Here is a 72,089-nt window from a genome sequence, read left to right on the forward strand (position 1 = left end):
AATAATAGTCTCTTAATATAAGGGACTTTGATTGGGATGTTAAGTGACGTTGAGGAATAATAGTCTCTTGATATATGAGACTTTGATTGAGATATTAAGTGACTTTGAGGAATTATAGTCTCTTGATATTAGGAACTTTGATTGGGATATTAAGTGACTTTGAGGAATAATAGTCTCTTGATATAAGGGGCTTTGATTGGGATGTTAAGTGACTTTGAGGAATAATAGTCTCTTGATATAAGGGATGTTGATTGGGATGTTAAGTGACTTTGAGGAATAATAGTCTCTTGATATAAGGAACTTTGATTGGGATGTTAAGTGACTTTGAGGAATAATAGTCTCTTGATATAAGGGATTTTGATTGGGATGTTAAGTGACTTTGAGGAATAATAGTCTCTTGATAAAAGGGGCTTTGATTGGGATGTTAAGTGACTTCGAGGAATAATAGTCTCTTGATATATGAGACTTTGATTGAGATATTAAGTGACTTTGAGGAATTATAGTCTCTTGATATAAGGGACTTTGATTGGAATGTTAAATGACTTTGAGGAATAATAGTCTCTTGATATAAGGAACTTTGATTGGGATATTAAGTGACTTTGAGGAATAATAGTCTCTTAATATAAGGGACTTTGATTGGGATGTTAAGTGACGTTGAGGAATAATAGTCTCTTGATATATGAGACTTTGATTGAGATATTAAGTGACTTTGAGGAATTATAGTCTCTTGATATTAGGAACTTTGATTGGGATATTAAGTGACTTTGAGGAATAATAGTCTCTTGATATAAGGGGCTTTGATTGGGATGTTAAGTGACTTTGAGGAATAATAGTCTCTTGATATAAGGGATGTTGATTGGGATGTTAAGTGACTTTGAGGAATAATAGTCTCTTGATAAAAGGGGCTTTGATTGGGATGTTAAGTGACTTTGAGGAATAATAGTCTCTTGATATAAGGGATGTTGATTGGGATGTTAAGTGACTTTGAGGAATAATAGTCTCTTGATATAAGGAACTTTGATTGGGACGTTAAGTGACTTTGAGGAATAAAAGTCTCTTGATATAAGGGATTTTGATTGGGATGTTAAGTGACTTTGAGGAATAATAGTCTCTTGATAAAAGGGGCTTTGATTGGGATGTTAAGTGACTTTGAGGAATAATAGTCTCTTGATATAAGGGACTTTGATTGGGATGTTAAGTGACTTTGAGGAATAATAGTCTCTTGATATAAGGAACTTTGATTGGGATATTAAGTGACTTTGAGGAATAATAGTCTCTTAATATAAGGGGCTTTGATTGGGATGTTAAGTGACGTTGAGGAATAATAGTCTCTTGATATAAGGGATTTTGATTGGGATGTTAAATGACTTTGAGGAATAATAGTCTCTTGATATAAGGGATTTTGATTGGGATGTTAAATGACTTTGAGGAATAATAGTCTCTTGATATAAGGGATTTTGATTGGGATGTTAAATGACGTTGAGGAATAATAGTCTCTTGATATAAGGGATTTTGATTGGGATGTTAAATGACTTTGAGGAATAATAGTCTCTTGATATAAGGGATTTTGATTGGGATGTTAAATGACTTTGAGGAATAATAGTCTCTTGATATAAGGGATTTTGATTGGGACGTTAAGTGACTTTGAGGAATAATAGTCTCTTGATATAAGGGATTTTGATTGGGATGTTAAGTGACGTTGAGGAATAATAGTCTCTTGATATAAGGGATTTTGATTGGGATGTTAAATGACTTTGAGGAATAATAGTCTCTTGATATAAGGGATTTTGATTGGGATGTTAAGTGACGTTGAGGAATAATAGTCTCCTGACATAAGGAACTTTGATTGGGACGTTAAGTGACTTTGAGGAATAAAAGTCTCTTGATATAAGGGATTTTGATTGGGATGTTAAGTGACGTTGAGGAGTAATAGTCTCTTGATATAAGGGACTTTGATTGGGATGTTAAGTGACGTTGAGGAATAATAGTCTCTTGATATAAGGGACTTTGATTGTGATGTTAAGTGACATTGAGGAATAATAGTCTCTTGATTTAAGGAACTTTGATTGGGATGTTAATTGACTTTGAGAAATAATAGTCTCTTGATATAAGGGACTTTGATTGTGATGTTATTGTTAAGTGACATTGAGGAATAATATTCTCTTGATATAAGGGACTTTGATTGTGATGTTAGGTGACATTGAGGAATAATAGTCTCTTGATATAAGGGACTTTGATTGGGATGTTAAGTGACTTTGAGGAATAATAGTCTCTTGATATAAGGAACTTTGATTGGGAAATTAAGTGACTTTGAGGAATAATAGTCTCTTGATATAAGGGATTTTGATTGGAATGTTAAATGACTTTGAGGAATAATAGTCTCTTGATATAAGGGATTTTGATTGGGATGTTAAGTGACGTTGAGGAATAATAGTCTCTTGATATAAGGGACTTTGATTGGGATGTTAAGTGACTTTGAGGAATAATAGTCTCTTGATATAAGGGATTTTGATTGGGATGTTAAGTGACGTTGAGGAATAATAGTCTCTTGATATATGAGACTTTGATTGAGATATCAAGTGACTTTGAGGAATTATAGTCTCTTGATATAAGGTCAAGGGACTTTGATTGGGATTTGGGATGTTAAGTGACATTGAGACATTATAGTCTCTTGATTTAAGGAACTTTGATTGGGATGTTAATTGACTTTGAGAAATAATAGTCTCTTGATATAAGGGACTTTGATTGTGATGTTATTGTTAAGTGACATTGAGGAATAATAGTCTCTTGATATAAGGGACTTTGATTGTGATGTTAAGTGACTTTGAGGAATAATAGTCTCTTGATATAAGGAACTTTGATTGGGATATTAAGTGATTTTGAGGAATAATAGTCTCTTGATATATGAGACTTTGATTGAGATATTAAGTGACTTTGAGGAATTATAGTCTCTTGATATAAGGGACTTTGATTGGGATGTTAAGTGACTTTGAGGAATAATAGTCTCTTGATATAAGGAACTTTCATTGGGATATTAAGTGATTTTGAGGAATAATAGTCTCTTGATATATGAGACTTTGATTGAGATATTAAGTGACTTTGAGGAATTATAGTCTCTTGATATAAGGGACTTTGATTGGGATGTTAAGTGACTTTGAGGAATAATAGTCTCTTGATATAAGGACCTTTGATTGGGATGTTAAGTGACGTTGAGGAATAATAGTCTCTTGATATAAGGGACTTTGATTGGGATGTTAAGTGATTTTGAGGAATAATAGTCTCTTGATATAAGGGACTTTGATTGGGATGTTAAGTGACTTTGAGGAATAATAGTCTTTTGATATAAGGAACTTTGATTGGGATATTAAGTGATTTTGAGGAATAATAGTCTCTTGATATAAGGAACTTTGATTGGGATATTAAGTGATTTTGAGGAATAATAGTCTCTTGATATAAGGGACTTTGATTGGGATGTTAAGTGACTTTGAGGAATAATAGTCTTTTGATATAAGGAACTTTGATTGGGATATTAAGTGATTTTGAGGAATAATAGTCTCTTGATATAAGGAACTTTGATTGGGATATTAAGTGATTTTGAGGAATAATAGTCTCTTGATATAAGGGACTTTGATTGGGATGTTAAGTGACTTTGAGGAATAATAGTCTTTTGATATAAGGAACTTTGATTGGGATATTAAGTGATTTTGAGGAATAATAGTCTCTTGATATATGAGACTTTGATTGAGATATTAAGTGACTTTGAGGAATTATAGTCTCTTGATATAAGGGACTTTGATTGGGATGTTAAGTGACTTTGAGGAATAATAGTCTTTTGATATAAGGAACTTTGATTGGGATATTAAGTGATTTTGAGGAAACATAGTCTCTTGATATTTGAGACTTTGATTGAGATATTAAGTGACTTTGAGGAATAATTGTTTCTTGATAAAAGTGATTTTGATTGTTATATTTCGTGACTTAGAGGAATATTATTTGTGATATTAGATGAAAATATATCGGATGTTATTCTTTGACGATACATGATATCAGATGAATTGATATGATATTATATAAATATCAATATTTATAGCTATGTTAATATGGTTGATTTATGATTTATGAGGTAGGGGGACACATTTTCTCAATTCATAAAAAATCCTATGACTAATACAGTTAACCAAAACCTAACTCTTTGTTCCGAGAATTATTCTCTCAGAGCCGAAGGGAAGGAAGTGGGGACTGCAAACATTTTCAAATTTATTTGGATTGTGTAACTCTATAAAACCTGAAAATGTGCCCCCCTCTCCCCCTACGAGTAAGACTTATTGTAATTCATATTAGTAACTCTCGCTGATCACAAAATTTGAAATACTATACTTCTGCGACACTGGTAATCATTGTAATTATTTGTCTCGCGAAAGTGAAAATCATGTGGAATTGACAGACGTTTCCTATTGCCAGTCTGAAATAATTTGCCTGCCCATATGAGGTTCCATGGAAAAAGCTGACCAAAGTTTCTAAACACAAATAATAGACTTTTTATGTTCGTTCAAACCTCAATTCTTAACAAAACTTATAAAAATAAGTTTAAAATAAACATCACTGTTATTCATCAATCACTGTTATTCATCAATTTTAGAAATAGAATTGAATCCACTAATAAGAAAGGTAAAACTTAACACAAATCAATAGTACTATTAGTTGGTTTAACGAGTAATAACATGCTCAATAGTCAATAAAACCTACAAGTCAATTAACAAATTTGTCCAATTTGTAAATATTTTAAATTTCATAATCACGACGTGTAATATATACAAAGTGGTTGATTGTATCGTGAATTTAAACGTTAAGCATGATTTGAAGGAGTCTACTTATTGACGCATATTTCAGATTGTACTCAATTTAATATTATTAACCATGTTCCAGTTGGGACTGTTTAGCCCAAAAGTGTTGCAATAAAAACTGTTTAAATGTAATAAAATTGTTAATCGTAGCCTCGTTTAAAGACTGATCAGCAATCACAACAGAAGTGTCTTTTATCTTGAAATCAAATTCAGAAAACGAAATATAAAATTAAAAGTAACCTATAAACAATTATAAACAAACCATAGAAAGTAATCTATAGTAACCTATCCTGTCCTACAAACTATAATTTAGTCCTGCCCAGTAGAAGTTGGACATTATCCTCGCTGTTCATGATTATTCGTTTACAAAAAGCGACGCTGTTTCCAGAAACTGGGGTATTGTTTATTTGGAGGATTTCGTCCTCGCACTCTATTTCTCCACTGAGCTGAGCGGGTGAATTTAACACAATGTCACTGACACGGATATTTCCTTGAGAGTTTTTCTTTAATTTTAATCCAATAGATTTGGAGTCGTTTTTCTGAAGGGAGCACTTAAATGTGTTAGCTTGTAATGTGTTAGCTTGTACGGGACTACGTTTCGTTTGAGACATGGAAACAATGCTCTTTGTTAACTTAGCCAGAGTTGGCCTCAAGTTGTCCGGAATCTCGGAGAAGTTGGCTAATTTGTAGCCTCTATTTGGAATAACAAGCTGAGGGTACGAAGTTAACTCTATCCTGATGCTGGAGTCAGTTGTCAGGGATAGGGGAGGACAAGGCTTCCAGATCCTCGGTTTCTGACTGACACTGTGGTTTGATAAAACGTGGTTAAGTTGCGCTGGTGACAAGTTGGGGAATGTTTTAGATAAAGCGGCCCAGGTGGAAGCTAACAGATCTCGTTTAGGGAGCGAGAGAAGATCTAACAGTTGGTGAAGTTCGCGGAAATACATATTTGAAGTGTGGGAGAGTTGCACGTGGTGAGTCCAGCGTAACACGTAATCTAGGTGTATCCTCATCTGTATACCTGTAACAATTACTCGGATTATTTGGAGCCTTTATACTGATATATATTTTATAATAATATATAATATAATAATGGTAATTGATTTGCTTCCTTTGAATTTACTGGGCCGCGCTCAGCCTGTCATTCCGCCTAATCTCTATGTTTATAAACATGATAGCCTGAGGTCCCCAGGTAACCTTTGAATTAGAAAGTATTCATGCTTGATAAGACCAATGAAATATGATAAAAATGCGCGCGCGGCTTTATTTAAAGATCTACGATAGCATAGTTTTATCAATAAACTATGATTCGGTGTTCGCGCGCGGGGAAGTTAGCTAGGAATGCTTCAGCTTGAGGGAACGCTTGAACGAATGAATTGAAGTCTATCGGAGACAAACAAACCTTTGTTCCAGTTGAAATATAATTGAGGAGATTCGATGATAGTGTTAAACAGTGTGGTATTAGAAAAGTAGAATATCGAGACAAACAACTGCTTCACCATGGCGCTGTTCAGCTTACAGTTATTACCTGAAATCATTGAGTTTAAGAATGTGCATTCTCTAAATCTAGCCAGACCAAGAAGGAGACTGGAGAATCCCCAAAACTGGGCGAAATTCGTAAAATACCTCAAAAAACGTAGGTTACTCACTCAAAGTGTGAAACTTCTGGAGCAACTGAACCAAGACTTTAACTCCGGGCCCGATGTTAGTCAGATTCTGTCGAGCGGTATTTCGTCTGCAGCCTGGGCTGTTCGGGTTTCCTGAAAACTTTACCGCGTTCCTGAAATATTTGTCATTTAAGGATGAGGTAAGACTGTAACACAGGTAAAGATATTGTGCATACCAAGTGGGCAGAGAATTCCATTATGTCACGGACAACAATACGTAATGTTTATTTTTATTTGCAGTAAATTCACTGACCCGTGCTCATATCGATAAGATTGCATTGTCTCACACTAGGAGAACAAATCAAATCTGACTTTACTTAAATTAGAACCTGGTAAAATACACCGTCCTGAATAACTGTCGGGTAGCACGTACATAATACCATAAAGTGGGGTAGAACATAAGAACACGTGTTAACCACGTGTTAACCACGTCTCCAGATAACTGAAACACGTGTTAACCACGTGTTAACCACGTGTTAACCACGTGTTAACCACGTGTTAACCACGTGTTAACCACGTGTTAACCACGTGTTAACCACGTGTTAACCACGTGTCCAGATAACTGAAACACGTGTTAACCACGTGTTAACCACGTGTTAACCACGTGTTAACCACGTAAAACTAGGACTCATATTTCAGTGTTACAATAATATTGTACTTTGTTACTAAATTAAGTGAGCAGCTTAAATCCAATTTCCACAACGTGTTGATATAAAACACAGCTATCCTGCGAATCAGCTAATTAAAAGTGGTGCATTACTGATGTGTCATGTATGTCAAACCAGCTCACTAACAAGCCGCATATTATGTTTATTTTATGCAATATATGTGGCAGTACTGACATAGTAACTGGTTAATTTCATTGCAGAAATACTGACCTTAGTTAGAAGCTACAAGTGTAATAGTGTACTACCTACTAACTATTGAGTTAGTGTAACTAAGGTAAGGTCCTACAGAGTCCAAAGTAAGCTCTAGTGTGAAACATTTCCCAATAACAGTTAAATTTGCAGTTCTAGTGTAATATAAAGGTAATAAAGCAGCCCCGTGGTACAATAAGTTAGCTGACAAATACTGACAAGGAACATTTCCTAATAACAGTTACTATCTTCTAGACTACCCCTACTATAAGTAACACTTGCCAGTAACTAAGTTACTAAGTAACTGGTAACTAGTAACCAGCTACTGGTAGTCACTGGTAACAACTTATTAGTAACCAGATACTTGTCACTACTTCACTAGTAACTCTCTTGTAAACTACAGTACTGAACAGTAACCCTGATATTTGAGTATACTCACTGCATGATGATATCAGTAATCTCGTCCGCACTTAGACTAGCACCACCGGCCGGACTGCTGCGTGTCGCGCCCAACAACTGCCGCTCTGTGCCCGTCAGACTCTCGCTGCGCGGCCTGTCCTTCGTCATCTTGCGCTTGCGCGTGGGAGCTAGGTAGGGCACACTCCATCTCCTCTTCTCTGAGGAAACAAGGTTTTTTAGAAGGTTTATTGTGGGAATTATATTCGCTTCTATATAAGAGTTGAATGTACAAATATTAAAGCATGTCAGTCTAAATATACAAATTAAATATATAAATTAAAAATGGGTCACACATCTGCTTACCCCGTTCAGTCGGAGGAGGAGAAGAAGGTATTTCCTCCTTTACAGGCGCGTCCTCCTCAACAGAAGAGAGAACACTAGAAGAAACAGGAGCGTCCTGACAGGAGCCACTAGTAGAGACAGGGACTCCGTCACTGGGGACCTCTGTAGAGGGCTTAGAGGGTGGGAGGAGGGGGACCGGGTCTAGGATACTAGGCAGCAGCTCGTATACCATCTGAGAAAGTGGTGTTAGTTTTAGGGGGGATTAACTCTATAAGAATAGATATGTAAAACTAGTTTCATAGGATTGGAGTGTTCAGTTCTTATAATATAATGTACAGACTATAAACATTAAACACAATATCCACTACTCGACAGTAACGTACCTTAGCTGAGTGATAAGCAATGTGCTCGTACATGGGAACAGCTAGTTTCTCTATCTCGTTCACTATCTTATCATCTGTTAGAAGAGGGTTCTCTCTTAAGTAGTGTACTATCTCTAGTGTGCTGGAGAGCAGCTTAACCATCGGCTTCAGGAAACTTGTAGCACTCTTTCTAAGAGGAAGGAGGTTAATATTCATTGATAGTTTTAAATCTGTGGACGACAACAGTTTGTACGTCTCTTCACACGAGACTTGTATATGATATTATGTTAGAGTTGGATTGAATCCACAACTTACTTCTGATTAGGATTGCAAGTATTGAGGAGCTCAGCAGCTTTCTGCTGCACCACTTTAGCCAGCAGTTCTATTCTATCTCTACTATACTCGAGTAACTCTGTCATTTCAGCAGGTGTGAAGTGCTCGAACGCGTGACGTAGACTCATGATAGTGAGCCGCGCGCACGCTAGCACGTTCTTGTTGCAGAGAGTGTCGTAGTCCAGGATACTGTCTAGTAGTACTTGTCTGTGTTCCTGTAGAATAGTGCGGTTTTAATACAGCTGATAATACATATACAGGACCTTAAATAGAGGCCCTTACATAGAGGCCCTTACATAGTGCCAACAACCGTTTTATCGTCATTATTATATTGATCACCCATGTTATAATCGTGAGTGGCAACAAATCTATTAAAAGTATGACATGTGATCGTCTACCACATACCCGTTCATCTCAAAAGTTGCACAATATTCCCAGAAATTGACGCAAAGTTTCAGCAAGGATAATTGAATTACCCTCCATGTTGATTATTGACAGAACCACCCACGCTCCAAGTATTAAACATTTGTCAACATTTGTCGGAAAGAGTGAGATTTATAATTTCACTAAACAGAGCCTGTGTTAAATAAAGCAAGACTAACCATGTAGAATATAAAGCGGGGCTCAGCGTGTTGGTGTATAATAGTGCTCATGTTATTGAGTTCCGGGGAGAGGGAGGTAAGGGTGCCTGTAGAGAGAGTCCTCTGTGTATCTGGTGATCCTATCTCTGTGGAGATAATGTTATTAGTTATTACATGGTTACCAGGTTACCAGGTTACCAGGTTACCAGGTTACCAGGTTACCAGGTTACCAGGTTACCAGGCTATCAGGTTACCAGGTTACTATGTTACCAGGTTACCAGGATATCAGGTTACCAGGTTACTAGGTTACCAGGTTACCGAGGGAGGAATGTTAGGTATTATAATGCAGCCAAGTAGTTCTAGACCAACAGGAACAAGTTTATACTTAATCTAATGTTTCGTCTGGTTTTTGTAGCTTTCAATTTTGATGACAACATCGAACTAAACGTCCATCTCTTTAACTGTTAACAGTTGTAAAATTCTGAGGAAACTCTACATACAATCTGAGGAAAATATTAACTGAACTGACACGCACAGCTACAGGCGAACAGATTAGGAGTCGGATAGACGGCCTATGACATAAAACCGACCTTAATACCAGACTCAAAAAGTCAAAATGTAAAACTGTAAAAAGTTAAACTCATCGCGGATATGTTAAACACAGGGTTACATCATATTAAATTGACGAAAACATGACATAGTTTTACTAAGGTAAGAGAACAACTCTGCAGTAATTCATATTATTACATTTAATTAAAAAAAGGAGACAAGTAAACAAGACTGTCGACATATAGAGTCAAATTAAGATAGTACCTGGAGAAGGAACATCATTATCAATAGCTTCTTTGAAGATGAACTTGTAGTGTTTGCCGATGTCGAAGGACTGCCCGCACTTTAAATCCGTTTTCTTAGACCCGTTACAGAGCATACATTTGGGACCTGAATATAGTGGGTTAGTTATATATAATAGCTATAATTATAGGCTACACTCGTGCAACAACTTTATAAAATATCTTCCACAGATCAAATTTAAAACTATAAAAAGAGAAAGTGAAACAGAAAACAAGTGAAAGTGAAAATGAAACTGACCTGATAGCATGATAGAGCGCTCCACAGTCTCGTTAGTGTGAATAACAATAACGCTCCCAGTGTAGGATGGTTGGGGTGGAGTGCCCAGAGATATGAACCGTGTTTCTCCCTCTGATAACGGGTAAATCACGTGATCTAACTCTCTGTCAAACCTACAGACGGAGATGTTATAGTCAGTAATATTAGTAATATTAGTAATATTAGTAATATTAGTAATATTAGTAATATTACTAATATTAGTAATATTAGTAATATTAGTAATATTAGTAATATTACTAATATTAGTAATATTAGTAATATTAGTAATATTAGTAATATTACTAATATTAGTTTATCAGCCGGGGATCCCACCCTGACTATCCACTAGATTGGGGTACTGTTCGATATATTAAATGTAACATCAGTGTGTGTGGGTTTGTTAGATTCTATCACATGGGAGGTGGTGGACACATTGTTAAGCCAGATAGTGCTGATAAACACAGTTCACATTGTTATTATATAAACCCTTTCTTACACCTTTCTTTTTTAGTGTGATCCAGTGCTGACTAATTGTAGCGTGATTAACCAATTCTCATAATATAAAACTAACTCGTTAAGTCGTTAGTAATAAAAACAATAGTCCCACTTTGTAGAGTAGTTCTATTAATAGCCCCGTAACACGCTACCAGAATAACACTAACTAATTGGTAGACTAAACACTGTGTAAAACACACATAGAGAGTACTGCAAGCTGAAAACTAAGACTGGAGAAAGGGGATGAAACAGAACGGGGCGAAATCCTGGAGCTAATAAACTGTATTAATTCATTATTATTCAACCAATGAAACTAGATAAATGCAATTTATTTATCGCTTTAAAATGAAATGTCGCCACGTATACTGCCACAAATCCTACCAAACCTCTCTTTAATGTTTTAATGTACCGAAAACTGAGAGAGATTACAAAGAAACTGCAACTCAAAGAACACACACACAGAGGGAACTAAAGGATCAGAGTAATGAGATTTAACCCATTAGAAGTGCTCGCGTATTATCAGCACTGTGGTTACCAGCTAATATGAGGAGTATTACAGTAACCACAGAGTAAGCCGGGTAAAGTAGTGGTTGTTTACAGGCTTCAGACGGGGTATAGTGCTCATAGTCACTACTTGTGGGGCTATAATAGTCACTACTTGTGGGGCTATAATACTCACTACTTGTGGGGCTATAATAGTCACTACTTGTGGGGCTATAATAGTCACTACTTGTGGGGCTATAATACTCACTACTTGTGGGGCTATAATACTCACTACTTGTGGGGCTATAATACTCACTACTTGTGGGGCTATAATAGTCACTACTTGTGGGGCTATAATACTCACTACTTGTGGGGCTATAATACTCACTACTTGTGGGGCTATAATAGTCACTACTTGTGGGGCTATAATACTCACTACTTGTGGGGCTATAATACTCACTACTTGTGGGGCTATAATACTCACTACTTGTGGGGCTATAATACTCACTACTTGTGGGGCTATAATACTCACTACTTGTGGGGCTATGATACTCACTACTTGTAACGAGGGTCTGTACTCTGTATTAGGGTTGTGTGAGCAGTTGTTTAGATTATGTGCCCTGTTTTTATCACTTCATTTAGTAAGGTACAATTGGGAATGGTGGGATGGTTGACGGGTCACATGACGGGGTCACATGACGGGGTCACATACCGTGACAAAATGTCAAGGGTCCACTAAAATCATACAGTTATATCAGACTGCAATAGAGTAGGTTTCTTATCTTATCTTGTAACTGTTATCAGTGGTAATATATATATATATACTGGGTCAGTTCACTAACACTTACATCAAGTTAGTTTTAAGTAATATTTCTTAAATAAATAGAAGCAGTAGTTAATTTTATTTAATCACAGTTGTGATCCGTGATGGAAATAGGCGATATTTGCTGAAATCCTACACTATAAATAATTATTGATGTACAATGTATGGGGTTGAGAAACTTATGTTTGTTTTTTTGGGGACCAGCTTTTGGTAATATAATATGGTGTACTTTAGTGTAAACTGTGAAGTGTATAATGTACCATGTACATTGTACGATAATTGAATGTACATTGTATACAATTCTAATGTAAGTAGGAACCAGAGTTGTATACTGATACATGTTCACTGTTCAGTAATAACTGGTGACAGCACACTGCACACTGTACAGCACATCACCACTCTAAGAGTGACGTGGTACAATGTAAAGGTTAACTAAATATAACACCCAACATGGTGTAGTCACCATGGTAATCACCATGGTAACGGTAACCTTGGTAACTGTGTACTCACGCCTGAATGAGTATCAAGAAAGGCTTGTCCGGGTGGTGGTGTAGTCCTGTAGCTTGCTTTATCGTCTCCTGCTTTATCGTCTCCTGTTTGCTATCCTGAAACAATATCCCCCATTATCATTACATCACTCTAGGGTAGTATAGTGAGACTGTGAGGGTACTGTGATTATAGATACCAGCCAGGCGCCAGGTCAGACTTGCCGGACACAGTTATCCAGTAATACTCACAGTGGTGGGAAATAAACCAGGGTGATAGTGCCAGGGTGATAGTGCCAGGGTGATATTGCCAGGGTGATATTGCCAGGGTGATATTGCCAGGGTGTAACTTATAAAGTGGTTGTAAGTTGAACATTTAGTGGTTATAAGTGGTAAAGTTGAACTTTTAAAGATTTAATAAAAGAGAACCCTTTCAGAGTGAATAAATAAATAAAATAAGTTTGAACGAATGATGTCTCTGTGCGGGGCCCTATGTTTCGCCACACTGGTTCATGCTCACTTACCACTTAATATCCTCTAAATATATGTCTACTCAGCTATAGTTCAGCACATATTTATGTTAGTATGGTAAGGATTCCAACCAATATTGTAGGGTCATAAACTTAATGCACATTCACTACTCAAATATTCGCAGAAATTTAACATAATATTTTATATGTGCTGTAAAGTCCGAGGTATTAGCGTTTGGTAACTGGAGCCTACAAACAAATACTGCAAATACACGTAGGAATTTGCCGCGGATAAGTACTACTGCTAGTAGTAGCATATAACTTGATATACTATAACATACCTTCTCAGAGAGGAAACAGCAGCCCCTTAACACATCATACAGTGTCTTCATCACAATAATAAGAGTTTTAACGTCTTCTAGTTCCCCTTTGAACTGATACATTAAACCAGCCCTGGTAACCCTGGTAACTGCCCTGGTAACAGCTCTAAACAACAAGAAACAGGAACCGGAGAGCAGTGAGGAATGTAGAGCAAACAAGCAGAGACTGCAAAAAGATAAAGACAAGTCTTACACCACGATTACAGCTGCTGAGAGTGCCAAATATAGCGTCTTATGTAAGTGAGATCCCACTAGTTAAAGTAGCAGCAATGTTTCACTGCTGCGCTATTACCCAATTTCTAACGGTTAAAGTGACTACACTCTCTAGGAATCTAGACACCTTGGGTCGCATATTTCAGTAAATTCCGTGCAATCTGCCTGGAGACCTTGATACGGTCTTGGAGTCCAGCCAACTACTCAGACATACCATTACTACTCAGACAAGAACCACAGTCTGGATTCCACCCTCTGGGAAATCTGATATCTTACACCGTATATTCCCACACTAATGACTCTGCTTTACGACACTCCCGTCATTTTGGGAACTAACGTTAGTTTAACTCATGCTAGCCGCGCGTTTCAGCGACTACTACAGTCACTACAGTAGCTATGCTACTTTACCTTAGTGTCTTTAATGGATGTATCTAAGTTTAATAGATATTGAGATGAAACCTACGAAGTGGAAATGTATGAATCTGAAAACTGTGCTAGAGTTATCTTTACAAGGCTGTCTCTATATTTGTTGTATAGAAACTGTACTTCAGTGTAAGTGTTAGTTCAATTGTAACTGTGATTAACAGTTTGTCATTAAACTAACTACAACACTACAAATACATTACATTTATTGAGTATTGTGGGATGGTTTTAACCAGGAGGAGCACAGTGGGAAACCATTATGACATTAAGCAAAAAATCGACTTTCTATAAATGTTTTGAATTTAACGTTATTTCATAGTCAAAATTTAGGGGAATTCAGAGCAAAAAACCGTTTTCAAAAACATCAAAAGCCCTTTTCGCAGTCGCGCTATGAATTTTGAGGAAAAAAGAGGTAGGCAAAATTTCGGTTTTTTCAGTGAAATTTTGCCTGTTTTGACATTTTAGCCCTCCAAAAGGAACTTATGTGCCACAATGGAGGCTATATTGTCATGTTTAGGCAAAGAATCATCCTTCTAATGTTTTTTAACCTATGAAAATTGAAGTTTTGGTTGATTTTTGATGCGCGAGCGAAAAAATTACGCTTTTTCAGCCAAATTTTTGACAAAAATGGGCATAAAAAGTTGTGAGCACACCATAGCACGCCTCAAAACACTATTGCATGTGAAACTAGACACTATTTTGAGGCAAACCCAACTCTGCAACCTGCGGCACTATGTGGCACTTTTTTTACAGAGCGCTTTGAAAATCTTTGACGTGTAGAAAATGTGCAATTTTTGCCTATTGCTAGTTGATACTTAAATGGTCAAAAATTGCGTCTAGGAATACATTTAGAGCTTCAAAACATATCTAAATGTATTCTTAGGCTATAGGTAAGCCTAAGAACATACCCTTAAGTCAAAATCTAGCAAAATGTAGCAAAAATCTAATAAAAACTCAAATTTTATGATCAAAACAGTCATTTTGGTGGATTTTTGGACCAAAAAACCCTCTTATTTTGCATTTTAAAATTCAGATTTTGTCAGAATTGGACCATTTTAGTGTCAAATTGTAGCTAGCAGTGAGCTGAAGACAATGAAATAATAATTTAACCCATTAGGGACGATAGGGTCGTTTTTATGACCCACCTTTTCTAGACGAAAAACCAAATTACTAAACGCTATAACGAATCTATGGCATATATACTCAAAATTTATTGGGCTTCATTATATGTAGCCCAATAAATTTTGAGCATATATGCTATAGATTCGTTATAGCGTTTAGTAATTTGGTTTTTCGTCTAGAAAAGGTGGGTCTTAAAAACGACCCTATCGTCCCTAATGGGTTAAGGTCTTAAAGTATTTTATAATTGGATAATTTGGTGAATTTCGAGGCTAAAACGGCAGATTTTCCAAGATTTTCCAAAATTTCGCCAATTTTTTTCCTTAAAAACTTCAATTTTTACCCTACAACGACAAATTTGGTACCGGAAGAAAGCTCTCGGAGAGCTCATAACCACAGAATACATTTTAAAGACATGGGAATTGAAAATTTTGTGCAAATCCACAAAAAGGGCTTCCCTCTGTCCTCAAAATTTAGGGGGCCTGAACCCTAAAAATTGTGATGGTATCAATTTCAAAACCATTTAGTGCAAGTTGTTTGATATGGAATATCTCGAAATTATGTGTACTTATGATTAAAACCAAAATAAATAAGCAAAATAGCATTTCTAGGCTTTTATCAGCCATTTTACTGGCCAAAACATGTTAAAATAAGGCGATTTTTGTCATTTTCCATAAAATATTTCAAAATTTTCATGAAAATCGATTTTTTTTTCCGATGATACCCCCACCCAAACATCTGGGGAGGTGTTTCAGACATGTTCCGGGTCAATTGAACTTCAAAAAATAACGTATGGTGAATAAATCGTCAATTATAGCTTAATGTCATAATGGAGGCTGTAAATTTCCCACTGTGAGGAGTAGCTAGTCCACACTACTCATTCGTTCAGTAACTTTACAGCCCACTTCAGAAACCCAGATTTTATTTTAAATCTGATTCTAGTAACTATTACAGGTGTGTATAATAAACTGTGTGTATAATATTAGACTATCATAATAGAGTAGGAGGAGCATGTGTCATGACGTCACACCACGTGTCATGACGTCACACCACGTGGCTTGAGTTGGATTCTAGTAACTATTACAGGTGTGTATAATAAACTGTGTGTATAATATTAGACTATTTAATATTAGACTATGTTTTTAAAGTAGGAGGAGCAAAGTTAGCCGCGTTCAGTGATTCAGTCTAGTTGGAGAAATATTAGTAATATTTAGTAATATTTAATAATATTACAGTTTGACATGGCTGGGCACTTTCTAAGTAGTAACAAGTCTGTCTAATACGGGGTAAGAAGAGCTATAATAACTCTGAAGTAGGAAGAAGTGGAATAACTTTGAAGTAGGAAGAAGTGGAATAACTCTGAAGTAGGAAGAAGTGGAATAACTCTGAAGTAGGAAGAAGTGGAATAACTCTGAAGTAGGAAGAAGTGGAATAAATCTGAAATGTGAAGTAGTAGGATAAATCTGAAATTTGAAGAAGTAGGATAACTTACCATGGGAGAGGCGGGTGAAGTAGGAGAGGGGGTGGAGTCAGAGGAGGATGGAGTCTTGTATCTTAGTTCTAACCGTGTACTCTCCATCTCCTGTAAATATAAGATATTACTTTTACATTATTTTAAATTAAATAAGATAATTAAATAACTTAAATAAAAGAATATCAATATGTTGTGAAGTGTTACCTAGCATGTGTGAAGCTTGTAAAGGATATTAGAATTAACGCTTCAATAACATTATCAGGTGCTAATGATATTAATTAACTAATTACATTAATTAAAATTATTAACTTCTGCTAATAACTTGCCTGGGTACTCAGGGTGGCTCGGGTAACTTTTCTTAACAGTTTTAATTGCATCTAAATACAGTTACTAGTTGAACAAAGTGAACTACGAAAATATTACGCCACTTTTAAACGGATAAATTTCAAAGATCTTAAATATGTATGATGTAATGAAGCCTAGCACATTAAAAATTTTATTTTAATTTAAACTACAAAACCCAACAAGTTAATTTATTTAATTTTCTACAACCATTAAATTAAAGATCAAGGGTACCCCGCACTTGAATGATTTAGTTTTATAAAACCACTAAAATAAAGAGCACAACGAATTTGACCAAGAGAGTTGGTACCGAGAGAACTGATTTAAGATACTGGATAGTGGATATGCGAGGTTGAATCTCGAATATTTATTATGACAAGTTGATCAAACTGGGCTCTGATGGTTTAAACGATCTCAGAGTTTAGAAATCAACTCCTTAGTTAATCTTATACGTCACCCTTAGTGAGATACAGCCATATTGACACCTAAATAAGGCTCTAAAACTAGGTCTATAAATAAATAGGTCTATAAATAGATGAAATGAGAAACAAGTTCATGCCTAACTGAATATCACTAAAAAAAAGGCTATATACGGTACTTTAAATAAAAACAGACACAGAGGTTCTGAGGAGCAGTGAGCACGATCAATCAACTTTTCACAAAATAAGCGCTAAATAAGGTTCCACACCAACAGATAGGCAACATGTTATCCGGTTAAGTTACTGATGGTTGCTTTGATGTTGAAATGAAATTAGCAACAATGCACAATCATTGACTTGAGTAAGCGAGCTGCTAAGAGGTGTATCATGTCTAAAAAAACGGCCTAATAATAGATATAAAAATATTATAATATTATAAATATTATAACTGTAAAACCAGCCATTTTTGCGGGGATATAATATATTCGCGATTTTTCCAAAAATTACAGTAAATATGTTATATAATATCATGTCTATAAAACAGTCTGATAAAAATAAAACAGTCTGATAAAAATAATCTAAATATTTCACGTTCCAATGTTCTGTACTTGTCCTGAAACATGTAAGAAGAAGGTACCACCACGTTTTAACAGAAAATAATATGGGAAATATGTGGGCATTTATCTAATAATTTTATCAGGTGCAAAGCGGAGATTGGCAGCCATTTCGCTAAACATATGCACATATTTTATCAACCAGCAACAAAGGGTTTTACGGATGAATAAACTCAGCAACATCTACTGCAAACTAGACCAGCTGTATTATGCACATAATATAAGAACCTGTAGAATTAGCACTGCACTAATTATTGTGGCAGAAGAGCCTTGGAATCAACAAAAATGTGAAGTCAAGTGTAGTTATCATAATATATATTACTTACTGTTTTATTATATAATAATGTTGTAACAAAGGTATTGGTCAGGTGATTAGTCTCGAGTTTCTGTAGGAACATTTTAATTACAGAGGAATATCGTGCATATTTAGCATACAATGCACATATTAGGAATATTTAGCCTACAATTCAAGAACTATAATTACTGCAGTATGCTACTTGATTGGGTAAATTGGAAGGTAATTGTGGGTTTTATGAAGGAGTATGTGAACTATAAATAACTGTTCCACGGACTGATGACAATGACTACTACAAGTTACCATAGATACAATGACAATGAGATATAATAAATAAATATGTAAACCAACTGAGAACAAACCAACAAACCAACAGATACCAAAGCAAAATCACACAAAAAACAAACAAACCGACAAACAAAGATACAGAGAATAAACAAACAGTTGAAAAATAAACAAAGGGTTGAACCCACCTCGCTGATGGTCTGCAAGTCTAGAGGACGGGAAGTGTCAGTCAGGTGTTCTGCATGCACCTCCTTCCAACACTCGCTCTTGCTTCCAAACCCCTGTAAATACACTCGTTACACATTGCACGTGTTGATACACACACGTTACACATTGCACGTGCAGTAGTATCCACAGTAAGGCTCGTGAACACTGCGGTTCATAATGTTTTACAGCTGTTAACTTACCAAAACATACTGTATAGTCGTTGTAGAGAAGCACAGTGACATTGTTCAGCTGCATAAAACCAAACTTGAATCCAAACGTTAACGCAAAGTAAGAGAACGGCCCAACACAGTCTAACACACACTTGACAAGATAGAATCCGAGAAATGTAAAGAATCCCAAAAATGCGGATGAGAAGTGCGTCTTGTTGTCATGGTTACGAGTGTCATGGTTACGTGTATTTCGTCATGGTTACGCGTGTACTTGCCTCAGATAGGGTGGATATGTCGTTTCCCTTGCTGTCTGTGTAGAATCCAGTAGAGCAGATCAACGTGTAACTCATTGGATTAATGTCTACAAAACCATACTTGCTTATACTCTGTTTCTTTATCTGTAAGGAAGTGGGTTAGATAATAAGAAGATATAGGAAGAGGGGGGAGGCTATGTTGGATAATGAGAAGATATAGGAAGAGGGGAGGGGGAGGCTATGTTAGATAATGAGAAGATATAGGAAGAGGGGAGGGGGTGGCTATGCTATATAATGAGAAGATATAGGAAGAGGGGAGGGGGAGGCTATGTTGGATAATGAGAAGATATAGGAACTAGAAAGAGGGGAGGGGGTGGCTATGTTATATAATGAGAAGATATAGGAAGAGGGGAGGGGGAGGCTATGTTGGATAATGAGAAGATATAGGAAGAGGGGAGGGGGGTGGCTATGTTGAATAATGAAAAGATATAGGAAGAGGGGAGGGGGGTGGCTATGTTGGATAATGAGAAGATATAGGAAGAGGGGAGGGGGTGGCTATGTTATATAATGAGAAGATATAGGAAGAGGGGAGGGGGAGGCTATGTTGGATAATGAGAAGATATAGGAAGAGGGGAGGGGGGTGGCTATGTTGGATAATGAGAAGATATAGGAAGAGGGGAGGGGGGAGGGGTGGCTATGTTATATAATAAGAAGATATAAGAAGAGGGGAGGGGAGGCTATGTTGGATAATGAGAAGATATAGGAAGAGGGGAGAGGGGTTATGTTAGATAATCAGAAGATATAGGAAGAGGGAAGGGGGGAGGGGAGGCTATGTTGGATAATCAGAAGATATAGGAAGAGGGGGGAGGGGGTGGCTATGTTGGATAATGAGAAGATATAGGAAGATGGGAGGGGGAGGTTATGTTAGATAATGAGAAGATATAGGAAGAGGGGAGGGGGAGGCTATGTTGGATAATCAGAAGATATAGGAAGAGGGGAGGGGGGAGGGGGAGGCTATGTTGGATAGTGATATCAGTAGTCAGTCTTATATTGTTATTCTAAAGGCGTATCTTCTGTAACAAGAATATGCCTACATGTCTCCTTACTCCTTAGTCACAAAGGTGTGTGAAGGGTTGGTGTTTTGAATTTTCAAAGCGTGACCGGCATCTTTTATGCTTTTACAATTTACAGAAATATTTCATTACCGCAGTAGTTTTCACATGATTGTGCATATTTTAAGAATATTTCAAACCAGGTAGAACGAAATAAAAAGAGGCCGACTTGTGAACTAAATCTGGAAATTCGCGGGATAGCGTAAACAAGCTTGTCGCTATCCTAGGGTTGCCAAGTGTCCTAAAATAAGATAACCCAGGGCACTGCATGGGAGACAATCTTCCGCAAAATCTTCAGAAAATTCCAGGGAATCGAGGAGATGTGCTCGAGGCGGATGCATGACGGCATTTAATGTGCAAAATTAGGGATATTTTACGGCATATTGGGAATTATGTAAAAAATCTTTAAATATTAATTGTCTGAAACCTCGAAGATGTCATATCGTAAGATCATATAGTTTGATGATTTTATCGTATAATTTTTTCCTCAATATCGAAATTTTTGAATAATTTAGAGAGTATATTACCGATATTTAAAGTTAAAATATTAAATAAAATAAACCTTATATCTGTAATATAAGTTATGGTGACATAATTCGGATTATTAAAGGTTTTCTTGAGTTTGAGTTTGGAATCTTCTATAATGTCTGAAACAAGTCCCCAAACACAATGATTTGAGACTGAAAACCGTTAAAACATTTCCCAGGCAGGCACCAAGTCCACAGTATATTGGTCTAGTCGTGATACAGTACCGATAATTTATTGATATGCACCCTATTGTATTACCAGATATGTGAACAATATTGAATTACCCGATATGTGAACAGTATCAAATTATCAGATATGGAAATTTAATAATTGCAGGGCTCAGAATACTCCGCACGATGAAAAGAACCGTAATAGACCGTTACGTCTGAAGATAACAAGTATTGTTTATCGGCAACCTCTTAATTTGTGTCTCTCAGCCTGCTTAATTCTTTAATTAGTTGTATTTTCCAAGGCTATTCCGGTAATTCCATCAGCTTATCTCCGAGCAAGTTATGTCCGGATATTTCAGAGACAAGTCCAAAAAAGGATACTTTTAAAGTTGCATACCAGGACTCCATATGAGTGCAATAGTTTATATCCTTCAAATTGGTGGGAAATAGCCGTTTAAAACAGGCCATACTTACCATTTTAGATAAAAACATAAGTATCAATACGAAGAGATGTATATCAGTATGTCAGAATCTCAGACATTCATCTATATAATATAGACAAATAAAGACAAATAAAGAAAAACAAGGACAAATAAAGACAAATATAGACAAATAAGACAAATAAAGACAAATAAAGACAAATAAGAAAAATAAAGACAAATAAAGAAAAACAAAGACAAATAAAGACAAATAAAGACAAATAAAGACAAATAAGACAAATAAAGACAAATAATACAAATAAAGACAAATAAGAGGAATAAAGAGAAAGGGTGAGCTTTACCTCTAGAACTGTAGAGTCAATAGTAGCTAGAACAGATCTGTACTCTGCGTTACTATTAGTGTGTAGACCGGGACCTGCAAACACCTGTAACAAAACATGAGTAATTACTGGGCAATTAGGGGGTAATTTATAGGTAATTACTGGGTAATTGATAGGTAATTGATAGGTAATTGATAGGTAATTGAGATGCGATTAAGCAGTGATTTCCGTGTAAAGCTAGCAATGTACTTGCAGTTTTATAGATTATGATCTCAAAAAGAGGCATCTTAACAGACTCTACGAAATTGCGTTACAAGGTGAAATGTACAGTTACAAGGTGAAATGTACCGGAGTTATTTAAAACTCTCACCTTGAGTATGCGGAGTAAATCAGACGTTACAAGGTGAAATGTACCGGAGTTATTTAAAACTCGCACCTTGAGTATGCGGAGTAAAGGTGAAATGTACCGGAGTTATTTAAAACTCTCACCTTGAGTATGCGGAGTAAATACAAGGTGAAATGTACCGGAGTTATTTAAAACTCTCACCTTGAGTATGCGGAGTAAATACAAGGTGAAATGTACCGGAGTTATTTAAAACTCTCACCTTGAGTATGCGGAGTAAATAGCGTTACAAGGTGAAATGTACCGGAGTTATTTAAAACTCTCACCTTGAGTATGCGGAGTAAATAGCGTTACAAGGTGAAATGTACCGGAGTTATTTAAAACTCTCACCTTGAGTATGCGGAGTAAATAGCGTTACAAGGTGAAATGTACCGGAGTTATTTAAAACTCTCACCTTGAGTATGCGGAGTTATTTAAAACTCTCACCTTGAGTATGCGGAGTTATTTAAAACTCTCACCTTGAGTATGCGGAGTAAATAGCGTTACAAGGTGAAATGTACCGGAGTTATTTAAAACTCTCACCTTGAGTATGCGGAGTAAATAGCGTTACAAGGTGAAATGTACCGGAGTTATTTAAAACTCTCACCTTGAGTATGCGGAGTTATTTAAAACTCTCACCTTGAGTATGCGGAGTTATTTAAAACTCTCACCTTGAGTATGCGGAGTTATTTAAAACTCTCACCTTGAGTATGCGGAGTTATTTAAAACTCTCACCTTGAGTATGCGGAGTTATTTAAAACTCTCACCTTGAGTATGCGGAGTTATTTAAAACTCTCACCTTGAGTATGCGGAGTTATCTAAAACTCTCACCTTGAGTATGCGGAGTTATTTAAAACTCTCACCTTGAGTATGCGGAGTTATTTAAAACTCTCACCTTGAGTATGCGGAGTTATTTAAAACTCTCACCTTGAGTATGCGGAGTTATTTAAAACTCTCACCTTGAGTATGCGGAGTAAATCAGACAAGGTGAAATGTACCGGAGTTATTTAAAACTCTCACCTTGAGTATGCGGAGTAAATCAGACGTTACAAGGTGAAATGTACCGGAGTTATTTAAAACTCTCACCTTGAGTATGCGGAGTAAATCAGACGTTACAAGGTGAAATGTACCGGAGTTATTTAAAACTCTCACCTTGAGTATGCGGAGTAAATCAGTTACAAGGTGAAATGTACCGGAGTTATTTAAAACTCTCACCTTGAGTATGCGGAGTAAATAGCGTTACAAGGTGAAATGTACCGGAGTTATTTAAAACTCTCACCTTGAGTATGCGGAGTAAATCAGACGTTACAAGGTGAAATGTACCGGAGTTATTTAAAACTCTCACCTTGAGTATGCGGAGTAAATACGTTACAAGGTGAAATGTACCGGAGTTATTTAAAACTCTCACCTTGAGTATGCGGAGTAAATCAGTTACAAGGTGAAATGTACCGGAGTTATTTAAAACTCTCACCTTGAGTATGCGGAGTTATTTAAAACTCTCACCTTGAGTATGCGGAGTAAATCAGTTACAAGGTGAAATGTACCGGAGTTATTTAAAACTCTCACCTTGAGTATGCGGAGTAAATCAGTTACAAGGTGAAATGTACCGGAGTTATTTAAAACTCTCACCTTGAGTATGCGGAGTAAATCAGTTACAAGGTGAAATGTACCGGAGTTATTTAAAACTCTCACCTTGAGTATGCGTTACAAGGTGAAATGTACCGGAGTTATTTAAAACTCTCACCTTGAGTATGCGGAGTAAATCAGTTACAAGGTGAAATGTACCGGAGTTATTTAAAACTCTCACCTTGAGTATGCGGAGTAAAGGTGAAATGTACCGGAGTTATTTAAAACTCTCACCTTGAGTATGCGGAGTAAATCAGACGTTACAAGGTGAAATGTACCGGAGTTATTTAAAACTCTCACCTTGAGTATGCGGAGTAAATCAGACGTTACAAGGTGAAATGTACCGGAGTTATTTAAAACTCTCACATTGAGTATGCGGAGTAAATACGTTACAAGGTGAAATGTACCGGAGTTATTTAAAACTCTCACCTTGAGTATGCGGAGTAAATCAGACGTTACAAGGTGAAATGTACCGGAGTTATTTAAAACTCTCACCTTGAGTATGCGGAGTAAATACGTTACAAGGTGAAATGTACCGGAGTTATTTAAAACTCTCGCCTTGAGTATGCGAAGTAAATACGTTACAAGGTGAAATGTACCGGAGTTATTTAAAACTCTCACCTTGAGTATGCGGACTACAAGGTGAAATGTACCGGAGTTATTTAAAATTCTCACCTTGAGTATGCGGAGTAAATCAGACGCGTTACAAGGTGAAATGTACCGGAGTTATTTAAAACTCTCACCTTGAGTATGCGGAGTAAATCAGACGCGTTACAAGGTGAAATGTACCGGAGTTATTTAAAACTCTCACCTTGAGTATGCGGAGTAAATTACAAGGTGAAATGTACCGGAGTTATTTAAAACTCTCACCTTGAGTATGCGGAGTAAATCAATAGCGTTACAAGGTGAAATGTACCGGAGTTATTTAAAACTCTCACCTTGAGTATGCGGAGTAAATCAGACGCTTACAAGGTGAAATGTACCGGAGTTATTTAAAACTCTCACCTTGAGTATGCGGAGTTACAAGGTGAAATGTACCGGAGTTATTTAAAACTCTCACCTTGAGTATGCGGAGTAAATCAATAGCGTTACAAGGTGAAATGTACCGGAGTTATTTAAAACTCTCACCTTGAGTATGCGGAGTAAATCAGACGCTTACAAGGTGAAATGTACCGGAGTTATTTAAAACTCTCACCTTGAGTATGCGGAGTTACAAGGTGAAATGTACCGGAGTTATTTAAAACTCTCACCTTGAGTATGCGGAGTAAATCAGACGCGTTACAAGGTGAAATGTACCGGAGTTATTTAAAACTCTCACCTTGAGTATGCGGAGTAAATCAGACGCATCTTTACTAGTCCAACTGATGTTCTGCGTGATGGAAGCCCCGGACCTGAGAGAGAAAACACTTACTAACTACTGAGAGAGAAAACACTTACTAACTACTGACGAGTGGGACCTGAGAGAGAAAACACTTACTAACTACTGACAAGTGGCACTACTTACTAACTACTGAGAGAGAAAACACTTACTAACTACTGACGAGTGGCACTACTTACTAACGACTGAGAGAGAAAACACTTACTAACTACTGACAAGTGGGACCTGAGAGAGAAAACACTTACTAACTACTGACAAGTGGGACTACTTACTAACGACTGAGAGAGAAAACACTTACTAACTACTGACAAGTGGGACTACTTACTAACTACTGAGAGAGAAAACACTTACTAACTACTGACAAGTGGGACTACTTACTAACTACTGAGAGAGAAAACACTTACTAACTACTGACAAGTGGGACTACTTACTAACTACTGAGAGAGAAAACACTTACTAACTACTGACGAGTGGGACTACTTACTAACTACTGAGAGAGAAAACACTTACTAACTACTGACGAGTGGGACTACTTACTAACTACTGAGAGAGAAAACACTTACTAACTACTGACGAGTGGGACTACTTACTAACTACTGAGAGAGAAAACACTTACTAACTACTGACAAGTGGGACTACTTACTAACTACTGAGAGAGAAAACACTTACTAACTACTGACAAGTGGGACTACTTACTAACTACTGAGAGAGAAAACACTTACTAACTACTGACAAGTGGGACTACTTACTAACTACTGAGAGAGAAAACACTTACTAACTACTGACAAGTGGGACTACTTACTTATACCTTAACTTTATCAACAAGATCAGATCAAAGTTTTCTCAAATTAACGACGTGTTCACCTAATTTTAGGGTTAATGGACTCGGTGAGGACGACAACAGAAAGACTTTGTTATAACACGTGATGAAGAGCCTAACAACACGTGATCTATTTGAAACTAGACCTGAACCCTACACGTGATATTTTACTCAGTATTTTCACTTTCTAGATGGGTTCAGATCATTCAATGGTGATTTTCACTCTCTGCACCGCTCAGGAACAATAAATAATCAACAAACAGCTGATATTCTAGAATAAAGTTACACAGAGTTACACAGTCCAGAAGTTAGACATCAATGGGTAAAACTCTCCAGGAAGTACATTAACTGGATTAGTACCTGTCAAGGGAACTAGAGGTGCTGTCAGGATCATCCTCAGTACAGGAACTTGACATACTCCCCTTGTTCTTCAGAGCCCTCTTCGTCTTCAGACCCCTGATAAGGGTCTTAGCTTTCTCTCGCAGACTCTCTTTCTTGGGTACCTGCACCAATGTTACAGTTTTTATAGGCATACTGTGAGTAGTATCATATCATTTCCAAATATTACATGTAAGTGTTACATTAGAACTGTAATAGAACTGCACAAATTTTACTTTAGCATTACATAAATATTATGTAAAATAATTACACGCTATCGTTACATGTTAATTTTACCAAGTTTTTAACAATATTCATCAACATCCGTTGGCTGAGGGTAAATGTTGTGACAATTTGGTTAGTTTACCATGGTAATTTGGTTAGCGGCTGAAATTCGATACTTTTAAAACGAGGGTTGGGAAAATAAAATTTTAAAAGTTGACAGTTAAAAACCTTCAAAGTTTTAAGAGCAGTAAAATACGAAGACCCAAACTTTTAAATTTCCTCCCCAAAACCAGACCTAGGCTCAAGATGTTGAAATAAAACCATAAAGTTGGTCAGTTTCTCCAAAAATCAAAATCTCATGATACATATAATCCACCTAAATCTTCTAAACATTTAAAACTAAAGGTCTAAACTCGATAAAACACAAGAACCTCTCTTAAGCCTACCTTAGTCATAGCTTTAGATTTAGCGATGTGAAGATCACTAGTCTGCTTGTTCAAGAGATGGAGCTGCTTCAGTTGACTCTGCCACAAGTATAACTCCTCCACTGAGATTGAGGACTCTTCCCAACCATGGACTAAACTCTTGGGTCGCACTGCCCTCCTGTTAGAATGTGGGTAATTAGTTACTAATTATTATAAGTTATAAAAAGTTAAAGTTTTTATGAGTAACATTAACAGATCGACTATGATAAACTGCAATATGCCAATCGTTTCCATTTGAGTTTGAAAACCTCATGGATACTATGTTATGCTGGAACAGCAGAGTAGGCGGCACAAAAAAGCACAAACGGGAAAAATTAAACCGTGCTCGGTCTTAGAGCCGGTGTTGCCTCAAAATGAGGTGCTGACTGATAATGAAGAGGGAGGCTGAACGGGGAGGGAGATTGAAGGATCTGCCTAACGTCAGGAAATTATTTAAAATTTGTAAGTTGTTGATTACAATTTAATTTATATGTTATTTTCTTCTATTCTGGAATAATCTAGAATCTGAAGGATATTTTCTACGACAATAATTTGAAATTTCTCACTTGTAAGAATACTCCTCCATATATACTGAAAGGGATGCCATAAGTAAGTAGTATTTGTAAGTACTCTGTGACGGTGCTAGCCAGTACGAGCTACAAACTCAAGTACAACTAGTAGTCATGACAACTAAAGTACTACTGTATCCATGACAACTACAGGATTATCCTGAGTAGATGTCAGTTTCCCTCTCTATAATTCAGGTTTTAGCTTTAGGTTAAGTTCAGGTGCTGCCTACTCATCTTATCAGAGGATAAGTTCAACACAAGGTTTCAGTACTTAGCAGGTTCTAGGTTCAAGGAAGGCCGCCACTTAGTACTTACTACTTCCAGGGTGGTATTACCTTATATGGACATCACGTGAAGAGTCGCTACTTAGTACTTACTACTTCCAGTGTGGTACTGAAACCCTCTCTTCCTCGCACGAGTGTGAATATCATTGGAAAAGTTAATTAACTAATGTGTATAATGAGGCTGTGACATGTGCTGGATGATGTAAGATACATATCACAGCGTCTTGTTTACGTTAGCCAGATACTCTGCTTACAACAACAGCGCTGAAGTAGGTGTGAAACTACACGGTTATCAAAACAACACAGTGCGATACGCTCTGTAACCACTCTGCTCGTTAAACGAAAGTAACCTGCCACCAGGCGGGGGAGGGAGGGGGTTTCCACCTGTTTTGGGCATTTTAGGGTAAGTAACGAGTGGCCCCCCTTGTTGTGAAGCGTGCAGTTAATCTGAGTTTCCGTGCAGCAACTATAATAGGGATTGTGTGAAGTTTACAATAGTTGGGATAGTGAGGTGTATTAACCTATCTAGCTATTAGTTGGGTGTGTTATTAGTGAGATAGACAGGATGGTGTTTCTATTTAGTGGTTAGTGTGATGTTGGTGTGACTACCTGCTTGTAGTTAGTACGAGTTAGTGTGATGTTAGGATGTGACAAAGGTAAACCTGTGCGGATATCTGAATATGGAGCAAGACTACCTGTTTATGATCAGTGTGACTTAGTTTAATAGGCAGTTGAGGCGTCTTGAAAGCTGGTGTGGAGACACATTAGAAGATGAGCTATTATTAGTTTTACTAAGATGTTAAGATATTGTGAACTTCATTATTTAATTAAGAGTGTTTACAGAGCTGCTAAAGCGCACGAGGAAAGGAAATAATTAGGGGACTGAGGTTTAGATATGTTAAAATTGTTGATTTGCGGAATTAGTGACACACACACAAAGTTAGTGATCATTGTTTGTTGTTTTGGGAACAGGATTAGCAAGAATGTGAGGATTGAATAACGGTCTTATCAGTGTGCTGTTACCATGACAACACTTAAGACACTACCAAGTTGGCACTGATAGAGACGTCTCCTATAAAGCTGGTACTATGCTGGAAGTGTCTTAGTGTTGTCATGGTAACAGTGTTGCCATGGTAACAGTGTTGTCATGGTAACAGTGTTGTCATGGTAACAGTGTTGCCATGGTAACAGTGTTGTCATGGTAACAGTGTTGCCATGGTAACAGTGTTGTCATGGTAACAGTGTTGTCAGTGTTGCCATGGTAACAGTGTTGCCATGGTAACAGTGTTGCCATGGTAACAGTGTTGCCATGGTAACAGTGTTGCCATGGTAACAGTGTTGCCATGGTAACAGTGTTGCCATGGTAACAGTGTTGTCATGGTAACAGTGTTGCCATGGTAACAGTGTTGTCATGGTAACAGTGTTGCCATGGTAACAGTGTTGCCATGGTAACAGTGTTGCCATGGTAACAGTGTTGCCATGGTAACAGTGTTGCCATGGTAACAGTGTTGTCATGGTAACAGTGTTGCCATGGTAACAGTGTTGCCATGGTAACAGTGTTGTCATGGTAACAGTGTTGTCATGGTAACAGTGTTGTCATGGTAACAGTGTTGCCATGGTAACAGTGTTGCCATGGTAACAGTGTTGCCATGGTAACAGTGTTGTCATGGTAACAGTGTTGTCATGGTAACAGTGTTGCCATGGTAACAGTGTTGTCATGGTAACAGTGTTGTCATGGTAACAGTGTTGCCATGGTAACAGTGTTGTCATGGTAACAGTGTTGTCATGGTAACAGTGTTGCCATGGTAACAGTGTTGTCATGGTAACAGTGTTGCCATGGTAACAGTGTTGCCATGGTAACAGTGTTGCCATGGTAACAGTGTTGCCATGGTAACAGTGTTGTCATGGTAACAGTGTTGCCATGGTAACAGTGTTGCCATGGTAACAGTGTTGCCATGGTAACAGTGTCTCTCCAGTGTCTCCAGACAGTATATAGACTGCGTTCTGTCTCTAAATCTGTAATTCTCAGTAACACGTCTGGGAAACGTGTTTAAAAACTAATATCACATTTATTTCAGCTTCTTCACATCAACAGTCCTACTTTTCACTGATATTTCAGAGTCACCTGTCCGTCAGAACGGGCACTTTCTCTCAAAGGTAGCAGCCAACAAAGGGTACCTAGCCAAGCAACATGGGGCACGTTGCTAGGTAATATAGGGCACGTTGCTAGGCAACATAGGGCACGTTGGTTGGTAACAAAGTCACTGAGTCAACAACTTGTAGCTCCAGGAGACCGGGCTGTGTTTTTTCCTATAAACTTTAAACTTATCATTGGAAGAGAGCCAATATAATATAATATACAATAGCGACTATGATAAGATGATTAGAGAGTTGTAGCCACCCCTGTTCACTCCTAACTACCATTCTTCATGAGTACTTTACAGCTACACTCTACTCTTCAAGCCCACTTCACGTCCAACAAGTCTGCTTCTCACTCCAGTGGAACTCACAGCTTGTGGACATGTCCGTGATCATGCAAAACTATAAACTTGGGGGACTCAGTCACGCAACTTAACATATAAAATAGTAAAACTTTACATGCTGACCTGCTACAAACTACTTGTGGTTTTATTTAATTTAATTCTACATAAAATGTAGATTACTAAGAAGTTGACACATCTCAGTGCGTCTTTAACAGTGGTTAGTGTGAGACGTGACAAAAGAAGAAGTTACAATACTCGAGTGAGCGTGAGTCAGTGTAAAACAGTCTTTTAATTTAGATTTTCCTTTAGTGAAGAGGAACTAGCTACTTAACTATTCTATATTTGTCACGTCATTTCAAAGTGGTTTCAAATTTGTCACGGTATTTAACCACTATCTGGTTATCTGACCCTCCCCACTCTGAGTTGTGACCCACCACTCTAGACTTAAAGTTAACACACAGTGACCAAGTATATCCCCCTCAGAGATCACGCTAATCCTTACTTAACACTTTTCAGAACAATAGCCTACACTTGCCCTCTAACACCCCCCTTTATATAATTCAGTAGGATACAACAGTTATATTAATAGCACTAACATCAAGGTATGGGGGCTGTAAATAGGTCACAACAAAAGACAGAGTTGCCAAAACTTAATCAAGATACCCAGATTAAAGCTATCATGTTTAAATGGATCGTGCGATTCTGTGGTAGAGTTTATTCAGTGAGCTGACTAGAAAAGAGACGGGGAGACTTGTTATCTCACGATTCAGTGCACCCCAGACAAGACTTGAAACGCAAGCCGACTTTCAGCATTACCTTATATATGCATCACGTGGGGTTTAAGCCGACTTTCAAGTACTGTATAATTCTAGTAAATTCTATAAATCTAGTATACTACAGGCGGGTTACAACAACGACGAGTTAGTTTTTACAATAACGTTAAGAAAGCTGTACAAAAAGTTAAAGATACATAGAGAAAGTAAGTTATAAAGCATATTCGAATATACCATAATATAGAATAATATACGACACTTCTCTCTCTCTCTCTCCCTCTCTCTCCCTCTCTCTCCCTCCCTCTCTCTCCCTTTCTCTCTCTCTCTCTCTCTCTCTCTCTCTCTCTCTCTCTCTCTCTCTCTCTCTCTCTCTCTCTCTCTCTCTCTCTCTCTCTCTCTCTCTCTCTCTCTCTCTCTCTCTCTCTCTCTCTCTCTCTCTCTCTCTCTCTCTCTCCTCTCTCTCTCTCTCTCTCTCTCTCTCTCTCTCTCTCTCTCTCTCTCTCTCTCTCTCTCTCTCTCTCTCTCTCTCTCTCTCTCTCTCTCTCTCTCTCTCTCTCTCTCTCTCTCTCTCTCTCTCTCTCTCTCTCTCTCTCTCTCTCTCACTCTTTCTCTCTCTCTCTCTCTCTCTCTCTCTCTCTCTGATCTACTAGGGTTTATCAGTTACAAGTTTTCCTTTTATTAAGTCGACCGAGAATCCCAACATCACCGGTTACTAATAGCAAGTAAGTAACTCTCGGCGGTGTTACATAATTCCGAACAAGGTCTCTGTAAGCAAATTCCACATTAATTGTAAGACCCGGAAGCCCGTATCAGATAGTGTTGAGTAATGGGACAGAAGGTATGAAAATGATGCGAGTGTTTGCGGGGCACGGGGTTAGCGCGCGGTCGTCATGACAACTGTCGTCATGAATATAATAACGAAGTTGTAGAAAAGTTTTGAACCAAATCAACACGTATTAAGACCTGTTGAGAGAGTGACTTAATGCCTCAAGCTGCACATTTTTATGACGTGCCCTTATATGGTCATATGTTTGATTGTAGTGCTCGGTACTTCAACCAGTTTAATTCTCTGGAGATACGACCGGCATATTGCGCGGGAAAGTGTTCAGAGTGTACACTGTACAAAACACTCTAATTTCTAAACAATACACTCAGTGTATTGTACTTCTCCGTACCAAGAATTCTTTTATTAGCTTTTTTCTACCCTACACTTGTAGTACTCACCTCCCTACACCTTCCTACACTTCCCTACACCTCCCTACACCTCCCTGCACCTCCCTACACCTCCTAACACCTCCCTACACCTCCCTACACCTCCCTACACCTCCCTACACCTCCCTACACCTCTGACCTCCCTTCACCTCCCTACACCTCCTAACACCTCCCTACACCTCCATACACCTCCCTTCACCTCCCTGCACCTCCCTACACCTCCCTACACCTCCCTGCACCTCCCTGCACCTCCCTACACCTCCTTACACCTCCCTGCACCTCCCTACACTTCCCTACACCTCCCTACACCTCCATACACCTCCCTACACCTCCCTACACCTCCCTGCACCTCCCTGCACCTCCTAACACCTCCCTACACCTCCCTACACCTCCCTACACCTCCCTGCACCTCCCTACACCTCCCTACACCTCCCTGCACCTCCTAACACCTCCCTACACCTCCCTACACCTCCCTACACCTCCCTACACCTCCCTTCACCTCCCTACACCTCCTAACACCTCCCTACACCTCCATACACCTCCCTTCACCTCCCTGCACCTCCCTACACCTCCCTGCACCTCCCTACACCTCCTTACACCTCCCTGCACCTCCATACACCTCCCTACACCTCCCTACACCTCCCTGCACCTCCTAACACCTCCCTACACCTCCCTGCACCTCCCTACACCTCCCTACACCTCCCTTCACCTCCCTACACCTCCTAACACCTCCCTACACCTCCATACACCTCCCTTCACCTCCCTGCACCTCCCTACACCTCCCTGCACCTCCCTACACCTCCTTACACCTCCCTGCACCTCCATACACCTCCCTACACCTCCCTACACCTCCCTACACCTCCCTACACCTCCCTGCCCTATACTCACCACCTCTATTATACTTACTAGTTTACAGTTCTATAACAAACAGAATAAAGACGATCGTATTTGTAAAGAATCCAAGTTAAGACGGATACTACGCCGTGACTAGGACCCTCAACCCGCATTATTACAATGGGGTGAATCAGTAATCACACTACATGTATCTACACGTATTATTAGTCACCCCACCCTCGCAGTGCTCCAGGTCAGAAACCCTCCCTGCCACCAGAAGTGAACAGATAGAACTACTCGGAGTTACTGGCAGATGCTGGTACTATGTTGGTACACACCAGTTTAACAAGATGGTTGATCCAGTAGGAGCAATGTGATCAACATTGCAGAATTTTAACATATTCAACAATTCAACATATTTTCAACACATAATTTGAGCTGTTACCTGTGTTTGAGGTTGGTCTTGTTAGCATCACACACGTTATAAGAGTGAGACCTTCTCACGTTCTTTATCATCTTAGTCAGCTTCTTTGTCTGCATTATCAGCTGGTCTCCCCCAGCTACAATAAAGTGGGATTAATTAACTCATTAACTAATTAGTGGGGTTAATTAACTCATTAACTAATTAGTGGGGTTAATTAACTCATTAACCAGTTAGTGGGGTTAATTAACTCATTAACTAATTAGTGGGGTTAACATGTCAACTAATAAACTGTCTACCCAAACGCTTGGCCATTACTAGGAAGGCACTTATAAACTAAGTTCTAAACAATATTATCAATGATACTTTTAACCGATACTTTTGTAAATTTTTATCGAATTTTGAGGTTGTTGCACAATTGATACATCGACTAATAATCATAAGTAGTTTACATCACAAAAGTAACAGTGAATTGTATACTCATGTACTTGACAATATAAAACTTAGCATGTTTCGTGTTTACAAACAAAGAAAAAACAATTCAGATAGTTTTTGTTCTACTTTCGAGAAAACAAATACGACATAAACACAACGAATACAGTTATAGCTGAACACATTCACGGGTGTTTCCCACAGCATTATTCCAATAGAATTATTCTATAAGGTACAAGGTGCAAGTTGAAGCAGACAAACCCCAAACAAACAAACAAACAAACAGACAAACAAACAAACAAACAAACAGACAAACAAACAAAACCGAGAAACAAAGCACGGACTAAACCGGATATAGAAAATGTAATTAAACTAATCCTATAATAATGGGGGGCACCTCAGTAGATTTAGGAGACTAACTATAATAGTTCTAATCCAATATATGCGGGCGCAACTTAACATGAAAATAACATAATATTATTATAATAATTATATGTAACTATATATAATTCAAGGTACGTCATTAGGGTACGAGACTCCACAATGCAAATATTTCACGGGTTTTGGAATTTCGGATGACTTTGACTAATGAGTGACGCAATTTTTGTTACATTTTGTAACTTTAGATTCCTCAACTCAGATTCCTTAACTCTCAGGTATGTGTAATTAGTATTTAGTCATTCTTTGAAGGAACTATTGAGTCGCGACCATTATATTACTAATGTCAAGAATTTACAGCTCTCATGATGCGTTCTGTTAAAGTTAGAAAATACGCCTTTAATTTATAGTATATATGATATTTATAGTGATGTAAGTGATAGTATAGAATATTCTAATTTCAAAAAGAATAAACTGCCGCACCTTAAATTCTGAATATCCTATATTTAATGATTATAATAATACTATAAAGATATTTATGATTAAATAAAGGTATCCTCCCCTCTGAATTATCCCTATATGGGCCCGTGACATTACCATAACAACAACAAGTTACCATAACAACAACACGATAAAGTTTATTTTAGGTTACAGTGGGCGAGGCTGCACATATTTATTTTTAGATATTACAACCACTTTTATTTTTGCACCACTTTTGCTTTTTGGGTGATTTAATTTTCCAAATGATGCAAGTCATGTTAATTTTATAAAATAAATATACGCTACCCTATAGATAAAGGCCGAACTGTAAAAAGATATTAACCAATACTAAAATAAAGATAAGAAGCTACGTGTCTGACCAGTATTAAACAGTTACTTAAGTTATCAAATAAATTATCAAATTAGTTATCAAATAAGTAAGTAACTCACCAGTATTAAGGGTGATGGTGTCATGGTCACTACCCATGTGTATACCGCTCTCTGTTGAAACAGCACTCGCTAAACTTCTTCTACCTGGACCTGACCTGGGGGAGGTAACACGTTAGTTACCAAATTGCTTACCAAATTAGTTACCAAATTATTTACCATATTAGTTACCAAATTAGTTACCAAATTAGTTACCAAATTAGTTACCAAATAAGTAACATAACACGTTAGCACGAGTTTTTAATTTAAAGTTCCTGTAATCACAGAGAGATAAATTAGAGCTCTAGTAAATAAACCATTCTTTTCTCCACGTGATGCCCATATAAGGTATCGTGATAAAATTATCTTGAGTGAATGAAATATTATGTGTTTGATATTTTTAGAAATAAAGTATTTTCCTCTTCCGCTTTAAACAGAAGCTCTCCTAACTCACATCTTGATCATGCTGTGACACTTGACAATGTTGGTTTTAGCCCGCTTCACATTTAGAGACACACTCCTCCGGACGTTCTTTTTCTTCTTGGGACTCTTGCCCTTACTCTTACCTTCACTACCACCAGAGCAGCCGGGGATTCGAACATTGAAGTTTAGTCGACCTAGCGACCAGCTCTTCTTCATAGCTGAGTACCCCGTTACAGTTAGACAAGTTACTAAGTAGGTTACTAAGTAGGTTACTAAGTAGGTTACTAAGTAGATTACTAAGTAGGTTACTAAATAGGTTACTAATTAGGTTACCAAATAGGTTACCAAATAGGTTACCAAATATGTTATCAAATAGGTTACCAAATAGGTTTTCAAAGAATCTGGTACATTACCCAGCTAGAAAGTAATCCAGCAGATAATCAGAGCTGATGACTTAAAAAATTGAAAAACAAGTAACAAATCGCATATATTGTTTCTGTGATGGTTTCTTGATAGTAAACACCACGGAACTTCCTCCCTCATTAACAAGACATCAGTAACCAGATAGTATTAGATCACATCTAAATACATGTTAATACAGGTGCCAGCGGTTACTCTCGTTTTAAAGTGAACCCTGAAACCTCAACAAAACCGTTACATGTCGGATAAGTAGTGCTAGTCGGTGTTTTCCTTTTGGCGGGAAAATTATACCAGCCTAGTTCCAACTGACAAACTTACAATAAAGAGACTTAAAATGGAAACTTTAAAGCTAAAATGGAAACTTTAAAGCTAATGACTACTCCAATAACCCGAGCAAAACATTTCAACCAGAACAAGACGACTCGAGAGAGTAAAAACTTTGAGACTCGAGAGATCAAATGATTAAAGTTTTTGCGTCAATATTGACCTGTCTACGTTTAGAAACCGCACTACGCTAGTAATTACTAAGTAATTACAGCACTTGGTGGTGTTTATAACCGATACCAGCTGGAGCCGGTATTCACTTGGAACCCAATCAACACTCTCCTTCAAACAAACAACCGAAACTGTTCCAGAACTCAAAAAAAACAGAACACGAGCAAACGATCAAAGAATACTAGTGAGGTTTCTCCCTACAATATCTCGCCACAGAGTAAATACCAGTGTGGGGAGCAAATACCGGTGTACAAGAGAGAAGAGAATGGAGGAGGAACTGGGTATATGTAGAGGAGGATATGCAGGATGTAGAAATAGAGTAGGGATTATACTCAATGAGTATAATCCCTACTCTATTTGTATTACTCATCACGTGACACGTACTAAGAGCTGCTAGAGGGGGTTACAGGCTAATCCCTTATAATCTGCCAAGATATTAGACTTTAATTTAAACTGACCATTTGACCCTGAATTCTGCAAATGCATCTGTACTTTCAAGGCTAATCCTGCAAATTTCCACAACGCTGTTCAGCACAATGTGCACTGTGCACTGTGCACCCCCCCTGTGCAGGAACACTCCTACTTCCTAACACCTTCTAAATCCCTGCATATCAAGCTGCACTACTACTACTACTATTACTACTACCACTAGTAGTTATCGGATATGAGAAACTGTGAAGTTAGTAGATTGTAGCAGACGGTTACAAGATAACTTTCAGTTATTCAGAAAAACTATTTCGAGTAGCTGGTTACTTGTCATAATTGTGATTTGAGTAGCCTGTATTATATATATACAGTAGTAGTAATACTCATCAAGCAATAATCCGTTAGAAAAGTTAATATAAGTACTGCTAATAGTGTTAGAAAAGTTAATATAAGTACTGCTAATAGTGTTAGAAAAGTTAATATAAGTACTGCTAATAATGTTAGAAAAGTTAATATAAGTACTGCTAATAGTGTTAGAAAAGTTAATATAAGTACTGCTAATAGTGTTAGAAAAGTTAATATAAGTACTGCTAATAGTGTTAGAAAAGTTAATATAAGTACTGCTAATAGTGTTAGAAAAGTTAATATAAGTACTGCTAATAGTGTTAGAAAAGTTAATATAAGTACTGCTAATAGTGTTAGAAAAGTTAATATAAGTACTGCTAATAGTGTTAGAAAAGTTAATATAAGTACTGCTAATAGTGTTAGAAAAGTTAATATAAGTACTGCTAATAGTGTTAGAAAAGTTAATATAAGTACTGCTAATAGTGTTAGAAAAGTTAATATAAGTACTGCTAATAATGTTAGAAAAGTTAATATAAGTACTGCTAAAAGTGTTAGAAAAGTTAATATAAGTACTGCTAATAGTGCTAGAAAAGTTAATATAAGTACTACTAATAGTGTTAGAAAAGTTAATATAAGTACTGCTAATAGTGATAGAAAAGTTAATATAAGTAGTAAGTACTGCTAATAGTGTTAGAAAAGTTAATATAAGTACTACTAATAGTGTTAGAAAAGTTAATATAAGTACTGCTAATAGTGTTAGAAAAGTTAATATAAGTACTGCTAATAGTGTTAGAAAAGTTAATATAAGTACTGCTAATAGTGTTAGAAATGTATAATATAAGTACTGCTAATAGTGTTAGAAAAGTTAATATAAGTACTGCTAATAGTGATAGAAAAGTTAATATAAGTACTACTAATAGTGTTAGAAAAGTTAATATAAGTACTGCTAATAGTGTTAGAAAAGTTAATATAAGTACTACTAATAGTGTTAGAAAAGTTAATATAAGTACTGCTAATAGTGTTAGAAAAGTTAATATAAGTACTGCTAATAGTGTTAGAAAAGTTAATATAAGTACTGCTAATAATGTTAGAAAAGTTAATATAAGTACTGCTAATAGTGTTAGAAAAGTTAATATAAGTACTGCTAATAGTGTTAGAAAAGTTAATATAAGTACTACTAATAGTGTTAGAAAAGTTAATATAAGTACTACTAATAGTGTTAGAAAAGTTAATATAAGTACTGCTAATAATGTTAGAAAAGTTAATATAAGTACTGCTAATAGTGTTAGAAAAGTTAATATAAGTACTGCTAATAATGTTAGAAAAGTTAATATAAGTACTGCTAATAGTGTTAGAAAAGTTAATATAAGTACTGCTAATAGTGTTAGAAAAGTTAATATAAGTACTGCTAATAGTGTTAGAAAAGTTAATATAAGTACTGCTAATAGTGTTAGAAAAGTTAATATAAGTACTGCTGATAGTGATAGAAAAGTTAATATAAGTACTGCTAATAGTGTTAGAAAAGTTAATATAAGTACTGCTGATAGTGTTAGAAAAGTTAATATAAGTACTGCTAATAGTGTTAGAAAAGTTAATATAAGTACTGCTAATAGTGTTAGAAAAGTTAATATAAGTACTGCTGATAGTGTTAGAAAAGTTAATATAAGTACTGCTGATAGTGTTAGAAAAGTTAATATAAGTACTGCTGATAGTGTTAGAAAAGTTAATATAAGTACTGCTAATAGTGTTAGAAATGTATAATATAAGTACTGCTAATAGTGTTAGAAAAGTTAATATAAGTACTGCTAATAGTGTTAGAAAAGTTAATATAAGTACTGCTGATAGTGTTAGAAAAGTTAATATAAGTACTGCTAATAGTGTTAGAAAAGTTAATATAAGTACTGCTAATAGTGCTAGAAAAGTTAATATAAGTACTGCTAATAGTGTTAGAAAAGTTAATATAAGTACTGCTAATAGTGTTAGAAAAGTTAATATAAGTACTGCTGATAGTGATAGAAAAGTTAATATAAGTACTGCTAATAGTGTTAGAAAAGTTAATATAAGTACTGCTAATAGTGTTAGAAAAGTTAATATAAGTACTGCTAATAGTGTTAGAAAAGTTAATATAAGTACTGCTAATAGTGTTAGAAAAGTTAATATAAGTACTGCTAATAGTGTTAGAAAAGTATAATATAAGTACTGCTGATAGTGTTAGAAAAGTTAATATAAGTACTGCTAATAGTGTTAGAAAAGTTAATAAAAGTACTGCTAATAGTGTTAGAAAAGTTAATATAAGTACTGCTGATAGTGATAGAAAAGTTAATATAAGTACTGCTAATAGTGTTAGAAAAGTTAATATAAGTACTGCTGATAGTGTTAGAAAAGTTAATATAAGTACTGCTAATAGTGTTAGAAAAGTTAATATAAGTACTGCTAATAGTGATAGAAAAGTTAATATAAGTACTGCTGATAGTGTTAGAGAAGTTAATATAAGTACTGCTAATAGTGTTAGAAATGTATAATATAAGTACTGCTGATAGTGTTAGAGAAGTTAATATAAGTACTGCTGATAGTGTTAGAAAAGTTAATATAAGTACTGCTGATAGTGTTAGAAAAGTTAATATAAGTACTGCTGATAGTGTTAGAAAAGTTAATATAAGTACTGCTAATAGTGTTAGAAAAGTTAATATAAGTACTGCTGATAGTGTTAGAAAAGTTAATATAAGTACTGCTGATAGTGATAGAAATGTATAATATAAGTACTGCTGATAGTGTTAGAAAAGTTAATATAAGTACTGCTAATAGTGTTAGAAAAGTTAATATAAGTACTGCTGATAGTGTTAGAAAAGTTAATATAAGTACTGCTAATAGTGTTAGAAATGTATAATATAAGTACTGCTAATAGTGTTAGAAAAGTTAATATAAGTACTGCTGATAGTGATAGAAATGTTAATATAAGTACTGCTGATAGTGTTAGAAAAGTTAATATAAGTACTGCTAATAGTGTTAGAAAAGTTAATATAAGTACTGCTGATAGTGATAGAAATGTATAATATAAGTACTGCTGATAGTGTTAGAGAAGTTAATATAAGTACTGCTAATAGTGTTAGAAAAGTTAATATAAGTACTGCTAATAGTGTTAGAAAAGTTAATATAAGTACTGCTGATAGTGTTAGAAAAGTTAATATAAGTACTGCTAATAGTGTTAGAAAAGTTAATATAAGTACTGCTGATAGTGATAGAAATGTATAATATAAGTACTGCTGATAGTGTTAGAAAAGTTAATATAAGTACTGCTAATATGTTAGAAAAGTTAATAAAAGTACTGCTGATAGTGTTAGAAAAGTTAATATAAGTACTGCTAATAGTGTTAGAAAATTTAATAAGTACTGTGATAGTGTTAGAGAAGTTAATATAAGTACTGCTAATAGTGTTAGAAAAGTTAATATAAGTACTGCTAATAGTGTTAGAAAAGTTAATATAAGTCTGCTGATAGTGATAGAAAAGTTAATATAAGTACTGCAATAGTGTTAGAAAATTAAAATAAGTACGCTAATAGTGTTAGAAAAGTTAATATAAGTACTGCTGTAGTGTTAGAAAAGTTAATATAATACTGCTGATAGTGTTAGAAAAGTTAATATAATTTGCAATAGTGTTAGCAAAGTTAATATAAGTACTGCTGGATCCTTTTCTTCTGGAACTCTTAAGCCCTATCTTACTGTCATACCACAGAGCAGCCGGGATTCGAACATTGAAGTTATAGTCGACCTAGCGTACAGCTATTCTCTAGTAAGTACCGTTACTAGTTAGACAAGTTACTAAGTAGGTTACTAAGTAGGTTACTAAGTAGGTTACCAAATAAGTTACCAAATAGGTTACCAAATAGGTTACCAAATATGTTACCAAATAGGTTACCAAATAGGTTTTCAAAGAATCTGGTACATTACCCAGCTAGAAAGTAATCCAGCAGTTAATCAGAGCTGATGACTTAAAAAATTGAAAAACAAGTAACAAATCGCAATAGTTGTTTCTGTGATGGTTTTCTTGATAGTAAACACCACACAACTTCCTCCCTCATTAACAAGACATCAGTAACCAGATAGTATTAGATCACATCTAAATACATGTTAATACAGGTGCCAGCGGTTACTCTCGTTTTAAGTGAACCCTGAAACCTCAACAAAAACCGTTACATGTCGGATAAGTAGTGCTTAGTCGGTGTTTTCCTTTTGGCGGGAAAATTATACCCAGCCTAGTTCCAACTGACAAACTTACAATAAAGAGACTTAAAATGGAAACTTTAAGCTAAAATGGAAACTTTAAAGCTAATGACCTACTCCAATAACCCGAGCAAAACATTTCAACCAGAACAAGACGACTCGAGAGAGTAAAAATCTTTGAGACCTCGAGAGATCAAATGATTAAAGTTTTTGCGTCAATATTGACCTGTCTACGTTTAGAAACCGCACTACGCTAGTAATTACTAAGTAATTACAGCACCTTGGTGGTGTTTATAACCGATACCAGCTGGAGCCCGGTATTCACCTTTGGAACCCAATCAACACTCTCCTTCAAACAAACAACCGAAACTGTTCCAGAACTCAAAAAAACAGAACACGAGCAAACGATCAAAGACTACTAGTGAGGTTTCTCCCTACAATATCTCGCCACAGAGTAAATACCAGTGTGGGAGCAAATACCGTTGTGTTACAAGAGAGAAGAGAATGGAGGAGGAACTGGGTATATGTAGAGGAGGATATGCAGGATGTAGAAATAGAGTAGGGATTAATACTCATCACGTGACACGTACTAAGAGCTGCTAGAGGGGGTTACAGGCTAATCCCTTATAATCTGCCAAGATATTAGACTTTAATTTAAACTGACCATTTGACCTTGAATTCTGCAAATGCATCTGTACTTTCAAGGCTAATTCTGCAAATTTCCACAACGCTGTTCAGCACAATGTGCACTGTGCACTGTGCACCCCCCCCCCCCCCCCTCAAGCTGCACTACTACTACTACTATTACTACTAATACTAGTGGTAGTAGTAGTAGTTATCGGATATGAGAAACTGTGAAGTTAGTAGATTGTAGCAGACGGTTACAAGATAACTTTCAGTTATTCAGAAAAACTATTTCGAGCAGGTGGTTACTTGTCATAATTGTGATTTGAGTAGCCTGTATATAGTAGTAATACTCATCAAGCAATAGTCCGTTAGAAAAGTTAATATAAGTACTGCTAATAGTGTTAGAAAAGTTAATATAAGTACTGCTAATAGTGTTAGAAAAGTTAATATAAGTACTGCTAATAGTGTTAGAAAAGTTAATATAAGTACTGCTAATAGTGTTAGAAAAGTTAATATAAGTACTGCTAATAGTGTTAGAAAAGTTAATATAAGTACTGCTAATAGTGTTAGAAAAGTTAATATAAGTACTGCTAATAGTGTTAGAAAAGTTAATATAAGTACTGCTAATAGTGTTAGAAAAGTTAATATAAGTACTGCTAATAGTGTTAGAAAAGTTAATATAAGTACTGCTAATAGTGTTAGAAAAGTTAATATAAGTACTGCTAATAGTGTTAGAAAAGTTAATATAAGTACTGCTAATAGTGTTAGAAAAGTTAATATAAGTACTGCTAATAGTGTTAGAAAAGTTAATATAAGTACTGCTGATAGTGTTAGAAAAGTTAATATAAGTACTGCTAATAGTGTTAGAAAAGTTAATATAAGTACTGCTAATAGTGTTAGAAAAGTTAATATAAGTACTGCTGATAGTGTTAGAAAAGTTAATATAAGTACTGCTAATAGTGTTAGAAAAGTTAATATAAGTACTGCTAATAGTGTTAGAAAAGTTAATATAAGTACTGCTAATAGTGTTAGAAAAGTTAATATAAGTACTGCTAATAGTGTTAGAAAAGTTAATATAAGTACTGCTAATAGTGTTAGAAAAGTTAATATAAGTACTGCTAATAGTGTTAGAAAAGTTAATATAAGTACTGCTAATAGTGTTAGAAAAGTTAATATAAGTACTGCTAATAGTGTTAGAAAAGTTAATATAAGTACTGCTAATAGTGTTAGAAAAGTTAATATAAGTACTGCTAATAGTGTTAGAAAAGTTAATATAAGTACTGCTAATAGTGTTAGAAAAGTTAATATAAGTACTGCTAATAGTGTTAGAAAAGTTAATATAAGTACTGCTGATAGTGTTAGAAAAGTTAATATAAGTACTGCTAATAGTGTTAGAAAAGTTAATATAAGTACTGCTAATAGTGTTAGAAAAGTTAATATAAGTACTGCTAATAGTGTTAGAAAAGTTAATATAAGTACTGCTAATAGTGTTAGAAAAGTTAATATAAGTACTGCTAATAGTGTTAGAAAAGTTAATATAAGTACTGCTGATAGTGTTAGAAAAGTTAATATAAGTACTGCTAATAGTGTTAGAAAAGTTAATATAAGTACTGCTAATAGTGTTAGAAAAGTTAATATAAGTACTGCTAATAGTGTTAGAAAAGTTAATATAAGTACTGCTAATAGTGTTAGAAAAGTTAATATAAGTACTGCTAATAGTGTTAGAAAAGTTAATATAAGTACTGCTAATAGTGTTAGAAAAGTTAATATAAGTACTGCTAATAGTGTTAGAAAAGTTAATATAAGTACTGCTAATAGTGTTAGAAAAGTTAATATAAGTACTGCTAATAGTGTTAGAAAAGTTAATATAAGTACTGCTAATAGTGTTAGAAAAGTTAATATAAGTACTGCTAATAGTGTTAGAAAAGTTAATATAAGTACTGCTAATAGTGTTAGAAAAGTTAATATAAGTACTGCTAATAGTGTTAGAAAAGTTAATATAAGTACTGCTAATAGTGTTAGAAAATTTAATATAAGTACTGCTAATAGTGTTAGAAAAGTTAATATAAGTACTGCTAATAGTGTTAGAAAAGTTAATATAAGTACTGCTAAGTGCTAATAGTGTTAGAAAAGTTAATATAAGTACTGCTAATAGTGTTAGAAAAGTTAATATAAGTACTGCTAATAGTGTTAGAAAAGTTAATATAAGTACTGCTAATAGTGTTAGAAAAGTTAATATAAGTACTACTAATAGTGTTAGAAAAGTTAATGTAAGTACTGCTAATAGTGTTAGAAAAGTTAATATAAGTACTACTAATAGTGTTAGAAAAGTTAATATAAGTACTACTAATAGTGTTAGACAAGTTAATATAAGTACAACTAATAGTGTTAGAAAAGTTAATATAAGTACTGCTAATAGTGTTAGAAAAGTTAATATAAGTACTGCTAATAGTGTTAGAAAAGTTAATATAAGTACTACTAATAGTGTTAGAAAAGTTAATATAAGTACTGCTAATAGTGTTAGAAAAGTTAATATAAGTACTGCTAATAGTGTTAGAAAAGTTAATATAAGTACTGCTAATAGTGTTAGAAAAGTTAATATAAGTACTGCTAATAGTGTTAGAAAAGTTAATATAAGTACTGCTAAGGCTAATAGTGTTAGAAAAGTTAATATAAGTACTGCTAATAGTGTTAGAAAAGTTTTAATATAAGTACTGCTAATAGTGTTAGAAAAGTTAATATAAGTACTGCTAATAGTGTTAGAAAAGTTAATATAAGTACTGCTAATAGTGATAGAAAAGTTAATAAAACAAATGCTACCCATGTACTAGTTATCAAGCAAAGAGAAACACTGCACCCACAATCTTCATTTTAATAGCAACTCAACACCTCCCATATTTTCAAACCTTGTAACATGATCGTTTGGAAACACAGCAACGTGCCTCAGTTCCATGTGATTAACAGATACAAAAAGAGAGATCAAACAAGAGATCTGCGATCCTATCACTGAAATAGAGTAGACCTGAGTTCTGAGGAAGAATAGCTTGTCAGTAACAGACGACAACCACTAATATTACACGTAGAAAACAGAGTAAACAAGGAATCACCAGGTAAGATCAGATAACCAAGCTAATCACACGTTAAACTAAAGGAATGCAGCTGTTAGAATGTGAGAATGTTGTTAGGGATAATATCTGGGTAATATCGGTAACCATGGTAATATGAAATATCAGTAACCATGGTAATATCAGTAACCATTCAGAGTGGATGGGATAATGACGACCAGCTCACTCGTACACCACTTTACAACCGGATAACCTCAATTATAACCTCAGAGAGGACGAAAGGGAAATAAATAGTGCGGATAACCTCACTTACAACCTCAGAGAGGAGGAAAGGAAAATAAATAGCGCGGATAACCTCGCTTACAACCTCAGAGGAGGAAAGGAAAATAAATAGTGCGGATAACCTCACTTACAACCTCAGAGAGGAGGAAAGGAAATAAATAGCGCGGATAATCTCACTTACAACCTCAGAGAGGACGAAAGGGAAATAAATAGCGCGGATAACCTCACTTACAACCTCAGAGAGGAGGAAAGGGAAATAAATAGTGCGGATAACCTCACTTACAACCTCAGAGAGGAGGAAAGGAAAATAAATAGCGCGGATAACCTCGCTTACAACCTCAGAGGAGGAAAGGAAAATAAATAGTGCGGATAACCTCACTTACAACCTCAGAGAGGAGGAAAGGAAAATAAATAGCGCGGATAACCTCAATTATAACCTCAGAGAGGACGAAAGGGAAATAAATAGTGCGGATAACCTCAATTACAAACTCAGAGGAGGAAAGGAAAATAAATAGCGCGGATAACCTCACTTACAAACTCAGAGAGGAGGAAAGGAAAATAAATAGCGCGGATAACCTCACTTACAAATTCAGAGGAAGAAAGGAAAATAAATAGCGCGGATAACTTCACTTGCAACCTCAGAGAGGAAGAAAGGAAAATAAATAGCGCGGATAACCTCGCTTACAACCTCAGAGGAGGAAAGGAAAATAAATAGCGCGGATAACCTCACTTACAACCTCAGAGAGGAAGAAAGGAAAATAAATAGCGCGGATAACTTCACTTACAACCTCAGAGAGGAGGAAAGGAAAATAAATAGCGCGGATAACCTCGCTTACAACCTCAGAGGAGGAAAGGAAAATAAATAGTGCGGATAACCTCACTTACAACCTCAGAGGAGGAAAGGAAAATAAATAGTGCGGATAACCTCACTTACAACCTCAGAGAGGAGGAAAGGATAATAAATAGCGCGGATAACCTCACTTACAAATTCAGAGAGGAGGAAAGGAAAATAAATAGCGCGGATAACCTCAATCACAACCTCAGAGAGGAAGAAAGGAAAATAAATAGCGCGGATAACCTCACTTACAACCTCAGAGAAGGAAAGGAAAATAAATAGCGCAGCTAACCTCACTTACAAATTCAGAGAGGAGGAAAGGAAAATAAATAGCGCGGATAACCTCACTTACAACCTCAGAGAGGAAGAAAGGAAAATAAATAGCGCGGATAAGCTCACTTACAACCTCAGAGAGGAGGAAAGGGAAATAAATAGCGCGGATAACCTCACTTACAACCTCAGAGAGGAGGAAAGGAAAATAAATAGCGCGGATAACCTCACTTACAACCTCAGAGAGGAAGAAAGGAAAATAAATAGCGCGGATAACCTCACTTACAACCTCAGAGAGGAGGAAAGGGAAATAAATAGCGCGGATAACCTCACTTACAACCTCAGAGAGGAGGAAAGGAAAATAAATAGCGCGGATAACCTCACTTACAACCTCAGAGAGGAAGAAAGGAAAATAAATAGCGCGGATAACCTCACTTACAACCTCAGAGAGGAAGAATTAAGAAAGGAAAATAAATAGCGCGGATAACCTCACTTACAACCTCAGAGAGGAGGAAAGGAAAATAAATAGCGCGGATAACCTCACTTACAACCTCAGAGAGGAAGAAAGGAAAATAAATAGCGCGGATAACCTCACTTACAACCTCAGAGAGGAAGAATTAAGAAAGGAAAATAAATAGCGCGGATAACCTCACTTGCAACCTCAGAGAGGAAGAAAGGAAAATAAATAGCGCGGATAACCTCACTTACAAATTCAGAGATGAAGAAAGGAAAATAAATAGCGCGGATAACCTCAATTACAACCTCAGAGAGGAGGAAAGGAAAATAAATAGCGCATAATAACCAGAACCTCACTAACAAGTTACAACTAGATATCACCTCAGCTTCGATCAGCCCCAACAAATGACACTAAGTTCACATTTTGTCCGAGTTTTAACGAAGAGAAACGCAGTAAAAATCGCGTTAACCTCGCACCTGTCAACTTGCGCTACTATACTAAAGTATACAACTATATATATATTATATTAACTAAATAACCTGAACAATGAACAGAGGACGTTAAATTTACACGTCCGAGTTTTAACGAGAGGGTACTCACATACCTACTTACTTTAGACGGAATATTTACAACGTAGCAGTGGTTTTAAGGTCACAATACTAGGTGAAGGGAATCTAGTCCAATACTAAGTAATAACTAAAACTTAATAAAAGTTATACTTGTCAATAATAAAATACTGAGAAACAAGTCTAAATAAATAATACTGACGAGGCTACAACTAAAACACTAATACAGATTACTGGGTATAAACTAAACTAAAGCACAACAAACAGTCGCCATAGCAACCTGACATCACCCTTTTAAAACACGCACAATAACACCAGTAGTACCTGGTTATGCCACGTGGTATTGTACCTGCACAGAAGCACTACAAGTCACATGCTATTTTACTGCCAATTAATTGTGCAGATTTGTGTTACCACTGTAATTGTTTCATTAAGAAGAGGAAGAGGTAACAGTGAGGAATGTGTCGCGGGTTGGACGTGTGTCGCGCGACTCATTTTGTTCCTCACAGGTATGATCTACTGATGAAGCTCACGAATATTCTGACGCTCAGCAAACTTAATCTTTCATAAAAGGTCTCCTTTAGTTTTACAACTAAAGGAGCGACCCTTTAAAAAAGTACTACTATGCAATGTCTCGCAGGAAGGCAGGATAGCTCATTTAAATGTAGTAACAAGGAAAATCCTCACAAGGGACAGGTATAATCTCACTAGCTTTCAGTAACCATCACTTAGCAGTTGCTAACACGTGTCAAATAAACATGATTTGCGGTCAGTTTATGGAATATAATTAAATAATAAATAAACGACGTGATGCGAACATTTATAAAATATTCTACGAAATGCAGATAACACTATAACAGATCGACGCATTCCATCCCCACTGAAACACATCCTAAAGACAGTGACAAAACCATACACTAGCCAAGAAGCGTGCTGGAACAGTGTAAAACTAGCAGCAAAATGAGAATTAGTGCATACTCCACCACCTAGCAGTTACAGTGAGTTCCACGCTTGCATAAGATCACAAGATGCAATCACGTGACCACACTAGGATACAATCACGTGACCACACTAGGATACAATCACGTGACTAGATTAGGATACAATCACGTGACTACACTAGGATACAATCACGTGACTACATAAGGATACAATCACGTGACTACATTAGGATACAATCACGTGACTACATTAGGATACAATCACGTGACTACATTAGAATACAATCACGTGACTACATTAGGATACAATCACGTGACTACATTAGGATACAATCACGTGACTACATTAGGATACAATCACGTGACCACACTAGGATACAATCACGTGACTACATTAGGATACAATCACATGACTACACTAGGATACAATCACGTGACCACACTAGGATACAATCACGTGACCACACTAGGATACAATCACGTGACTACATTAGGATACAATCACATGACTACACTAGGATACAATCACGTGACCACACTAGGATACAATCACGTGACCACACTAGGATACAACATAATAAAACATTACAAGATATGTCAATTGTCACCTGACTTTACTATTCAACTAGGATACAACTTGGAGCGAGATAATTATTAGGCGGGAATATTAAAACTTAGAGTAAAACTAGCTGTTCATTAATACTTTATTAGGGCGGGTGTAGTAAAAGTTCAGTAAAAACTAACGAGGCACTTTTATACAAAATTTCAGAGGTAAATTGTCCGGAGCGTCGTAAAACGGAATAATATTTGAAAGGTTTGCACTAGTAGGATTTATTAAAACATCACCCATCAAATACCTCCCAATTATCGCCCTGTCGACGAATATTCTGTATTAGCAGGGTCCTGATACCGTGACTCGATTAAAATTACCTAATACTTACCTAATTCTAATAATCGGTCCGTGTGACCTGCATTTTTACACGTGTAATCAAATATTTATATCAGGTATGAGATAAAGAATGAGAAACAGCTGGAAAGTATCATGAAGGAAATTTCAACCCTAATTTCGTTGAGCGTGCAAGATCATAGAGGAAGCCATAAAACACCCCAAATTGACGGATTAAAATGGATTAAATTGATGACCGCTTCCTCTGAGACTGAGTTTGACACTATGACAGTCTCACTCAGCTGATGAATATAAAGCACTACAGTTTCCCTGTGGGCACTTAATAAGAACAACGCGACACTTCTCTAATCAAGACATATTGGGTGTGTTTAACTGCAGTTGCAAAAGTGAGTTTTAGTAAGTAATCGGAACACGCACGATACCTCTCACGCTATTAACCCAATAAGTTATAATTATTTTATCGATTTAATACAATAGTTTAACTATATATCAACGCACAAGGGAAGGCAACTGCATTGCAGAATTGCAGCAACCAACAAGCAATAATCAAACACAACTGCACAACATCAAAATAATGATGATAAACGATTTGAACGGCTCGCATCACATACCATAACATGGCTGATAACGATTTGTTTTACGACAGAGTTGTACAATTATTCCGCGGTAATCAGCTCTCTCTCACTCTCTCTCACTCTCTCTCTCTCTCTCTCTCTCTCTCGGAGTGATTATGACAGGTTGTAATGGAATGACAGTTCACATGTCATTAACTTGTGTTTGTTAGGTTTCAGACCCATTAGCACAGAGAGTCAGATGCCTTGTCTCAGAACACAAGCTGAAGTGGAACGTGCCAAGAGGAAGATAATCTCTATAACATTCCTCTCTCACATTCCTTGGTAACGGGAAATAAGAAGTTTCCTTGGTAACGGGAAACAAGAAGTTTCCCTGGTAACATTGCAAGAAGGGAGACATTAAAATAAATAACTGTTTGGGAATGTAGAGACGGTTGATAAGGAATGTAGAGACGGTTGATAAGGAATGTAGAGACGGTTGATAAGGAATGTAGAGACGATTGATAAGGAATGTAGATATGGTTGATAAGGAATGTACAAATGGTTGTTAAGGTAGATACCCCACTCTACCAACTGGTTAAACACATACCAATATTCTAAATTACCATATGATTAATGAGGTCTATGTTTGTCGGAGTGATGACTATTTATAGTATGTGTAGTATTGTTATTAGTGATCAGCGGGTGAAGTTGGGCTGATGAGATGAGGAATGGTGGGTTTGATAATCAATAACCTGAACGTGGCTGGGGAAATGAAACAGATGTGGTATTGCACGTTACAATTCTTAAATTAAGGCGACATGTTCAAATAAAAGATATGTACTTAATCTGCCGCCCACCAAACAGATTATTTAATTAATTGTTTGGATAATTAATTGATTTGAAATGTAAATTGTAAAAGGTACTAACCCACTAGAATTGTTCCTTTTCTCCACTTCATCTCCTTCCATTCCTATGAAAGTAGTCTTCATTACTAACGATGAATTTAATTTTTAAAGGTCATTAAAAGGTTACTAAAAGGTTACTAAAAGGTTACTAAATGATTATTTACAATAAACAAGAAGCAACAAAAAGTGAATAACAAAATAAAGTTAATGCATTGTAAAATTTCAACCCTCCCCCTATTCAGGAGGTATAAGAGAGGAGGAGGGGAGTACTCCTCCCCTCCCCCCTATTCAGGAGGTATAAGAGAGGAGGAGGGGAGCACTCCTCCCCTCCCCCCTATTCAGGAGGTATAAGAGAGGAGGAGGGGAGTACTCCTCCCCTCCCCCCTATTCAGGAGGTATAAGAGAGAAGGAGGGGAGTACTCCTCCCCTCCCCCTATTCAGGAGGTATAAGAGAGGAGGAGGGGAGTACTCCTCCCCTCCCCCTATTCAGGAGGTATAAGAGAGAAGGAGGGGAGCACTCCTCCCCTCCCCCCTATTCAGGAGGTATAAGAGAGGAGGAGGGGAGTACTCCTCCCCTCCCCCCTATTCAGGAGGTATAAGAGAGGAGGAGGGGAGCACTCCTCCCCTCCCCCTATTCAGGAGGTATAAGAGAGAAGGAGGGGAGCACTCCTCCCCTCCCCCCTATTCAGGAGGTATAAGAGAGGAGGAGGGGAGCACTCCTCCCCTCCCCCCTATTCAGGAGGTATAAGAGAGGAGGAGGGGAGCACTCCTCCCCTCCCCCTATTCAGGAGGTATAAGAGAGGAGGAGGGGAGTACTCCTCCCCTCCCCCTATTCAGGAGGTATAAGAGAGAAGGAGGGGAGCACTCCTCCCCTCCCCCCTATTCAGGAGGTATAAGAGAGGAGGAGGGGAGTACTCCTCCCCTCCCCCCTATTCAGGAGGTATAAGAGAGGAGGAGGGGAGCACTCCTCCCCTCCCCCCTATTCAGGAGGTATAAGAGAGGAGGAGGGGAGCACTCCTCCCCTCCCCCTATTCAGGAGGTATAAGAGAGAAGGAGGGGAGTACTCCTCCCCTCCCCCCTATTCAGGAGGTATAAGAGAGGAGGAGGGGAGTACTCCTCCCCTCCCCCCTATTCAGGAGGTATAAGAGAGGAGGAGGGGAGCACTCCTCCCCTCCCCCTATTCAGGAGGTATAAGAGAGAAGGAGGGGAGCACTCCTCCCCTCCCCTTATTCAGGAGGTATAAGAGAGAAGGAGGGGAGCACTCCTCCCCTCCCCCCTATTCAGGAGGTATAAGAGAGGAGGAGGGGAGTACTCCTCCCCTCCCCCCTATTCAGGAGGTATAAGAGAGAAGGAGGGGAGCACTCCCCCCCTCCCCCCTATTCAGGAGGTATAAGAGAGAAGGAGGGGAGCACTCCTCCCCTCCCCCCTATTCAGGAGGTATAAGAGAGAAGGAGGGGAGCACTCCTCCCCTCCCACCTATTCAGGAGGTATAAGAGAGAAGGAGGGGAGCACTCCTCCCCTCCCCCTATTCAGGAGGTATAAGAGAGAAGGAGGGGAGCACTCCTCCCCTCCCCCCTATTCAGGAGGTATAAGAGAGAAGGAGGGGAGCACTCCTCCCCTCCCCCCTATTCAGGAGGTATAAGAGAGAAGGAGGGGAGCACTCCTCCCCTCCCCCCTATTCAGGAGGTATAAGAGAGAAGGAGGGGAGCACTCCTCCCCTCCCCCCTATTCAGGAGGTATAAGAGAGAAGGAGGGGAGCACTCCTCCCCTCCCCCCTATTCAGGAGGTATAAGAGAGAAGGAGGGGAGCACTCCTCCCCTCCCCCCTATTCAGGAGGTATAAGAGAGAAGGAGGGGAGCACTCCTCCCCTCCCCCTATTCAGGAGGTATAAGAGAGAAGGAGGGGAGCACTCCTCCCCTCCCCCCTATTCAGGAGGTATAAGAGAGAAGGAGGGGAGCACTCCTCCCCTCCCCCCTATTCAGGAGGTATAAGAGAGAAGGAGGGGAGCACTCCTCCCCTCCCCCTATTCAGGAGGTATAAGAGAGAAGGAGGGGAGCACTCCTCCCCTCCCCCCTATTCAGGAGGTATAAGAGAGGAGGAGGGGAGCACTCCTCCCCTCCCCCTATTCAGGAGGTATAAGAGAGGAGGAGGGGAGCACTCCTCCCCTCCCCCCTATTCAGGAGGTATAAGAGAGAAGGAGGGGAGCACTCCTCCCCTCCCCCCTATTCAGGAGGTATAAGAGAGAAGGAGGGGAGCACTCCTCCCCTCCCCCTATTCAGGAGGTATAAGAGAGAAGGAGGGGAGCACTCCTCCCCTCCCCCCTATTCAGGAGGTATAAGAGAGAAGGAGGGGAGCACTCCTCCCCTCCCCCTATTCAGGAGGTATAAGAGAGGAGGAGGGGAGCACTCCTCCCCTCCCCCCTATTCAGGAGGTATAAGAGAGGAGGAGGGGAGCACTCCTCCCCTCCCCCCTATTCAGGAGGTATAAGAGAGAAGGAGGGGAGCACTCCTCCCCTCCCCCCTATTCAGGAGGTATAAGAGAGGAGGAGGGGAGCACTCCTCCCCTCCCCCCTATTCAGGAGGTATAAGAGAGGAGGAGGGGAGCACTCCTCCCCTCCCCCCTATTCAGGAGGTATAAGAGAGAAGGAGGGGAGCACTCCTCCCCTCCCCCCTATTCAGGAGGTATAAGAGAGAAGGAGGGGAGCACTCCTCCCCTCCCCCCTATTCAGGAGGTATAAGAGAGAGGAGGGGAGCACTCCTCCCCTCCCCCCTATTCAGGAGGTATAAGAGAGAAGGAGGGGAGCACTCCTCCCCTCCCCCCTATTCAGGAGGTATAAGAGAGAGGAGGGGAGCACTCCTCCCCTCCCCCCTATTCAGGAGGTATAAGAGAGGAGGAGGGGAGCACTCCTCCCCTCCCCCCTATTCAGGAGGTATAAGAGAGAAGGAGGGGAGCACTCCTCCCCTCCCCCCTATTCAGGAGGTATAAGAGAGAGGAGGGGAGCACTCCTCCCCTCCCCCCTATTCAGGAGGTATAAGAGAGAAGGAGGGGAGCACTCCTCCCCTCCCCCCTATTCAGGAGGTATAAGAGAGAAGGAGGGGAGCACTCCTCCCCTCCCCCCTATTCAGGAGGTATAAGAGAGAAGGAGGGGAGCACTCCTCCCCTCCCCCCTATTCAGGAGGTATAAGAGAGAAGGAGGGGAGCACTCCTCCCCTCCCCCCTATTCAGGAGGTATAAGAGAGAAGGAGGGGAGCACTCCTCCCCTCCCCCCTATTCAGGAGGTATAAGAGAGAAGGAGGGGAGCACTCCTCCCCTCCCCCCTATTCAGGAGGTATAAGAGAGAAGGAGGGGAGCACTCCTCCCCTCCCCCCTATTCAGGAGGTATAAGAGAGAGGAGGGGAGCACTCCTCCCCTCCCCCCTATTCAGGAGGTATAAGAGAGAAGGAGGGGAGCACTCCTCCCCTCCCCCCTATTCAGGAGGTATAAGAGAGAAGGAGGGGAGCACTCCTCCCCTCCCCCCTATTCAGGAGGTATAAGAGAGAAGGAGGGGAGCACTCCTCCCCTCCCCCCTATTCAGGAGGTATAAGAGAGAAGGAGGGGAGCACTCCTCCCCTCCCCCCTATTCAGGAGGTATAAGAGAGAAGGAGGGGAGCACTCCTCCCCTCCCCCCTATTCAGGAGGTATAAGAGAGAAGGAGGGGAGCACTCCTCCCCTCCCCCCTATTCAGGAGGTATAAGAGAGAAGGAGGGGAGCACTCCTCCCTCCCCCCTATTCAGGAGGTATAAGAGAGAAGGAGGGGAGCACTCCTCCCCTCCCCCCTATTCAGGAGGTATAAGAGAGGAGGAGGGGAGCACTCCTCCCCTCCCCCCTATTCAGGAGGTATAAGAGAGAAGGAGGGGAGCACTCCTCCCCTCCCCCCTATTCAGGAGGTATAAGAGAGGAGGAGGGGAGCACTCCTCCCCTCCCCCCTATTCAGGAGGTATAAGAGAGAAGGAGGGGAGCACTCCTCCCCTCCCCCCTATTCAGGAGGTATAAGAGAGAAGGAGGGGAGCACTCCTCCCCTCCCCCCTATTCAGGAGGTATAAGAGAGAAGGAGGGGAGCACTCCTCCCCTCCCCCCTATTCAGGAGGTATAAGAGAGGAGGAGGGGAGCACTCCTCCCCTCCCCCCTATTCAGGAGGTATAAGAGAGAAGGAGGGGAGCACTCCTCCCCTCCCCCCTATTCAGGAGGTATAAGAGAGAGGAGGGGAGCACTCCTCCCCTCCCCCCTATTCAGGAGGTATAAGAGAGAGGAGGGGAGCACTCCTCCCCTCCCCCCTATTCAGGAGGTATAAGAGAGAAGGAGGGGAGCACTCCTCCCCTCCCCCCTATTCAGGAGGTATAAGAGAGAAGGAGGGGAGCACTCCTCCCCTCCCCCCTATTCAGGAGGTATAAGAGAGAAGGAGGGGAGCACTCCTCCCCTCCCCCCTATTCAGGAGGTATAAGAGAGAAGGAGGGGAGCACTCCTCCCCTCCCCCCTATTCAGGAGGTATAAGAGAGAGGAGGGGAGCACTCCTCCCCTCCCCCCTATTCAGGAGGTATAAGAGAGAAGGAGGGGAGCACTCCTCCCCTCCCCCCTATTCAGGAGGTATAAGAGAGAAGGAGGGGAGCACTCCTCCCCTCCCCCCTATTCAGGAGGTATAAGAGAGGAGGAGGGGAGCACTCCTCCCCTCCCCCCTATTCAGGAGGTATAAGAGAGAAGGAGGGGAGCACTCCTCCCCTCCCCCCTATTCAGGAGGTATAAGAGAGAAGGAGGGGAGCACTCCTCCCCTCCCCCCTATTCAGGAGGTATAAGAGAGGAGGAGGGGAGCACTCCTCCCCTCCCCCCTATTCAGGAGGTATAAGAGAGAAGGAGGGGAGCACTCCTCCCCTCCCCCCTATTCAGGAGGTATAAGAGAGAAGGAGGGGAGCACTCCTCCCCTCCCCCCTATTCAGGAGGTATAAGAGAGGAGGAGGGGAGCACTCCTCCCCTCCCCCCTATTCAGGAGGTATAAGAGAGAGGAGGGGAGCACTCCTCCCCTCCCCCCTATTCAGGAGGTATAAGAGAGAAGGAGGGGAGCACTCCTCCCCTCCCCCCTATTCAGGAGGTATAAGAGAGAAGGAGGGGAGCACTCCTCCCCTCCCCCCTATTCAGGAGGTATAAGAGAGAAGGAGGGGAGCACTCCTCCCCTCCCCCCTATTCAGGAGGTATAAGAGAGAAGGAGGGGAGCACTCCTCCCCTCCCCCCTATTCAGGAGGTATAAGAGAGAAGGAGGGGAGCACTCCTCCCCTCCCCCCTATTCAGGAGGTATAAGAGAGAAGGAGGGGAGCACTCCTCCCCTCCCCCCTATTCAGGAGGTATAAGAGAGAAGGAGGGGAGCACTCCTCCCCTCCCCCCTATTCAGGAGGTATAAGAGAGAAGGAGGGGAGCACTCCTCCCCTCCCCCCTATTCAGGAGGTATAAGAGAGAAGGAGGGGAGCACTCCTCCCCTCCCCCCTATTCAGGAGGTATAAGAGAGAAGGAGGGGAGCACTCCTCCCCTCCCCCCTATTCAGGAGGTATAAGAGAGAAGGAGGGGAGCACTCCTCCCCTCCCCCCTATTCAGGAGGTATAAGAGAGAAGGAGGGGAGCACTCCTCCCCTCCCCCCTATTCAGGAGGTATAAGAGAGAAGGAGGGGAGCACTCCTCCCCTCCCCCCTATTCAGGAGGTATAAGAGAGAAGGAGGGGAGCACTCCTCCCCTCCCCCCTATTCAGGAGGTATAAGAGAGAAGGAGGGGAGCACTCCTCCCCTCCCCCCTATTCAGGAGGTATAAGAGAGAAGGAGGGGAGCACTCCTCCCCTCCCCCCTATTCAGGAGGTATAAGAGAGAGGAGGGGAGCACTCCTCCCCTCCCCCCTATTCAGGAGGTATAAGAGAGAGGAGGGGAGCACTCCTCCCCTCCCCCCTATTCAGGAGGTATAAGAGAGAAGGAGGGGAGCACTCCTCCCCTCCCCCCTATTCAGGAGGTATAAGAGAGGAGGAGGGGAGCACTCCTCCCCTCCCCCCTATTCAGGAGGTATAAGAGAGAGGAGGGGAGCACTCCTCCCCTCCCCCCTATTCAGGAGGTATAAGAGAGAAGGAGGGGAGCACTCCTCCCCTCCCCCCTATTCAGGAGGTATAAGAGAGAAGGAGGGGAGCACTCCTCCCCTCCCCCCTATTCAGGAGGTATAAGAGAGGAGGAGGGGAGCACTCCTCCCCTCCCCCCTATTCAGGAGGTATAAGAGAGGAGGAGGGGAGCACTCCTCCCCTCCCCCCTATTCAGGAGGTATAAGAGAGAAGGAGGGGAGCACTCCTCCCCTCCCCCCTATTCAGGAGGTATAAGAGAGAAGGAGGGGAGCACTCCTCCCCTCCCCCTATTCAGGAGGTATAAGAGAGGAGGAGGGGAGCACTCCTCCCCTCCCCCCTATTCAGGAGGTATAAGAGAGAAGGAGGGGAGCACTCCTCCCCTCCCCCCTATTCAGGAGGTATAAGAGAGAAGGAGGGGAGCACTCCTCCCCTCCCCCCTATTCAGGAGGTATAAGAGAGAAGGAGGGGAGCACTCCTCCCCTCCCCCCTATTCAGGAGGTATAAGAGAGAAGGAGGGGAGCACTCCTCCCCTCCCCCCTATTCAGGAGGTATAAGAGAGAAGGAGGGGAGCACTCCTCCCCTCCCCCCTATTCAGGAGGTATAAGAGAGAAGGAGGGGAGCACTCCTCCCCTCCCCCTATTCAGGAGGTATAAGAGAGAAGGAGGGGAGCACTCCTCCCCTCCCCCTATTCAGGAGGTATAAGAGAGAAGGAGGGGAGCACTCCTCCCCTCCCCCCTATTCAGGAGGTATAAGAGAGAAGGAGGGGAGCACTCCTCCCTCCCCCCTATTCAGGAGGTATAAGAGAGAAGGAGGGGAGCACTCCTCCCCTCCCCCCTATTCAGGAGGTATAAGAGAGAAGGAGGGGAGCACTCCTCCCCTCCCCCCTATTCAGGAGGTATAAGAGAGGAGGAGGGGAGCACTCCTCCCCTCCCCCTATTCAGGAGGTATAAGAGAGAAGGAGGGGAGCACTCCTCCCCTCCCCCCTATTCAGGAGGTATAAGAGAGAAGGAGGGGAGCACTCCTCCCCTCCCCCCTATTCAGGAGGTATAAGAGAGGAGGAGGGGAGCACTCCTCCCCTCCCCCCTATTCAGGAGGTATAAGAGAGAAGGAGGGGAGCACTCCTCCCCTCCCCCTATTCAGGAGGTATAAGAGAGGAAGGAGGGGAGCACTCCTCCCCTCCCCCCTATTCAGGAGGTATAAGAGAGGAAGGAGGGGAGCACTCCTCCCCTCCCCCCTATTCAGGAGGTATAAGAGAGAAGGAGGGGGGCACTCCTCCCCTCCCCCCTATTCAGGAGGTATAAGAGAGAAGGAGGGGAGCACTCCTCCCCTCCCCCCTATTCAGGAGGTATAAGAGAGGAGGAGGGGAGCACTCCTCCCTCCTTCCTATTCAGGAGGTATAAGAGAGAAGGAGGGGAGCACTCCTCCCCTCCCCCTATTCAGGAGGTATAAGAGAGAAGGAGGGGAGCACTCCTCCCCTCCCCCCTATTCAGGAGGTATAAGAGAGGAGGAGGGGAGCACTCCTCCCCTCCCCCCTATTCAGGAGGTATAAGAGAGGAGGAGGGGAGCACTCCTCCCCTCCCCCTATTCAGGAGGTATAAGAGAGGAGGAGGGGAGCACTCCTCCCCTCCCCCCTATTCAGGAGGTATAAGAGAGAAGGAGGGGAGCACTCCTCCCCTCCCCCCTATTCAGGAGGTATAAGAGAGAAGGAGGGGAGCACTCCTCCCCTCCCCCCTATTCAGGAGGTATAAGAGAGGAGGAGGGGAGCACTCCTCCCCTCCCCCCTATTCAGGAGGTATAAGAGAGAAGGAGGGGAGCACTCCTCCCCTCCCCCCTATTCAGGAGGTATAAGAGAGAAGGAGGGGAGCACTCCTCCCCTCCCCTATTCAGGAGGTATAAGAGAGAGAGGGGAGCACTCCTCCCCTCCCCCTATTCAGGAGGTATAAGAGAGAAGAAGGGGAGCACTGAAATAACCTGAACTGGTAATGAGACAAGCATTACTGGAGATCTATTCCTGTACCACCAGATCAAATAGAAAATGAACTGGCAGTATGTGTAATGAGATGACAATATGATTAGTCCTCCTTCAGAGGTCTATTATTAGCTCTTTGTACTTTTGTAGTCCTATTAGTCCAGGTCAGCTAGTCTCATGTCTCATATTCATTACATTATCAAGATAACCATTAACCACTAACACTCACAAACATCACTAACATCACTAACACACAACTATCAAGACAAAGGTGGGAGGAGGCTCCTCCAAAACGTGATCATCTAAACAGACTAATTTTATAAATCTGAATGAAGTATTAATGACAAATTACATTGTTATTCTTAGACTCATCATTTGAATGAACAGGTCAGGAAGAAGAAACCAATACTTGGCAAGATGCCAGCCCGATCACAGTACTTAGACAAACAACCTGACAGGGTAGGTAGTGAGTCACTAGTAGTAACTAGTAGTCACAACTAGTGATTACTAGTCACTACTAGTCACTACTAGTGACGGGGATACTAAAGAGTGACAGGTGTATTAAAACTAGAAGGGATGTACGACAGTTCAAAGTTGGTAATTTCAAACAGTGAGTATGTCAGATCATTAGTAGTTCAGTACATGCAGGTCACATGAATTGGCTGGATGCCAGGTCACATGACACATTATCCGGTCTTGTGATTGTTTAGTAACTTATTAGTAATCAAGGTAATATGAGGCCGTCTGAAAATGAGTTATTCAATCTTTGCGATTAGCTCCTGCTCAACAAATGCGTAAATAAGATTTGACAAGGAAGCCTGCGGAGGGAGGTCCCCAGCAAAAAGCAAGATAACAAACTGAAATCAGAAGACACGCAATTCGCAAAAGAGGTCAGCTCAAAAGGAAGTATCAATAACAAAGTTGCGTGTACCACCTCCCCTCTCCCTAGCCGTGTACCACCTCCCCAGGCTCCCAGCTGTCTCCCTCCTTCCTTTGAGCATACTCGCAGGATTATCCAGGTCATGAACCATGAACGGAGATATTTTATACTCCTCCTAATCCAGACATTACAAGATGACTAAGTAAGGTAAGTGAGAGGGGGATAGTGGTACCGGTGGAAGTACACTGAAACAACCAGGAGGGGGTTATTTAACAACCAGATTCTTTCAGACAATTACCGACTAATACGATACAATTAGAGTAATTCTACAGGGTTGTTTAGACAACAACACAACTCTGAGAAGTTACGAACCCGCAAAACTGTAAAAGTTGCAGGAACTTTATGCAACGCCCTTCAGTGTTACTAGCAGCAACATCTTACTATATATAAAGCGAGACGATATATATGGATGTGTTTATCCGTGCCATTTTACTGACACCACGGCATCAACTTTAACGCGACTTTCCGCAAAAACCGTAAAGGATATACAATTGAAACTTTTTTGACTGGGTCAAATGCTTTAATGGCCTCCAAATCAGCATTAAAAAATAAAAAATTGGCCAAGGAATAGGAGTTTTAGAGCCCAAAATTTGGACCCCCAAGTGGTGTCAAAAACTCGAATTAAATATTATTATTATTAATCAACTATATACAGCAAACACAAGATAATAGAAAATAAATCATAAAATCGAGTGGCCAAGTAGTCTCGACTCACCCATACTACTACTACTACTATGTCGGAGCTAAGTCCGATCTACGCCAGAAAACCCCCTCCATATATCCCTGTCCCGCATCAGGGTTCGCAGTTCCTCTTTAGAGTTTGTCCCAACTTCCTTCAGTAACATAGACAAGTAGCTTTGTCTCGGTCGGCCTTGCTGTGCTCTACCGTGCGTAGGTTCCCATAAGACTAAATCACTGGCAAGTAGCTCAGGATGTCGGATGCAGTGTCCCGCCATTTTTAATCTCCTGCTTCGTAACTTGTTTGACAGCCTTGGGAGGCTACCATACAAAGTTATATTGCTGACCTTGTCCTTCCATGAGATACCCAGCACCATACGCAACATCTTTGTGTATGTCCCGTCCAAACTTTTCTCTTGAGCCTTTGTCAGTGTCCAGGTTTCTGATCCGTAGAGCAGTACTGATTCACAAGCCGCTATGAACAATCTAATCTTTAGGCTCTTTGAGAGTTTGGATTTCCAGATATCCTTCAGTCTATGTAGGGCACCCCACGCTTTTCCCTTTCTAACCCTTATCTCCCTATCTGTGCTCTCAATCCAGGAGCCTAAGTAGATGAAATCATCTACATTTTCTATGGCTTCCCCGGATCGACTTTGTAGGTCGCTAGATCGATCCTCCATATTCAGTGTCATGACCTTGGTCTTGCCTTCGTTTATGTGTAGTCCCACGCTTGCTGCCGCCGATTCTACTCTGAGCAGGAACTCGTTAGCCTTGTCCATGTCCTCAGATATAAGTGCTATATCATCTGCAAAGTCCACATCGGTGATGATCTTGGGCCCCACTCTTCTGCTTTTTCTACGGGTTATACGAGTTCCTGCTAGTGTAAACTAACTTAACAACACGATCAAATGAAAGAATGACCCAGAAGATTAATAAACTAATGTCGAGAATAGTGATGTTTTACTAGTATAACTACCATGATATAATGTTAAACAGTCCCTCCAGACGTCTCACCTGCCTGAATGAACAACACGCCCTGTACTACTACTGTCACACTGTTACTAACTACTACTATAACATGTTACCAAGATGACAGGAATCACAGCAAGTAGATGGAATTAACATTAAGGGAGAAAGAAGTCTCTACACCGACTTCAGATGTAAGGTGTGAAATATGAAGAGTGCGTATGAAACTATAACTGGAGGGGGTTCTGGAAGTTTACAGTTGATACCAGACGGTATATATCGTGTGTATCACCAGACGGGACTTCCTTTTTGACCATCGTTATAGGTTAGGGCTAAAGTCAACAATATCTCACCGGGGTTCGGGAAACCAGGAAGAGAAAGGCGAACAAAAACAAAATAAGTGTCAAACTGAATGTGGAAACTAAACATCAGAAATAACAGGGGCGAATGTGGGAAACTAAACATCAGGCAAAACAGGGGTGAAAACGGAAAACATATCCTCTTTAAGGAAACTGGAAACACTTGACAGAGAGAGCTTGAGAAAAGAGAGGTAGAATATACAAGGTGGTACGCTGAAAGGGAGCAAACAAGGTGCTAACCCAGACGACAATAACAAGACTAAAACGGGTAAGTTAACCAACAAGTAACTAGGCTAACTTGTACAAACTAATTTACTAGATTTGTCTTCTTTGTTTTATCCCCGGTAGACCGACTACATTAATTGGGAACGTCTCTTCTCTGGGGGTGGAGAAAAGTTATTAATAACAGAGATCGGGTATCAGCTGAATTCTTTTATATATAGACCATGACAATGATCGCGAATAAACCGTGTCAAATCGAGCTGTCAAGTTACAAAAGTGATAACAATATCACACATATCACTCATAATATGTGATGGCACCAGCAATATCACTGCCTACAAGAGTATAAGGCACACAGCCGGTATGAAATACTACACAATATGAAGAGGTTAGCGAACAACCGACCACTGTTTATATTCACGCCAACATCTTGTCACAATTTGTACAGAAGAATAGTCTAGAATGAATAGAATAGAAGCTTCCAGAAAGCACGAACTCCGGGGACAGAGACTTTTAACCACGCTCAAAAACAAGGAAATATTTTAACCTCATTATTTTGGCTACAACTTTTTCAGATAGAATTTCTAAGATTCGAGTAGATTATTCTGCTTCTTTACCCATTCTTGGTTACCCCTGGTTACCTCTCTAAATTTTAACAACCGGTCGAAAGTTAAAGACCCTTAAGAACATTAATCTAGAAAAGCTTCAGACAGCTCGTAGTATATAGCTCTTAAAATTTGGGAATGCTCGGTACTCACTTTAGATGCTGGGGTAATGGGCTGATTTATAAATGAAGCTTGCTCTTAATAATGCTCATATTCATAATATTACATTTGTTTTAAACGTTATTTCAGTTTATTTTGTGACAATTAACGTCACTCTTACAGTCCCTCTGGTTTCAAATACTCTATGAGACACATATCACACATATCACACTGTATAATACCACAGATAATATGAGTTCTGCAGAAACGATGTGGGTGGTTGACAAGCTAAGAAACACAATATAATCTATTGACGATAGGTTATACGCCAATCAGAACACGCAGCTAAACGTTTTCAATACAACAAGATACCATTACCAACATTGATTACAACAGCTCCCCAGTCAGCTGATTCTTATTAATCGGTCATCAGAAAACTTCCAACATGAAAATCTAGTCTCACAGAATTACTGCTTCAAGGACCTGGCTGGGATTTAGTAGATCGAATAACACAGGTTGGCGTGAGCTCAGAAACGTTCCAAACTCCAGTCTCGAACTTATTAGGCAGGAATTAGGATCCTGGAACAAACAAACTAGCACGATTGTGAGCAGCTAGGTGTTAGAAAGACGGGGCTCCAACTGGGGTACACCACATTACCGACTAATTACTCAGGAAATGGGGACGACACGAGGAGAGGTAAGTAGTGAGAGAGACACAGATGGTACCGAGTACCAGGTTAAACCCGGATTAGAAACACTACCACTAGTAACAGAGGGACACTAGGGATAGTAAGCAGTAGAGCTGGGAGAGAAAGAAGGATTAGAAAGGTTAAACCCGAATTATACACTAGTCAGAACACCAGAACGATCTAACATGCAATTAAAACAATAGCTCTACACACGTCAAATCAGGTCAAATCAGGTCAAATCAATTAGCTAGACATCTCATCAACCTGGAGAAATGAGCACTGATATATAGGTGCATTTGATCACGTGACATAACTCATCAGTTAGTTCCAGGCCTAATTGCACATCCTATTAGGTACACGTCGTCTAGTACAACTTATCAGATCCTATTAGTCTGGATTAGCACTGTTCTAGTCCAGTAAGATAGAGATTGCACGTTAACTGGTAACGGTACACGGTAAATGTTACTATGGTAACACGGCGCAGATCAGTGCATGTTACTATCAGTGGGGGACAGCAGAGAGAGAGTGAGAAATGAGTACCTCACTTATTGGGGGAGAGAAGCAGTGTTATCAAGAGAAGTTATATCTAACAAGGTATAAAAAGTATCTTGTTAGAGTGTTAGGGAGACAGGTTATACCCGCTAACGGGGGGGGGGGGGGGGGGGGGGGGTTAATTGGGTCCTCATACTACATCTAGTAGGCTAGGGGTCCTCATCTGGAGGAGGAGGGAGGGGGTATCTCATCTAGATCTCATTATTAGGAGTCAGGGATGTCTGGTGAAATATGTGGTAAATGTAACTAAACAGTGTGAAGGAGGGGTAAATGTAACTAAACAGTGTGAAGGAGGGGTAAATGTAACTAAACAGTGTGAAGGAGGGGTAAATGAGAGGGGTGTTGTTTCTAATGTTGGTAAGGAGGTGTGATCAGGTTTGTAGCTACAGCTTACTGATCTAAATATTTGAGAGAAGGGTGAGAGAAGAGGGAAGGGTGGGGTTTTAGCACCTTTTTACTTTTGTCTTTTACTGGAACAATTTCCTATATTTTGTACGACCACCATGTCCGGCTTGAAGAATCCACTCTTTTAACAAACCTATGCTAATTCCACCGAAAATTAAGGTATACCAAAACTAGAATTAAGGTATACCCAAACAAGTCAACGAACATAGTGGATTTAAGGTATACCAAACAATTGAACAGCCGTATTAATGATGATCCAGTTGAAAGAGGTAGCTGAATATCCCACATAATGATTACAGGGTGTGCAACTTTAACAACAGACCCGAAACAGAGAGGGGATCCCGAGCTAGCAGTTTCATTAATCATCATAGTCACGTGACTGTAACGTCATAGTCACGTGACTGTGACGTTACAGTCACGTGACTGTGAAATTAACGTGACAGTGTGAAGGAGGCTGGTAGATGATAGTTGGTGGTTGGGTGGTAGCAGCAGAGTGAAATCAGTAATGGAGTGGGATGAAATCAGCTCTAACATTAACCGACTACTTAGTTTCATTTGTAAATGAGGTGTGTTAGGTTGTAGAACGGTGCTACATATTAGATGAATGAGACCAGGTCACGTGATCAAATGATTTGAAACAGCCATCACGAGATCATCATTCTCAATTTGAAACTTGCAGGTACAAAGTGAATTGAAACTTGCGCGTACAAAATGGGGCACTCCTGACCACGTACGATTAGAACTGAAACTTTCTTCAAATATAAGAAAATAACACACAACAGCAGGTTACGACTGAAAGTGGTTGGGCTAGTTGGGCAGGGCACCAGGGTGATAGGTCATATTTAGTGTGGGCTATGTCACCCTGGAAATAAGTAATATCTATAATGGGACGCCACCCGGGAGTCTAGCATAAACATTAGACCACTAGTCTACACGTTGTAGCATCACACCATTCTACTACGTAACTATTACATGAGCTACCTGCTACTGAGGGAGTATTATCTTCTATATCAGTTCACACTTGAACCTCTGTCAGAACACTAAAGACACACTAAAGAGACTCACAACACTAAGTAATGCTAATGACCGAGTGAGAGACAGACACTAGAGTCTGTCATTTCACTATTCTATGAGCTTACACTCCACAGAAGAAGAAGAAGAAGAAGAAGAAGAAGACTAAAGGAGTACAACTCAATAGAAACATTGAGCACAGAGTATTAGGGCTCTTGTCGTGATATAATATGGTAATACTAATAGTTCTAATGATCTGGTGATCATACAGTAATGCTAATCATCATTTTGGTGACGGAATCCTTGAACCAGAAGGTACGGTATGCTATCTGCAAAGCAACAGCTCTCAAATATAAAACACGGCGGAGCTATTAAGGCCAACGTATGCCCAATGTCTTTTGGCCCACCCTGCAGTTTCAGAGTGAGGCCCTTTAAAAACGCAGCCTTAAAAAGTAAAGTTGTAGTTATTAGCTACCACCATTTGATCAGTTCAAGAGATCACTCGAAAGAGAATAACGACTATTACCTAACTCTATTTAAACCATTGCCCCACTCCCCCTTGAACCAGTGAAGCAATCACCAAAATGAGACGATAAAACATGCGTAGTACGGATAAGAAAGAGAAGAAATAAGTTCAAGAACAATCAGTTTACTCATTATTGACCCGCTCTTCAGCTGATTTAATACGAATAATAAGAAGATATTGATGAAACTGATAAATTGCTTTTGCAGAACTCACTGAATAACTTAAACTAGAATTAAACTATGTTAGGTCATCATTACACAATCACTGATATCCGCTACTCAGTTCACAGTTACAACATTCTTGGAATGCCACAAAACATGAGACTTTAACACAAAACAGCACGTGACGACACAAAACAGCACGTGACGACACAAAACAGCACGTGACAGACCACGTGATCGTTACCATAGTTACGTAGTGATTGCAATACTACTGATCATCTAACTGGAGTCATACCTCAGATTAAATACAGCTGTCACAAAGACAGTGTGGCCGGGGTTAATTCTGTAGAAAATAGTTTAGTAGCTGAAGAAGTCAAAAACAAATCAAATTAACTCTCACGGTACAAGAGTGTCAGAAACTTAATTGCTCGCAGACTATATATATAGTATATATACCCTACAAATAGAGGTATAGTTTCAGAGAGACTGTGGAGTACTGACCTGGGAGACCAGTAGTAACCGCCCACAACCTCTTCTCAGAGACACTGAAATTCTGCAGATATACTGCCACCAATTCTGTAGAAATTGGATCTGAACTGTTTAAGTAGATTTAGTCAACCATACAAACAGTAAACTAGAAACCAAAACCCGGTAACCCACACCGGTAATGAGAGAGTATGCAAAAGAAACGTTTTACAATTTACAGCTGCTATTTTTGTAGAAACTGGAAGTAAAAGTTTTTGGGAAATTAAGCGCGAACAGTAAAACTAGAGAGTGCGAAAGTAAAATTAAACTAATTTATCTTACGAACACCAGTAAAATTACCAGAGCTGCAGAACTGCACACAAGCCGACACAGTTCCAAAGTGAGCAAAGAGACATAGTGTTGAGAGGAGTTGTGGGTAAGTGAGACGTACCGTGCAGCAACAGTGCAACGTGCACTCGTTCAGCAACAGTGCACCGTGCACTCGTTCAGCAACAGTGCACCGTGCACTCGTGCAGCAATAGTGCACCGTGCACTGTGCACTCGTTCAGCAGCGGTACACAGTGCACCGTGCAGCAAAAGTGCACCGTGCACTCGTGCTGCACGATTGCACTGTGCACTGTTGCTGAACGGGCAACTTGGTCGTTTACCACCTGACAGTCTATGCAACGTCTATGCAACGTCCGTGCAACAACAAAAGAACCGTCTATGCAACGTCTATGCAACGTCCCTGCACAATGAACACTCTATGCACACTCCCTGCACGGTCAGTCTATGCAACGTCTATGCAACGTCTATGCAACGTCTATGCAACGTCCCTGCACAGTACCATATGAACACCGGCTACTAGCCGGCTACTAACCGGCTAGTAGCCACTTTTGTAATAACAGCTCCTCAACTTCACATTACCAACCGGCTACTAACCGGCACTTGAAAAGTGGTCACTAGCCGGCTACTAACCGGCTACTAGCCGGCTAGTGACCACAAAGTGGCTACTAACCGGCTACTAAGCGGTCACTAGCCGGCTATTAGCCGAGCTCTAAAGCAGACCTACTAGTAGCCGGTTCCAAACCGGCTACTAGCCGGCACTTAGAAAGCGGTCACTAGCCGGCTACTAACCGGCTACTAACCGGCTAGTAACCACCAAGTGGCTACTAACCGGTTTGGAACCGGCTACTAGTAGGTCCGCTTAAGAGCCGGCTAGTGACCGGTTAGTAGCCGGTTAGTAGCCACTTGGTGGTTACTAGCCGGTTAGTAGCCGGTTAGTAGCCGGCTAGTGACCACTTTCTAAGTGCCGGCTAGTAGCCGGTTTGGAACCGGCTACTAGTAGGTCTGCTTTAGAGCTCGGCTAATAGCCGGCTAGTGACCGCTTAGTAGCCGGTTAGTAGCCACTTTGTGGTCACTAGCCGGCTAGTAGCCGGTTAGTAGCCGGCTAGTGACCACTTTTCAAGTGCCGGTTAGTAGCCGGTTGTTAATGTGAAGTTGAGGAGCTGTTATTACAAAAGTGGCTACTAGCCGGTTAGTAGCCGGCTAGTAGCCGGTGTTCATATGGTACTGTGCAGGGACGTTGCATAGACGTTGCATAGACGTTGCATAGACGTTGCATAGACGTTGCATAGACTGACCGTGCAGGGAGTGTGCATAGAGTGTTCATTGTGCAGGGACGTTGCATAGACGTTGCATAGACGGTTCTTTTGTTGTTGCACGGACGTTGCATAGACGTTGCATAGACTGTCAGGTGGTAAACGACCAACTTCCCGCTGAACGAGTGCACGTTGCACTGTGCACTGTTGCTGCACTCGTTCAGCAACAGTGCACCGTGCAGCAACAGTGCAGCAACAGTGCAGTGTCAGCCGGGTAATCAGACAAGTAGCAAGTATACCCGAGCTGGGTGTAGAGAGAGGAGATTTGAAAATGAAATCTCAGAAAATATCTATGAAATCTATTAATATTTCTGTCCGAAGGCAGGAGGGAAAAAGGCGAAAATCATGACGTTGTTTTTACCCTTTTTGGCCTATTTTTAGCAATTTTAGATTTTTTTGTCGAAAAATCTGAAAATCTGATGTTTCTATATAAATCTATGAAATGTGATATGGATACCCTGGAGGAGAGGAGAGGAGTGGGTATAGAGAGGAGTAGCGAGAGAGATTTCAACACGTACCTAATACATGTAATATAGCGCTGAAAGGGAAGTGCAGTCAGCACACTCCACCTGATCATGTTGTGTAGGAATACACTACACACTGCGTGCAAACTGCGTGCAAACTGCGTGCACAGCGCGTGCATTTCCCCAGAGATACTGGTACATACAGTGTGTGATCTGGGTCTGCAATGTGTCAAATGTAGTGAGTGGGTCCAGTTCAGCTACTGTTTACAGATTACAGATAGTGTGCTTGCTTTTAACAGGTTTTGTAATGGTATACAGAGTACAGACTACAGGAGACACTGTACGTATATTGTGGAGAAATGTGATAGAGACCAGTAACTAGTCAATAGTAAGTACGAGACTGCCTCACTAGATTCACACAGGACTGAGCGGTATTTACAAGTAACGCAAGTACAGGGGGTTTTGAAACCTTACAACTTTACAACAGCAAACATAGACCGACACTAAAATTACAAAACACGCCGCGTGTTCTATCAGGTAAAATCCGTAACAGTAAAGTTGGGAAATAGGAGAATCGCATACTTTTGTTGTCTGATTGTGGGAAATATTGAATCACGTACTGTAACGATAACAAGGAAGAATGTCCCTAACAGCTGCACGTACAACGAGTAACAGCAGCAAGAGAGGGTAGATTGTTTTGAAACTGTACCTGGTATTAAGTTGTACCTACTGGTATAACGATACGATAAGGGTGAGGACTGAGGGGGGCCGGGGGGGGGTTGAATATTAACATACTAACTTGTACCTTTAATTTAACCTGTACCTTCAACATTCCTGTATCTTTAGTACTACAGCAACTTGTACGAAAGTTTAGTTTGGTAAATTCAGACACTGATTAATACGTATCTTAGACTTCAGACTTAAGACTGAACTTGAAAACAAGCTGAAAACTGAGACGAAGATAATAATGATCGGGCCCAACCTCAACAATAACAAAGGATCGAAACAGTACAAGTACAGGAAACATCAATATATGTCCTGCTTGTGGAGGAATGTTGCAAAGTAGAGGAAGGTCCTACACGGGACTGAATTAGCGTTAATTGGTAATAATTAGTGATAATTACACTTCTGTACAGGTACATAAAATCCTACTACAAGAAAACAGAAAACATTACACCCAATAGGGCTGATGTATCTAGTCAGTAGTAACTATTGACTGTCAAGTAGAAACTACAATAATAAAAGGGCGGGGAATGTAGTAACTCATTATCCAATTAGCGTTAATTGGGTTGAATAGGTACAAACATGCAGGTGTTGTTAATAATTAGGTAGAAACCATGAAATGCAATTAAAACAGAAGAGTGTGTGTGTGTGTGTGCAGGGAAATAACGATTGTTACAAGATCTGGAGTGGGGACCAATCAGTAGTCAATCTTCTCGAGTATCCAATGTATCAGTACTAACTTAATAATCCGATCAATTTCCTTGTCGTGTGAAACTGAAGAAACTAAAGAAGTTAAAAAATAGAAAACTGGACCTGAAATTAGATGAGATGATTGACTGTAATCCTGTATCTACAAGATACTTGATTACAGCGTGGGAACGAATCAACACAAGAGAGATTATAGTTTCTGAGAATATCTACTGGTAACAAGCTCTTAATTTCACTGGATACTCAATGTCTGAGATGAAGTATCTTAATTTTATTTCAGATATCACACTGTGTTTTATATGAGGTTTCAGAGAGACTTTCATGCATCAGATTGAGGGTGGGGCCTATTTAGAAGTATTTTCAGATTAAAAGTATTTAAAAGAAGCACTCACTTTACTGAGTGCTGTGAGTAATTACAGGTTGAGATTATCAGTAATGGAGTAATGAGCTTGAAAATGTAAACAGAGAGTTTGTTAAACGTAACAGAAACTTCAAAACTAAAAAAGACATGAAATTTTGATAATACTGACCAAATCGGCTGGTAATATTGAATTACAGGGTGCGATAAATTTGTATAAAATATCACCATAATTGTTGAATATAAAATGTCATCGATAAATACGATAATTTCTTTGCTGTCGACTGTCCCTACATATTATATTAGATTTGAGAATATATTTCTGCCTAACTCTCTCATATAACGGAAGGGGATAATTGAATTGTAATAATGTTCCAGAAAAGTTCACAAAGTAACTTCCTCATGTTGGCTCCGTGCCAGATAACTTCACTTGGTATGACTCAATTCTTTATCTGAGCTTATCAGTCAGCAAGTCACCACAACAACTTCCAACTTTTACTATGCTGATCACAGGCCATGCTAGGACATGTGGTTGTGGTCTGATGCTACATTAAACGGTTTCATTATTTACCATCAAGGTGAACTAATTAGTAAACAATGTACTCTGTACTTTACTAACCAGTAGTAACCACAGGCACATCATATTAATGTTATGCTTGCTTGTGGTTTACCCTTGCATCCCACACAACAAGGTGAAGACACACTTCATACCCAACATGTATGACATTCAAATATGTGGCATCTTCCCATGAGAGGAAAGAGGTTGATGGAAGCTAATAATCCTCGCTAGTGTCCCAGAGAAGAGTGGAATATTTACCTGAATTTAGCAATAATTCAGTAACTTTGGTTGATTCCTTACACACTACCTAAGTATTGGAACTGGAAAAGATTTTCTACTTCCTTAATCTCTTAAGGAGTGAGGACTCTCAATAATGAGAGCGGTTAATTATATATATCATCAAGAATAAAGATTGGCATATCAAATCTAAGGTCTGAACTGATATTATATCATTATAATAAAATAACACAATAATAATTGGTGATGGTGCTTTTAGAGGATCAAAGTTTTGTTTGCATAGAATCGATATTCAA

At 39.5% G+C, this 72,089-nt stretch overlaps 1 protein-coding gene across 2 annotated transcripts; it reads right to left on the reverse strand.

The window, feature by feature from the left end:
• Positions 1 to 4,352: 4,352 nt before the first annotated feature.
• Positions 4,353 to 51,398, reverse strand: LOC134817300 (uncharacterized). Of its 2 annotated transcripts, none has more exons than XM_063826436.1 (21): positions 51,339 to 51,398; positions 35,603 to 35,697; positions 33,887 to 34,001; positions 27,269 to 27,425; positions 26,580 to 26,722; positions 25,340 to 25,412; positions 22,035 to 22,118; positions 19,465 to 19,587; positions 19,001 to 19,093; positions 16,876 to 16,965; positions 12,804 to 12,898; positions 10,475 to 10,626; positions 10,199 to 10,324; positions 9,407 to 9,531; positions 8,787 to 9,019; positions 8,493 to 8,661; positions 8,131 to 8,341; positions 7,808 to 7,985; positions 6,494 to 6,624; positions 6,247 to 6,372; positions 4,353 to 5,865 (listed from the first exon to the last, which is right to left on the reverse strand). In XM_063826436.1, exons 1-21 carry the CDS (start codon positions 51,377 to 51,379, stop codon positions 5,147 to 5,149), a joined length of 3,279 nt encoding a protein of 1,092 aa, XP_063682506.1. In that variant the 5' UTR covers positions 51,380 to 51,398; the 3' UTR covers positions 4,353 to 5,146. The 2 variants fall into 2 exon arrangements, with proteins under 2 accessions (XP_063682506.1, XP_063682504.1); XM_063826434.1 differs by lacking the exon at positions 51,339 to 51,398 and adding an exon at positions 36,033 to 36,245 and having other exon boundaries at positions 4,542 to 5,865.
• Between the last annotated feature and the right edge of the window lie 20,691 nt (positions 51,399 to 72,089).

The sequence above is a fragment of the Bolinopsis microptera genome, chromosome 6, assembly GCF_026151205.1.
Source record: "Bolinopsis microptera isolate Bmic1 chromosome 6, MBARI_Bmic_1.0, whole genome shotgun sequence".
Lineage (NCBI taxonomy): Eukaryota > Metazoa > Ctenophora > Tentaculata > Lobata > Bolinopsidae > Bolinopsis > Bolinopsis microptera.

Coding starts and splice junctions, on each gene's coding strand:
- LOC134817300 (XM_063826434.1), bottom strand. CDS start 36,217: ATGAAGAAGAGCTGGTCGCTAGGTCGACTAAACTTCAATGTTCGAATC. Junction 19,588..22,034: donor TTGACTCTACAGTTCTAGAG/GTAAAGCTCACC, acceptor ACTTCCTTACAG/ATAAAGAAACAGAGTATAAG. Junction 10,325..10,474: donor GCGCTCTATCATGCTATCAG/GTCAGTTTCATT, acceptor CACTATATTCAG/GTCCCAAATGTATGCTCTGT.